Source organism: Homo sapiens, chromosome 3 (genome assembly GCF_000001405.40).
Source record: "Homo sapiens chromosome 3, GRCh38.p14 Primary Assembly".
In the NCBI taxonomy this organism is placed as follows: Eukaryota; Metazoa; Chordata; class Mammalia; order Primates; family Hominidae; genus Homo; species Homo sapiens.
In genome coordinates, this window is record NC_000003.12 from 154,613,150 (window position 1) to 154,685,238 (window position 72,089).

A 72,089-nucleotide genomic window follows, 5' to 3' on the forward strand; every position below is an offset into this window, starting at 1 on the left:
ATCTACACTAACTTTAAGAGACCTATAAATTCTATCAGAGAAGTCAAGAAATAAAATATTAATAAAATTACAATTTAAATATGGATTTTGTAAGAAGATGATCATGAGATGTGACCAAATTTATATGCACAATTAAAAGCCTAATTTGGGTCATTGTTTCATTTTCTGTGGCCTTTACAGTATTAATGCTGCAATAGAAAAAGAAGATTCAAGTTAATTCAGTAGAGAGTCAAACGCTGGCCACTGTAAATACAACTCTTGATTACTTCATTGGTAAAGGTAAATCATTGTGAAAGATTTCTGACAAAATCAGAATCCCCTTTTCCTGCTTAACCTTGCCCTTTCCCTTTCTTTTTGTATTGTGAGAATCAATACCTCCAATATTTGGTGCTGAAATATTAATTTCCCATGTCATAAAACATCCCAGTCTCTTCAGCAAATTTTAAGTTCTCTAGTGTGATTGTGGCTTACTAGAGATTGTGGCTTATTGATTCTGTGTTATTGTTCATTACATGTAAATATTGTGATGATGTTTAAGATGATAAGGTACTAAATAAATAAAAGTTTTGATTACTTACTCTTTATAGTTGATGCTGAGTTATAATTATTCGGGTATAGATCTGCTTAGTTGAGCAAATTAAAACCACTAATTTCCTTGAAAATGTAGAATGATTTTAGACAGATATTCTTCCACACATCTTTAATAGCATCTTATTTTGTTACTTATGTCTCAAGGAGCTAACAAATAATCTTTTATTAAATTTTTGATCTCAGGCACAGTGCTGGGTGCTTAGGAGAAGAAATGAATCACAGGTCCTTGCTCTTTAGGCACTTGTTGCATAACACAAAGGAACCATTTTTCTAAGATTCAAGGTTTTTCTTTTGCTATTTATAATTTTAAAATTCTGTTGAAGAATTAAATTTAATTAGCATTAATGAGAACCCACTTTTTCTCAGGGCCTTCCTTGGTTCAAGGGAGTATAAAAAGACACACTCCCTATTCTCATGGAGGTAACCATGGCTGACTAGAGAACAACATAGGGTGACTCTGGTTGATCCTGAGAGTGGATGATGACTGAATAATGCAGGAGCTCAGAAAGAGGTAGGACCATTATGGTTTTTGCTTGGTCAGCAGTCATAAGGACATGGTTCTAGAACTATAGTCTGAAGTATGAGAAGTCTGTGAAATGTAAGGAAAGCATTTCAGAGATTGAGTCTATTGAGAATAAGAAACCTTCGCTACACTTGGATGTGGTAAAAATAGATGGGGTTATATAAGCACCATAATGAGTAATAAGTGCCTTGATATTACCCCACTCCCCCTACCATTCTCCCAGCCTTGCAGTGAACTGACTGCTGAATTATATATTTTCTTTTTTGGTAAAAAATTAAATAGTTATTTTTGCATCAGGGAGATATTGCAGAAGTTTTCACCCATCATTCGTCACTTTCCTCTGACTTAAAAATATGGAGCACAAGTTATCCTGACCGCCTTTCACTTAATAACAACGCTTTGTAAAAACACTTTTTGTCTGAGCAACTGCTCAGATACAGAGCATAGAGTATAAGTATTGTTCCAAGCAACGCACTTCTTGCAGAAACTGGAGGGAAGCCAAGAGAAAAATCAATCACAATTATTTTGAAATGAAGTTTCACAGTGTTCTCCTTACATTATTATCTATGAGTTTCCTAAGATCACTGACAATGTCTTACTCACTGTTGATTCCCTTGTCACCCAGAACTGTGTCCAGCAAATAATATGATGTAAATGTTTGTAAAATGTATAAATAAGTAATAAGTAAAATTGACATCCATGCCAGGAAATCCAAACATTTGTCCTTTCACTCATTAACTATATCTGATCTTTTTCTCTCATATAGTTTCAAATATGGAAATATCTGTCAAAATATCTGCCATGTCCTTTTTTTTTTTTTTTTTTTTTTTGAGACAGGGTTCTCACTTCGTCACCCAGGCTAAAGTATAGTGATGCAATCTCAGCTCACTGCAGCTTCCACCTCCCAGGCTCAAGTGATCCTCCCACCTCAGGCCCCCCAAGAAGTTGGGACTACAAGTGCGCATGCAACCATGCCTGGCTAATTTTTGTATTTTGGTAGAGACAGGGTTTTGCTATACTGCTCAGGCTGGTCTTGAACTCCTGAGCTCAAACGATCTGCCTACCTTGGCCTCCCAAAGTGCTAGGATTACAGGTGTGAGCCACTGTACCTGGCCTGTCATGTTCTTAATGCCTGAAGTCTTCATGATTTATATTAGTGTCCCACAAAGTAAACACTGGAATAAAAGATCTGTTCACAGGATGAATTTTAAATTTCAGATTTCAACCTCTGAAATCTGATATGGTGGCTGGCTGGTGGTGGACTTCATATTTTGGAGAAAAGATTAAGCAGGAGATCCCTACCAGCCCCCATTACTACCACAAACATCGACAGTCCTTCCTACAGGAGAATCCTGCAGTCCTCACAACCCCGGATCTCAGTTTGGAGAGCTGCCAGGAATTCACACAGCTGCACTGCCCTAGATGAGGAGCACAAAGTGCATACTTTCCATCCCACACCCACCGGTTGTGAGCCAAGCCACTGCAGCATGATACCATCTTAAGACAGACACCTCTGGAGTGCATCTTTCTTAGGGCAGTAGCCACTGCATCTTTCCAGCAATGGGGCTCCACCTTCATTATGCCAAGCCCAGGTTAGTGGCTGAACATCACAACCCCAACTGTGCAGAGACTGGGCCTGGAATCAGCTATGATTCTGGTCCTAAACAGCAGGAAAACCAACTTCTGCTACTCTCACTTCCAGCCAGAGGAAAAGTATGGCAGTCCCACCCAAGGCAAACTTACCCTCACCCTAGAGCTGGTCAAACCACTGTGCACCTTCCCCTAAGAGGCCTCTGAGTCTCCAAGCAGATGACATGCCACAAAGCCAGCAAAGAGCTATATGCCTGGGCTCAGGACCTGAGAAACAGTCCCATAGTGCCCCTGCCCCCTCTGCAAACATGCCCTGGTCTTCCCAATGGTTCTGCACCCCGAGTAAGGTCCTGAGAAACAGTCCTACAAGCCATCACCGGCAGGTATGCCCCTGGGCCAGCCAAGCAACCAAGAGCTCATGACCTGGATCAGAGAAACAATCCTGTGGTCTACCTACAGTGGGCACATCCCTGAGCTGGCCAAGTAACCTTGCACATGCATCCCAGACATGAAAAACATCCCTGTGGCCAACCCCAGTGGGTGTAAGCTTGAGGCAGTCAAGCAGATTGGTACCTATGTCCCAGACCTGAGAAACAGCTTTGTGGGCCACCCTCCAACAGGCACATCCTCGCAGGCTGGTCAAGCTGCTGTATGCCCAAGTCCCAAGTTCAAGAAAGAGCCCCATGGGCCCCCTCTGGTGGGCAAACCCGCAGCTAACCAAGCAGCTCTGTATCTACGTCCTGGGCCTATACAATAGCCCCATGGGCCACATTCGGCAGATATACCCCTAGGCCAGTTGAGCATCCCTGCACCTGCATACCAGGCCTGAAAACAGCCCTGCAGATTGCAATTGGTGTTCATACCCCATCACCAAGTCTAGCCAAGCAGCTTTAGCTCATGTCCTAGGCTTGAGAAACAGGCCTGTGGGCCGACCCTGACAGACACATTTCTAGGCTGGCCAGCAGCTATGTGCCCATATTCTGGGCCTGAGAAATAACCCTCTAGGTCGCTCCTACCAAATGTGTCCCCAGGGTAGTGTACCAACCATGTGCCCTTGCTCATGGCCACAGTAACATCCCCAGGGACTAAACCCTGGAGAGCCAGACCCCAAGTTGGCCTAACCACTGTGTGCACACATTCATCCCTGACCTGAAAAATAGCACAGTGAGTATACCTATGGCAAAGCCATACTATTATTGCCACAGTCTCTCTTATCCTAGGCCACTGAGAAATTCACAAATGCCAGTAATGTGGATTATAGCTGAAGAAACTACAGAGACTACACTACTATAGTAGGCCAGTGCACCCCACCAAACCAATACCCTAAGACCTATTCATACAAATAAGCATTTTCTAAAAAACCTGCTCCATGAAATTGAAAGAAGTCACTTTCCCACCAAATTCATAGATACTAACATATGGTGTGGTGACTACTCAAAGATCTAGAAGCAAAAATACCATTTGACCCAGCAATCCCATTACTGGAAATATAACCCCCAAAATATAAATTATTTTATTACAGAGACACATGCATGTGTATGTTCATTGCAGCACTATTCACAATAGCTATGACATAGAATCAACCTAATGATTCCATGTCAGCCCATCAGTGATAGACTGGGTAAAGAAATTGTGGTACCTATACACCATGACATACTATGCAGCTGTAAAAAGAAACAAGACCATGTCCTTTGCAGGGACATGGATGGAACTGGAAGCTGTTATCCTCAGCAAACTAACGCAAGAACAGAAAACCAAAATAATGAGAACATGTGGATACATGGAAAGGAAACAGCACACACTGGGGCCTTTCAGGGGATGTAGGGGTAGGGAGAGCATCAGGAAGAATAGCTAATGGTTGCTGGGCTTAATACCTAGGTGATGGGTTGATCTGTGCAGCAAACCACCATGGCACACGTTTACCTATATAACAAACCTGCACATCCTGCACATGTACCCCAGAACTTAAAATAGAAGTTGAACAAAAAAAAGAAAATAACATAGGGACACATCAACTATGAAAAAATGTCACCTCCAAAGAAAAACAATAATTCTCCAACAGACACTAATCATAAGGAAATATATAAAAAGCCAGAAAAATAATTTAAAATAATAACCTTCAGGAAAATCAGTGATATACAAGAGAACATGTGTACACAATTCAATGAAATCAGGAAAAAAATTATGATTTGAATGAGAAATTCAACAGAGATAGCTATCGTACAAAATAGTCAAACAGAAACCTAGAGCTAAGTAATTTAATGAATGAAATGAAAATACAATAAGAGCTTCAACAAACTAGACATAGCAGAAGAAAGAATTTTTGAACTTGAAGACAAGTCTTTTGAAATAACACAAGCAGACAAAAAAGATAAAAGAACACAAAGGAATGAAAAAAGCCTATGGGATTTATGGGACACCATTAAACACATTAAGTTGAGAAAGAAAGAAAGAAAGAAAGAAAGAAAGAAAGAAAGAAAGAAAGAAAGAAAGAAAGAAAGAGCAAGCAATTCACATTATTCACATTCCAGAAAGAGAAGAGAAGGAAAAGAGAAGAGAAGGAAAACATATTTAATAAAATCATAGCAGGAAGCCTCCCAAGTCTTGGGATAAAGAGAGGCCTCCATGTTTAGGAAGCGCAAAAACCTCAGATAGATTCAACCCAAACAGGCCAACAGCATGAAAACATGCAAAACTATAAAACTCACTGGTAGAGCTGATACACAAAAGAGAAAGAAAAATAAATAAATCCTACCACTACGGAAAACCACACAGCTGTAAAAATAAGCAATAACAGAGAAAATAGGGAAGAAAGGATATACAAAATAACCCAAAACAATCAATAAAATCACAGGAATAAGTCATTACCTATCAATAATAACCCTGAATTTAGATAGACTAAATTCCCATCTAAAAGATATGGACTGGCTGAATGAATATAAAAATCAGACCTGACTATATTCTGCATACGGGAACCTCACCTCACCTTAAAAGATACACAGACTGAAAGATAAGGGATGGAAAAGTATATTCCATACAAATAGAAACCAAAAACACGTGAGAACAGTTATATCAGACAAAACAGAATCCAAGTTAAAAGCAGTAAAAAGAGACAAAGAAATTATAAAGTAATAAAGGAATCAATCCAGCAAGAGAATATAACAATTGTAAATATATATGTACCCAACACCAGAGCACCCGATATATAAAGCAAATATTGGATCTACAGGGATAAATAACTGCCAATAAGATAATAGCTGAGGAATTCAACAGCCCACTCTCTGCATTGGACAGATCATTTAGATAGAAAATCAACAAGAAACATCAGATTTAAATTGCACATTATACAAAATGGATCTAACCAATTTACAAAACATTTCAACCAACAGCTGTCAAGTACACATGCTTTTCCTCAGCACGTAAGAATTTTCATCAGCACATCAGCAATTTTCCAGAACTGACTGTATGTTAGAATATGAAACAATATTCAATAAATTTTTAAAAATTGGAATTAAACCGAGCAGTTCCAAGATGGTCGAATAGGAACAGCTCCAGTCTACAGCTCCCAGTGTGAGCAATGCAGAAGATGGATGATTTCTGCATTTCCAACTGAGGTACCAGGTTCATCTCACTGGGCTTGTTGGACAGTGGGGGCAGGACAGTGGGTGCAATCAACTGAGTGTGAGCCGAAGCAGGGCGAGGCATCGCCTCACCCGGGAAGTGCAAGGGGTCAGGGAATTCCCTTTCCTAGCCAAGGGAAGTGGTGACAGATGGCACCTGGAAAATCGGGTCACTCCCACCCTAATACTGCGCTTTCCCAACGGTCTTAGCAAACGGCACACCAGGAGATTATATCCGGCTCCTGGCTCGGAGGGTGCCACACCCATGGAGCCTCACTCATTGCTAGCACAGCAGTCTGAGATAGAACTGCAAGTTGGCAGCGAGGCTGGGGGAGGGGCGCCCGCCATTGCTGAGGCTTAAGTAGGTAAAAAAAGTGGCTGGGAAGCTTGAACTGGGTGGAGCCCACCGCAGCTCAAGGAGGCCTGCCTGCCTCTGTAGACTCCACCTCTGGGGGCAGGGCATAGCCAAACAAAAGGCAGCAGAAACCTTTGCAGACTTAAATGTCCCTGTATGACAGCTTTGAAGACTCTCAGCACAGAGTTTGAGATCTGAGAGTGGACAGACTGCCTCCTCAAGTGGGTCCCTGATCCCCGAGTAGCCTAACTGGGAGACACCCCCAAGTAGGGGCAGACTGACACCTCACACAGCCAGGTACCCCTCTGAGACAAAGCTTCCAGAGGAAGGATCAGGCAGAAACATTTGCTGTTCAGCAATATTTGCTGTTCAGCAATATTTGCTGTTCTGCAGCCTCCACTGCTGATACCCAGGCAAACAGGGTCTGGAGTGGATCTCCAGCAAACTCCAACAGACCTGCAGCTGAGAGTCCTGACTATTAGAAGGAAACTAACAAACAGAAAGGACATCCACACCAAAACCCCATCTGTACGTCACCATCATCAAAGACCAAAGGTAGATAAAACCACAAACATGGGGAAAAAACAGAGCAGAAAAGCTGAAAATTCTAAAAATCAGAGCACCTCTCCCCCTCCAAAGGAACGCAGCTCCTCGCCAGCAATGGAGCAAAGCTGGATGGAGGATGACTTTGACGAGTTGAGAGAAGAAGGCTTCAAGACGATCAAACTTCTCCGAGCTAAAGGAGGAAGTTTGAACCCATCGCAAAGAAGCTAAAAACTTTGAAAAAAAATTAGACAAATGGCTAACTAGAATAACCAGTGTAGAGAAGTCCTTAAATGAACTGACGGAGCTGAAAAGCAAGGCATGAGAAATACGCAACGAATGCACAAGCTTCAGTAGCCGAATCGATCAACTGGAAGAAAGGGTACCAGTGATTGAAGATCAAACGAATGAAATGAAGTGAGAAGAGAAGTTTAGAGAAAAAAGAGTAAAAAGAAATGAACAAAGCCTCCAAGAAATATGGGACTATGTGAAAAGACCGAATCTACATCTGAGTGGTGTCCCTGAAAGTGACAGGGAGAATGGAACCAAGTTGGAAAACACTCTGCAGGATATTACCCAGGAGAATTACCCCAACATAGCAAGGCAGGCCAATATTCAAATTCAGGAAATACAGAGAATGCCACAAAGATACTCCTCAAGAAGATCAACTCCAAGACACATAATTGTCAGATTCACCAAAGTTGAAATGGAGGAAAAAATGTTAATGGCAACCAGAGAGAAAGGTCGGGTTACCCACAAAGGGAAGCCCATCAGACTAACAGCAGAACTCTCGGCAGAAACTCTACAAGCCAGAAGAGAGTGGGGGCCAATATTCAACATTCTTAAAGAAAAGAATTTTCAACCCAGAATTTCATATCCAGCCAAACTAAGCTTCATAAGTGAAGGAGAAATAGAATCCTTTACAGACAAGCAAATGCTGAGAGATTTTGTCACCACCAGACCTGCCCTAAAAGAGCTCCTGAAGGAAACACTAAACATGGAAAGGAACAACCAGTACCAGCCACTGCAAAAACACGCCAAATTGTAAAGACCATCGAGGCTAGGAAGAAACTGCATCAACTAATGAGCAAAATCACCAGCTAACATCATAATGACAGGATCAAATTCACACATAACAATATTAACCTTAAATGTAAATGGGCTAAATGCTCCAATTAAAACACACAGACTGGCAAATTGGATAAAGACTCAAGACCCATCAGTGTGTTGTATTCAGGAGACCCATCTCATGTGCCGAGACACACCTAGGCTCAAAATAAAGGGATGGAGGAAGATCCACCAAGCAAACAGAAAACAAAACAAGGCAGGGGTTGCAATCCTAGTCTCTGATAAAACAGACTTTAAACCAACAAAGATCAAAAGAGACAAAGAAGGCCATTACATAATGGTAAAGGGATCAATTCAACAAGAAGAGCTAACTATCCTAAATATATATGCACCCAATACAGGAGCACCCAGATTCATAAAGCAAGTCCTTACAGACCTGCAAAGAGACTTAGACTCCCACACAACAATAATGGGAGACTTTAACACCCCAGTGTCAACATTAGACAGAACAACAAGACAGAAAGTTAACAAGGATATCCAGGAATTGAACTCAGTTCTGCACTGAGTGGACCTAATAGACATCTACAGAACTCTCCACCCCAAATCAACAGAATACACATTCTTCTCAGCACGACATCACACTTATTCCAAAATTGACCATATAGTTGGAAGTAAAGCACTCCTCAGCAAATGTAAAAGAAAAGAAATTATAACAAACTGTCTCTCAGACCACAGTGCAATCAAACTAGAACTCAGAATTAAGAAACTCACTCAAAACCGCTCAACTACATGGAAACAACAACCTGCTCCTGAATGACTACTGGGTACATAATGAAATGAAGTCAGAAATAAAGATGTTCTTTGAAACCAATGAGAACAAAGACACAACATACCAGAATCTCTGGGACACATTTAAAGCAGTGTGTAGAGGGAAATTTATAGCACTAAATGCCCACGAGAGAAAGCAGGAAAGATCTCAAATTGACACCCTAACATCAGAATGAAAAGAACTAGAGAAGCAAGAGCAAACACATTCAAAAGCTAGCAGAAGACAAGAAATAACTAAGATCAGAGCAGAATTGAAGGAGACAGAGACACAAAGAACCGTTCAAAAAATCAATGAATCCAGGAGCTGGCTTTTTGAAAAGATCAACAAAATTGATAGACCGCTAGCAAGACTAATAAAAAAGAAAAGAGAGAAGAATCAAATAGACGTAATAAAAAATGTTAAAGGGGATATCACCACCGATCCCACAGAAATACAAACTACCATCAGAGAACACTATAAACACCTCTATGCAAATAAACTAGAAAATCTAGAAGAAATGGATAAACTACTGGACATATACACCCTCCCAAGACTAAACCAGGGAGAAGTTGAATCCCTGAATAAACCAATAAAAGGCTCTGAAATTGAGGCAATAATTAATAGCCTACCAACCAAAAAAAAGCCGAGGACCAGACGGATTCACAGCCGAATTCTACCAGAAGTACAAGGAGGAGCTGATACCATTCCTTCTGAAACTATTCCAATCAATAGAAAAAAAGCGAATCCTCCCTAACTCGTTTTATGAGGCCAGCATCATCCTGATACCAAAGCCTGGCAGAGACACAACAAAAAAGAGAATTTTAGACTAATATCCCTGATGAACATTGATGCAAAAATTCTCAATAAAATACTGGCAAACCAAATCCAGCAGCACATCAAAAAGCTTATCCATCATGATCAAGTGGGTTTCATCCCTGGGATGCAAGGCTGGTTCAACATATGCAAATCAATAAATGTAATCCAGCATATAAAGAGAACCAAAGACAAAAACCACATGATTATCTCAATAGATGCAGAAAAGGCCTTTGACAAAATTCAACAACCCTTCATGTTAAAAACTCTCAATAAATTAGTTATTGATGGGACATATCTCAAAATAATAAGAGTTATTTATGACAAACCCACAGCCAATATCATACTGAATGGGCAAAAACTGGAAACATTCCCTTTGAAAACTGGCACAAGACAGGGATGCCCTCTCTCACCACTCCTATTCAACATAGTGTTGGAAGTTCCGGCCAGGGCAATCAGGCAGGAGAAGGAAATAAAGGGTATTCAATTAGGAAAATAGGAAGTCAAATTGTCCCTGTTTGCAGATGACATGATTGTATATCTAGAAAACCCCATCGTCTCAGCTCAAAATCTCCTTAAGCTGATAAGCAACTTCAGCAAAGTCTCAGGATGCAAAATCAATGTGCAAAAATCACAAGCATTCTTATACACCAATAACAGACAAACAGAGAGCCAAATCATGAGTGAACTCCCATTCACAATTGCTTCAAAGAGAATAAAATACCTAGGAATCCAACTTACAAGGGATGTGAAGGACGTCTTCAGGGAGAACTACAAACCACTGCTCAACAAAATAAAAGAGAACACATCCCTTCCTTACACATGATACAAAAATTAATTCAAGATGGATTAAAGACTTAAATGTTAGACCTAAAACCATAAAAACCCTAGAAGAAAACCTAGGCAATACCATTCAGGACATAGGCATGGGCAAGGACTTCATGTCTAAAACACCAAAAGCAATGGCAACAAAAGCCAAAATTGACAAATGGGATCTAATTAAACTAAAGAGCTTCTGCACAGCAAAATAAACTACCATCAGTGTAAACAGGCAACCTACAGAATGGGAGAAAATTTTTGCAATCTACTCATCTGACAAAGGGCTAATATCCAAAATCCACAAAAAACTCAAACAAAGTTACAAGAAAAAAAAACAACCCCATCAAAAAGTGGGTGAAGGATAAGAACTGACTCTTCTCAAAAGAAGACATTTATGCAGCCAAAAAACACATGAAAAAAATGCTCATCATCACTGGCCATCAGAGAAATGCAATTCAAAACCACAATGAGATACCATCTCACACCAGTTAGAATGGCAATCATTAAAAAGTCAGGAAACAACAGGTGCTGGAGAGGATGTGGAGAGATAGGAACACTTTTACACTGTTGGTGGGACTGTAAACTAGTTCAACCATTGTGAAAGACAGTGTGACAATTCCTCAAGGATCTAGAACTAGAAATACCATTTGACCTAGACATCCCATTACTGGGTATATACCCAAAGGATTATAAATCATGCTGCTATAAAGACACATACACACATATTTTTATTGCAGCATTATTCACAATAGCGAAGACTTGGAAGCAACCCAAATGTACATCAATGGTAGACTGGATTAAGGAAATGTGGAACATATACACCATGGAATATTATGCAGCCATAAAAAAGGATGAGTTCATATCCTTTTACAGACATGGATGAAGCTGGAAACCATCATTCTCAGCAAACTATCACAAGGACAAAAAACCAAACACCACATGTTCTCAGCCATAGGTGGGAATTGAACAATGAGAACACTTGGACACAGGAAGGGAAACATCACACACTGGGGCCTGTTGTGGGGTGGTAGGAGTGGGGAGGGATAGCGTTAGGTGATATACCTAATGTAAATGACGAGTTAATGGGTGCAGCACACCAACATGGCACATGTATACATATGTAACAAATCTCCACATTGTGCACATGTACCCTAGAACTTAAAGTATAATAATAATAAAGGAATCAATTAAAAAAAAGAAATTAAATCAAGTATCTTATCTGACCACAAAGGAATACAACTAGATATCAATAACAAGAGGAACATTCAAAACTATACACATATATGGAAAGTAAATTATATGCTCCTGAATGATCAATGGATGAAGGAAGAAATTAAGAATAATGTTAAAAGATATCTTGAAACAAATAAAAATGGAAACATAGCATACGAAAACCTGTGAGACACAGAAAAAGGAGTATTAAGAGGCAATTTTATGGCATTAAATGCCGACATCAAAATACTGGAAAGATTTTAAATAAATAACGTAACAATACATTTCAAGGAACTAGAAAAGCAAGAATAAAACAAACCCCAAATTAGTAGAAGGAAAGAAATAGTAAAGATTGGAGCAGAAATAAATGAAATTGAGACTAAAACATGATACTAAAGATCAACAAAACAAAAAGCTGTTGTTTTATAAAACTGATAAGCAAAATTCACAAACTAAAGAAAATTGACAAACAGTTAGCTACACTAAGTAAAAAAGAAAGAGGACACCCAAATAAATAAAGTCAGAAATGAAAAAGGAGATTTTTTTAATTTCTGACTTTATTTGGGGTTTTTTCATTTCTGACTATTTATTTGGATGTTCTCTTTCTTTTTTACTTAGATACCACGAAAATATAAAGAATCTTTAGAGACTGCTATGGAAAACTATACACCATTAACCTTAAAAACCTAGAGGAAATGGATAAATGAGAGGACACATACTATCACCAAGATTGAACCAGGAAGAAATAGAAAATCTGAACAGGCCAACAACGAGTAATGAGATGGAATCAGTAACAAAAATTCTTCCAGTAAAGAAAAGTTCGTGACTGGATAGCTTCACTGCTGAATTCTGCCAAACACTGAAGGAAGAATTAATATCAATTCATCTGAAACTATTCCAAAAAACTGAAGCAGAGGGTGTTCCTTCAAATTCATTCCACAAGGCCAGCATAACTCTGACACCAAAAGCAGTAAAGATATAACAACGAAAGAAAACTACAGGCAAGATCCCTGGTGAAAACAGACATAAAGATTCTCAACAAAATATAAGCAAACTGAATCCAAGGAAATATCAGAAAGAAAATACACTATCCCAATAATGTATTTATTGTATAAATCCCAGTAATCCCAAGTGGGATTTATTCCAATAATACGAGAATGATTCAACATATGAAAATCAACTAAAGTCATATATCACATCAATAGACTGAAGGGTAGAAACCATATGACTATCTCAATAAATTCAGAAAAAGCATTGATAAAATTCAGCAACATTTCATGATAAAAACTCTTAATAAACTAGGTACAGAAAGAAAATATTTCAACATAATAAAGGCCATATATGACGAATCTACCATTAACATATTACTGATCAACGATAGCTGAATGTCTTTTCTCTAAGAACTGGAACAAGACAAAGATGTCCACTCTCACCACTTAGTCAACATAGTACTAAATGTCCTACCCCGAGAAATTAGGCAAGAGAAAGAAATAAAGGACATCCAAATTGGAAAGGAGGAAGCAAAATTGTCCCCGTTTTCACAGGACATTATCTTATATAGAGAAAACCAAAAGATTCTACAACAAAACTCTTAGAACTGCTAAACAAATTCAGAAAGTAGCAGGATACAAAATTAATATACAAAAATCAGCAGCATTTCCATACATGAGCAACAAACTAGCTGAAAATGAAATCAATAAGACAATCCCATTTAAAATATCTACCAAAAAAACCAAAATACCTAGGAATAAATTTAACCAAGGAGGTGAAAAACATCTAAAAGTAAAACTACAAAACACTGGTGAAAGAAACTGAAGGGGATACAAACAAATGGAAAGACATCCCATGGTGATAGATTGGAAGAATTAATAGTGTTAAAATGACAATACTACCCAAAGCAATCTATGAATACAATGAAATCACTGCCAAAATACCAATGACATTTTTCACAGAAACAGAAAAAACAATCTCAAAATTTATATGGAACCACAGAAGACACTAAGTAGCTTAAAGTGATTCCAAGCAAAAAGAACAAAGCTGTAGGTATCACACTATCAGACCTCAAAATATATTACAAAGCTGTAGTAACCAAATCAGTGTGGTACTGGCATAAATATATAGACACAGACAAATGAAAAAAATAGAGAACCCAGAAATTAATTCACCTATCTACAGCCAACTTGTTTTTGACAAAGTTGCCAAGACACTCATTGAGGAAAGGACAGTCTCTTCAATAAAAGGTGCTGGAAAACAGGATATCCATATGCAGAAGAGTGAAACTAGACTCCGTACCTCTCGTCCTATACAAAAATCAACTCAAATTGGATCAAGAACATAAATGTAATACCTGAAAGAATAAAACTACTAAAAGAAAAGATAGGGAAAATGCTTTGGGACATTGGTCTGGAAAAATATTTTATATATAAGCCCTTAAAAGCACATGCAACAGAAGCAGAAACATGCAAATGAGATTATATAAAACTAAAAAGTTTCTGAACAGCAAAGGAAGCAAACAAAAGAGAAAAAAAGACAAACTACAGAACAGAATGAAGTATTTGCAACTACTCATCTGACAGATTAATATCAAGAATATACAAAGAACTCACACATCTCAACAGCAGAAAAACAAACAATTCAATTAAAAATAGGCAAATTATCTGAAAATATATTTCTCAAAGAAGACATATAAATAGCTAACAAATATCTATAAAAATTATTAACATCACTAACCATCGGGGAATGCAAATAAAAATCACTATGAGGTATCATCTCACCCCAGTTACTCTGGCTATTATCAAAAAGATCAAAAATAATAAATGCTGACAAGGATGTGGAGAAAAGGGAACTCTTAAACACTGTTGGTGGGAAATGTAAACTAGTAAAGCTACTATGAAGAACAGTATAAGGGGGTCCCACAAAAAACTACAAATAGAGGCTGGGCATGATGGCTCACTCCTGTAATCCCAGCACTTTGGGAGGCTGAGGCAGATGGATTGCTTGAGCTCAGGAGTTCAAGACCAGCCTGACCAACATGGTGAAAAAAAAAACAAAAAACAAAACAAAAAAAAAACGATAAATAGAACTCCCTTATGATCCAGCAGTCCCACTATTGGACTATTGGAAATTTATCCAAAGAGAGAGAAATCATTATATTGAAGAGACATCTATATCCTCATGTTTATTGCAGCACTATCAATAATTGTCAAAATACGGAATCAACCTAAGTCTCCAACAATAGATGAACAGATTAAAAAAACATGTGTTGTGTACACACCATGGAATACTATTCACTCATAATAAAAGAGCGATATCCTATCATTCAGGGCAATCTGGATGGAACTGGAGGATATTATTTGGATGAAAAAAGGTTGAACACTGCAGTTCTCACTCATATATTGAGGCTGAAGAAAGTTGATTTCATAGAAGTAAAAACTAGAAAAAAGGGCACTAGAGATTAGGAAGGGTAGGGGAAAGAGGGAGATAGGGATAGATTTGTTAAAGAACACAAAATTACAGCTAGATAAGAGGAATGAGTTCTAGTGTTCTATATCACTGTAAAATGACTACTGTTAACATTAATATAATTTCAAATAGCTACAAGGAGGATATTGAATGTTCTTAACACAAAGAAATGATAAATGTTTGAGATGACAGACCTGCTAATTACTCTGATTTGATCACTATATATTATATGTATTGAAACATCACTATGTACCAAATGACTATGTACAATTATTTGTCAATTTAAAACATAAAATAAAATTAAGAAAAGAAAAATTTTGGTCAATAAAATTATCTCTGTACAGGAAATGCCAACTTGTAAGAGTCAAGAAACAATATGTTTTGATAAATAGAATTTCATATGGGGATTTCTCATGTTTGAGGAAATCGAATACAATAAAATACACTTAGAACTTAAGTGGGAAGAAATTAACCTTTTGATGACTAAGAAAGCTGTTTTGATTTCTGCAGTCCTTCAGGATCCTGAGACATCAGTTCATTACCATTTTATTTATATATGCATATAGAAAGTGTAGGAGGTTAAAGTGAATCTGTAATAATCCAGTGACATAACCCCCCCCCACACACAAAAATTCTGCTTTTAAAACAAACACTGCCATAAGCTGTTTACTGACTGTTTTTCCTCTGGAAATATATAACTGCTTAACCTTTATCCTATCTTTTTATTTATTTATTTATTTTGAGACCCAGTCTCGCTCTGTCGCCCAGGCTGGAGTGTGGTGGCCTGATCTCAACTCACTGCAACCTCTGCCTCCCGGGTTCAAGCGGTTCTCCTGCCTCAGCCTCCCGAGTAGCTGGGACTACAGGTGCATGCCACCATGATGCCACCTAATTTTTTGTATTTTTAGTAGAGATGGGGTTTCACCGTGTTAGCCAGGATGGTCCTGATCTCCTGACCTCGTGATCTGCCTGCCTCGGCCTCCCAAAGTGCTGGAGTTACAGGCATGAGCCACCGTATCCTATCTATTGAAATATCTTCCTAGTTGATAGATTTCTGAATAAGCTTGGATCATAAAACAAAGACTACATTATTATAGTGTTCCATGCTTCCCATCTTCCACCCTAAAAATATAGAGACTGAGGACATGATACTATGGGGAAAAGATGTGGAAATATTATATCTGAACAGTGAGCAAAATGAATATTTAGCAAAATTTAGAATGGAAGATAACTTATTAATAAAACCAACATCTTCAGGTGGGTTAATATGAAGCATCAAGTGAAAGGACAGCTACTCAGTATAGCACATTGTTTCCAATGTATACTTTAATTTGTTGTTGGAGGATAAGGATGAGCTCATTACAGCAGAACTTTATAGATAGTGACCCTGTCACCTGGGTTAAGAAACTGTCTATCCTGAGAGTTTTTGCATTTGTCTCTCTTTGGAGTTTCAGGAGCATTGCTGGCCCTAAAATGTATTTTGTACTAGACTCATAAATTTCACTGATCAGATAAATGCTGTACATATGAACCCAGGGCTGTGATGGCTAATTTTCATGGGTGATGTTTTCATTTGATCTCTGAAATTTGTTTTTTCAAATTTTACTTTAGATTTAGAGGGTAGATGTGCAGTTTTGTTACATGGGTATGTAGCTTGATGCTAAGACTTGGGGTATGACTGATCCCATCACACAGGTAGTGAGCATATAGTACCCAATATGTACTTAAAACCCTTCCCTTCCTCCCTTCCCCTTCTTGTGTTCCCCAGTGTCTTTTATTCTCATATTTATATCCACGTGTACCCAATGTTTAGCACTCTTATAAGTGAGAACATGCTATATTTGGTTTTCTGTTTCTACATTAATTCATTTAGGATAATGGCCTCCAGCTGCATCCATGTTGCTGCAAAGGACATGATTTCATTCTTTTTATGGCTGCATAATATTCTATAGAGTATATGTATTATATTTTCTTTATCTAATGCACCATTGATGAGCATCTAGGTTGATCATATGTCTTTTGTACTGTGAATAGTGTTGCTATGAAAATATAAGTGTCTGTGTCTTTTTGGTAGGATGATTTATTTCCCTTTGAGTATATACTCAGTAATGGAATTGCTGGGTCGAATGATAGTTCTATTTTTCGTTCTTTGAAAAATCTCCAAACTGCTTTCCACAGTGCCTGAACTAATTTACATTCTTTTTTTATTATTATTATTATCTTTAAGTTTTAGGGTACATGTGCACAACGTGCAGGTTAGTTACATGTGTATACATGTGTCATGCTGGTGTGCTGCACCCATTAACTCGTCATTTAGCATTAGGTATATCTCCTAATGCTATCCCTCCCCTCTCCCCCCACCTCACAACCTTACTAACTTACATTCTTACCAGCAGTGTATAAGTATTCCCTTTTCTCCACAACCTCATCAGCACCTGTTATTTTTTGACTTTTTAATAATCACCATTCTGACTGTTGTGAGCTGGTTTCTCATTGTGGTTTTGATTTGCATTTCTTTGATAATTAGTGATGATGATCATGTTTTTATATGTTTGTCGGCCATTTGTATATCTTCTTTTGAGAAGGGTCTGTTCATGCATTTTGCCCACTTTTTAATTGGGTTGTTTGTTTTTTGTTTGTTCACTTAAGGTCCTTATAGATTTTTGATATTAGACATTACTTGGATGCATAGTTTGTGAATATTTTCTCTCATTCTCTGGGTTGTCTGTTTACTCTGTTCATAGTTTATTTTGCAGCACAGAAGCTCTTTATTCAGGTACCACTTGTCAATTTTTGTTTTCATTGCAGTTGTTTCTGAGGACTTAGTCATAAATTATTTGGCAAGGCTGATATCTAGAAGGGTATTTCATATGTTTTCTTCTAGGATGTTATATGTTGAGATCTTACATTTAAGTCTTTAACCCACTTCTTTTTTCCATATTAATCTTCTCTGCTTATTTCCATAACCATTAATACATTCTCATACTCTATATGAATGTGTGTAGATATATAGCCATATAATTATATACTATATTATACATCATATAATATGCATATGTCCTTTTTTATTGTCTTTCTTCATTCACCAGAATTTAAGCTCTATGAAGGCAAGGATATTTTTCTATTGCAATCACTGCTGAACTTCAGCTTCTAGAATTTTGTGGATGATCAATAAACATTTGTTGAATGAATGAATTCAGATGGTATTTTCTTGTACTGGTTATCAAGCTAGATATTTTTTCACTCCTAAGAAAAATAAGCTACCTCTTTAGGGCCTTGCTTATATTTTAAAGTTTTTTTAATTTTAATTTTTTTGAATACATAGTAGGTGTATATATTTATGGGGTATATGAGCTATATTAATACAGGCATGCAATATGTAATAATCACATCATGGAGAATGGGGTATCCATCCTCTCCAGCATTTATCCTTTGAGTTGCAAACAATTCAATTACGCTCTTTTAGTTAAGTGTACAATTAAGTTATTGACAATAGTCACCCTGTTGTGCTATCAAATAGTAGTTCTTATTCATTCTTTCTATTTTTTGTATCCATTAACCATCCCTACTTAACCACTCCTCCCTACTACCCTTCCTAGCCTCTAGCAACCATCCTTTTACTCTTTATGTCCATGAGTTCAATTGTTTTTATTTTTAGATCCCCCAAAAAAGTGAGAACATGTAATGTTTGTCTTTCTGTGCCCCGCTTATTTCACTTAACATAATGATCTCCAGTTCCATCCATGTTGTTGCAAATGACAGAACTTCACTCTTTTTTTATGAATGAATAGTACTCCATCATGCATATGTACCACATTTTCTTTACCCATTAATCTGTTGATGGACACGTGGGTTGCTTCCAAATCTTAGCTATTGCGAAAGTGCTGCAACAAACATAGGAGTGCAGATATGTCTTTGATATACAGATTTCCTTCCTTTTGGGTATATACCTAGCAATGGGATTGCTGGATCATATGGTAGCTCTATTTTTAGTTTTTTGAGGAATCTCCAGACTGTTCTCCATAGTGGTTGTACTAATTAGTGTATAAGGGTTCCCTTTTCTCCACATCCTCACCAGCATGTGTTATTGCATGTCTTTTGATATAAGTCATTTTAACTAGGGTGAGATGATATTTAACTGTAGTTTTGATTTGTGTTTCTCTAATGATCAATGATGTTGAGCATTTTTTGATATAACTGTTTGCCACTTGTATATCTTTCTTTAAAGAAATGTCTATTTAAATCTTTTGCCTATTTTAAATCAGCCACCACAGCTGGGAATGTTCTGAGTCTCATCTTAAGCCAGTAAGACTCAGAGGCTCACCCAATGCCCTTGATGTAGTACCTGGGTATCACTGCTAGTTATTCAGGGACTAAGGGCTCTTCATTTAACAGGTGATGAATGTTGCCAGAACTGGGTCCTTCCCTTCAAGGTAGTGGCTTCCTTTCTAGCCCAAGGTTTGTCTAGAAATGTCACCCAGGAGCTAGGGGCTAGAATGGGGGCCTCACTACTCTGATGGGTGCCCTATCCTGGCTGTGGTTGAGCTGGTATCCAAGATGCAAGACAAAATCCTCCCCATTCTTCCATTTCCTCTTCTCAAGTGAAAGGAAGTGGTCTCTTTTGGAGCTATGACCTGTGCAGCCTGGGGTTAGGGGAGGTGTGATGTCAGCACCCCTTAGCCACCTCAGCTGGTGTCTCAGTCTGTTGTGTGTTCCCCCAGTCCACTGTCTTTGGGCCCAGTTCAGCACTAGGACCTGCCTAAGAGTTGTAGCTCTTGTGGCCTAGACTGCCTTTCAAGTTTACTTAGAGATTTGGAGCACTTTAACTCTTGGTGGTGAGGCTTGTGTAAGCTCATTTTCAGACCACTGAGATCGGCAGTTCCCCTCCGCTAGGGCTGGTCCAAATGCTCCCTCCACGGGTAGGCATCAGCTGAGTTTGGTCCAGTCTTTCTTTCTGGCTCTATCAGGACAGCACAGAGTTCAGCACCTCATAATTGCTGTGTGCTCCCTCCCCGAGCACACAGAAATGCTTTCCATACCACACCACCACGGCAAGGGGATGGGGGAGGGGTTGCATCACGAATTAAAGACTGTTCTTTCTGTCTCTTTAGTGCATCTTTCAGTGATGTAAAGTTAAAATCAGGTACTAGTAGAGCTCACTTGATTTTTTGTTCTCATGAAGGTGCTTTTTGCATGTTGATGGTTGTTAAATTGGTGTCCTTGTGTGTGGGATGATCAGTGGAGCCTTCTATTCTGCCATTTTTCTCCACTTCCCTCTTAACCATCTTGAGTTAACTGTTGTATACATTGATAGGCAGGGGTCCGGTTTCATTCTTCTGCATATGGATAGACAGTTATCCCAGCACCATTTATTGAATAGGATGTCCTTTTTCCATTGCTTATTTTTATTGACTTTTTTGAAAGTCAGTTGATTGCAGGTATGCAGCTTTATTTCTGGGTTCTCTATTCTGTTCCATTTGTCTATGTGTCTGTTTGTATAACAGTACCATGCTGTTTTAGTTACTGTAGTCTTATAGTATTGTTGGAAGTTGGGTAATTTGATGCCTCTGGCTTTTTTCTTTTTGTTCAGCATACTTTGGCTATTTAGGCTTTTTTTTTCTTTCCATATGAGTTTTAGAATAGTTTTTTCTGATACTGTAAGAAATTACTTGATACTTTGATAGGAATAGCATTGAATTTGTAAATTTCTTTTGGCAGTATGGCCATTTTAACTATATTGATTCTCCCAATCCATGAGCAAAGAATGTTTTTCCACTTATTTGTATCACCTATGTTTTTTTCAGCAGTGTTTTGAAGTTCTCCTTGTAGAGCTATTCCATGTCCTTGAATAGATATATTCCTAGGTATTAATATTTTTGTGGCTATTTTAATAGGATTGTGTTCTTGATTTGGCTCTCGGCTTTAACATTACTGGTGTATAGAAATGCAACTATTTTTTGTACATTGATTTTTATTCTGAAACTTTGCTGAAGTCATTTATCAGTTCTAAGAGACTTTTGGCAGAGTCTTCAGGATTTTCCAGGTATAGAATGATATCATCAGCAAAGAGAGATAATTTGACTTCTTCTTTTCCTATTCAGAGGCCTTTAATTTCTTTCTCTTGCCTAATTGCTCTGGCTAGGGCTTTCAACACTATGTTGAATAGGAGTGATGAGAGTGGGCATCCTCGTCTTGTTCCACTTCTTATGGGGAATGTTTCCAGCTTTTACCCACTCAGTGTGATGTTGGCGGTGGGTTTGTCATAGATGGCTCTTATTATTTTGAGGTATGTTCCTTCAATGCCTAGTTTCCTGAGAGTTTTTATCATGAACAGATGTTAGATTTTATCAAAAGCTTTTTCTGCATCTCTTGAGATGATCATAAGGTTTTTGTTTTTAATTCTTTTTATGTAGTGAATCACATTTATTTACTTGCATATGTTGAACCAGCCTTGCATCCCAAAAATAAATTCTACTGTGTTGTCATGAATTAACTTCTTAATATGCTGCTGGATTTGCTTTGTTTATATATTGTTGAGGATTTTTTCATCTATGTTCATCAGGGATATTGTCCTGTAGTTTCTTTTTTCATTGTGTTTTGCCAGATTTTGGTATTAGAGTGATGCTGATTTCATAGAATAAATTAGAGAGGAGTCCCTCCACCTCAAATTTTTAGAATAGTTTCAATAGGGATGGTACTAATTCTTCTTTGTACATCAGGTACAGATTGGCTGTGAATCCATGTAGTGCAGGGTTTGTTTTTTGTTTGGCAGATTTTTTATTACTGTTTCCATTTTGGAACTCATTATTTGTCTGTTCAGAATTTCAATTTCTTCTTCATTTAATTTTGGGAGATTGTGTGTTCCCAGGAATTCATCCATTTCCTCAAGATTTTCTAGTTTGTTTGCATATAAGTGTTCCTAATTGTCTCTTAGGATCTTTTGTATTTCTGTGTGATTGGTTGTAATGTCACCTTTGTCATTTCTGATTGTGCTTATTTGAATCTTCTCTCTTCTTTGTTAATCTAGCTAGAAATCTGTTGCCGTAGTTTTTCCTTTCAAAGCAGCAACTTTTCACTTTGTTGATCCTTTGTATAGATGTTTTGTTATTTCTTTTCTTCCACTAAATTTGGGGTTAGTTCATTCTTGTTTATCTAGTTCCTCTAGGTGCAGTGTTAGATTCTTAACCTCAGACCTGTATAAATGTTTTGTTATTTCTTTTCTTCCAGTAACTTTGGGGTTAGTTCATTCTTGTTTATCTAGTTCCTCTAGGTACAGTGTTAGATTCTTAACCTCAGATCTTTCTAGCTTCTTGGTGTAGGCATTTAGCAGTAGAAACTTTCCCCTTAACACTGCCTTTGCTGTATCCTAGATATGTTGGTATGTTCTCTCTCTGTTTTCATTTATTTCAAAGATTTTTTTGATTTCTGCCCTAATTTTGTTGTTACCTAAAAATCATTAAAGGGCAAGTTGTTTAATTTCCATGTAATTGTGTGGTTTTGAGAGATCCTCTTGGTATTGATTTCTGTTTTTACTGTATTATGGTCCAAGAGTATGGTTGGTATAATTTTGTTTTTTAAAAATTGTTTGAGACTTGCTTTATGAATGAACATGTGGTTGATCTTACAGTATGTTCCATATGCACATAAGAAAAAAGTATATTATATTATTGTTGGGTGGTGTATTCTGTAGACAACTATTGGATTTAAGTACAGAATTTTTTTGTTGGTTTTCTGCCTTGATGATCTGTTTAACACTGTCAGTAGGGTGTTGAAGTCCCCCACTATTATTGTCTGGCTGTCTAAGTCTTTTCATAGGACTAGCATTACTTGTTTTATAAATGAGTGCTCCACAGTTAGGTGCATATATATTTAGAATAGTTAGGTCTTTTTGTTGAATTAAACTCTTTATTATTATGTAATGACCTTCTTTGTCCTTTTTTACTGAAATTGGTTTAAAGTTTAGTTTTTTTCTGATACAAGAATAGTGACTATTTGCATGTTTTCCATTTGCATGCCAGATCTTTCTCCATCCCTTTACTTCAAGCCTATGGGCATTGTTACATGTGAGATGGGTCTTTAGAAGACAATTTACATTCAAGGTTAATACTGATATGTTAAGTTTGATCCTGTTGTGGTGTTGTTAGCTGGTTCCTTTATAGTCTCCATTGTGTAGTTGCATTACAGGAACTGTGGACTGTCTACTTATGTGTGTTTTTATGGTAGTAACTGTCATTCTTTCATTTCCATGTTTAGAACTCTCTTAAGGATCCTCTGTAAGGCTCATCTAGTGATAACAATTCACTTAGTGATTACTTGTCTGGAAAAGATTTTATTACAAATTCATTATGAAGCTTAGTTTGGGGGAATATGGAATTCTTGGCTGGAATTTATTTTCTTTAAGAATGACAAAAATAGTCCCCCAACATCTTCTGGATTGTAAAGTGTTGGCTGAGAAGTCTGCTGTTAGCCTGATGGGATTCCCTTTGTAAGTGATATGACCCCTTTCTCTAGCTATCTCTAAGATTTTTTCTCTTTTGCATTGACCTTCAAAAGTCTGATGACTGTGTGTCTTGGAGATGGTTGTCTTGTACAGTATCTTGCATGGGTTCCCTGAATTACTTGAATTTACATGTCAACCTCTCTATCGAGATTGAAGAAATTTTCATGGATTACATTCTTAACTATGTCTCCGAGTTGCTTAGTCTCTGTCTCTCGCTGTCTCTCTCAGGAATGCTAATATGTCATAGATTTGGTTTCTTTACATAATCCCATATTTTTCAGGGGCTTTATTTAATTATTTTTCTTTATTTTATTTAACTTGGTTGGTTTGAAGGACCAGTCTTCAAGCTCTGAAATTCTTTCCTTAGCTGTGTCCAGTCTGCTGCTAAGGCTTCCAATTGTATTTTGAAATTCTTGTAGTAAATTTTTCAATTTCAGAAGTTCAGTTTAGTTCTTTCTCAAAATGGGTATGTTGTCTTCCAAGGCTTGGATCATTTTTCTGGCTTCCTTGGATTGGATTTCCACTTTCTCTAGAATTTCATTGAGGGTCCTTGCCATCCAAGTTCTGATATATCTGTCTATCATTTTAGACATTTTAATCTGGTTAGGATGTGTTGTGGGGGTCGAATGTGATCTTTTAGAGGAAAGGAAACACTCTGACTCTGAGTTGCTGGAGTTCTTTTGCTGATTCCTTGCCATCTGAGCATACAAGTGTTTCTTTTTCTTTTTGAAATTGGTGTCATTTGAATGGGGCTTTTTGTTTTTATATTATTTTTTTCCCTTGAGGGTTTGACTGTGGCATAGATTGTGTATGGACGATTGGCTTTATTTCTGGTGCTTTCAGAGTACCAAGAGTCTGTGTGAGTTCTTTAGCAAGTTTTCTGTGTTATGTGTCACAGGCATTGCATGCTGAAGAAATTGATGTTTGTTTGGTGGTATAATTCAGGCGGCAATTTAGTACACGGTGTTTAAGAGTAAGAGCTGTCAAATAGGATCTTACTCAACTGTTTACCTGTTTTGTATCGCAGTACATGTGCAGCAGTGCTCTGGGGAGGGGAGACGGGGTGAGAGATGGCTCCCTCACCAAGTCTGTTTCTGGGTCTTGATGGAGTCCCCTTCAATTACTGGCATCATGTCTGGATTATCTTAATCTCCTGGGGGTGGGGGTGGCAGGGGTTGGTGGGCTGCACTCCACCCTCCCTTAGGGTTGGTCCAAAGGTTAGGTCATCAGGAGACCTTAGGGACCTGTGGGTCCTCTGAACTTGGCAGAGTCAGAGCTTGTTGTGGAATATGTCTGCAGATGGTCTGGTGATGCAGTAAGTCAAGGGCAGAGGATCCTGGGTAAGATGGTGGTACTGTAAGTGGTACCATGGATAGGAAGAATCAATATTGTTAAAATGGCCTTACTACCCAAAGTAATTTAAATATTCATTGCTATTCCTATCAAACTGCTTGTGACGTTCTTCACAGAATTAGAAAAACTATTCTAAAATTAACAGGCAACCAAGAGTCTGAATAGCCAAAGCAATCCTAAGCAAAGAACAAAGCTTGAGGCTTCACATTACCCAACTTCAAACTATACTATAGGGCTGCGGTAACCAAAACAGCATGGTGGTGCAAACACAGACACATAGACCAATGAAATAGGTTAGAGAACCCAAAAATAAACCTGTACCATCTGATATTTTACAAAGCTGACAAAAACAAGCAATTGGGGAAAGGACTCCCTATTAATAAATGGTGCTGGAGTAACTAGCTAGCTATATGCAAGGAAGCTGGACCACTTCCTTGAACTGTATACAAAAATCACCTTAAGATGAATTAAATATATAAATGCAGAACCTAAAACTATAAGAACTCTTGAAGAAAATCTAGAAAATACCATTCTGGACGTAGGCCCTGGCAAAGATTTCATGACAAAGGTGCCAAAAGCAATTGCAATAAAAAAAAATTGACTAATGGGATCCAATTAAACTAAAGAGCTTCTGCAATGCAAAAGAAACTATCAACAATGTTAACAGACAACTCAGAGACTGGGAGAAAATATTTGCAAACTATGCATCTGACCAAGGTCTAATATCCAGCATCTATAAGGAATTGAAAGAAATTTACAAGAAAAAAACAACCCTATTAAAAAGTGGGCAAAGTACATGAAGAGATGTTTCTCAAAAGAAGACATACATGTGGCCAACAAGCATATGAACAAAATTCAACATCACTAATTTTTGGAGAAATGCAAATCAAAGCCACAATGAGATACCATCTCACACCAGTTAGAATGGCTATTATTAAAAAGCCAAAAACAGCAAGTGCTGGCAAGGTTACAAAGAAAAAGGAATGCTTTTACATTGTTGGTGGGAGTGTAAATTAGTTCAACTATTGTGGAAGACAGTGTGGCGATTCATCAAAGAGCTAAAAACAGAAGTACCAGTTGACCCAGCAATCCCATTACTGAATATATACTCAAAGAACTATAAATTGTTCTGCTGTAAAGACACATGCATGTGTATGTTCATTGTAGCACTATTTACAATAGCAAAGACATGGAATTAACCCAGATGCCCATCAGCAGTGGGCTGGATAATGAAAATGTGGTACATATACACTGTAGAATACTATGCAGCCATAAACAAGAACAAGATCATCTTTACAGCAACATAGATAGAGCTGGAGGCCATGATCCTAAGTGAACTAATGCGGGAAAGGAAAACTAAATATCAAATGTTCTCACTTATAAATGAAAGCTAAACAATGAGTACACATGGACAAAGAAGGGAACAATAGACAGAGAACCTACTGGAGGGGCCTACTTGAGGGTGGAAGGTGGGAGGAGGATTAGGATAAAAAAATTACCTATTGAGTGCTGCGCTTATTACTTGGGTGATGAAATAATCTGTACACCAAACTCCCATGACACACAATTTACCTATTAAAAAAACCTGTATATGTATCCCTGAAAATAAAAGTTAAAAAAACACGAGTAGTACATTTTATCCAATGCTTTTATCTTTTCTATATTTCCAGAAATCGATGTTGTTGCTTTGCATTTTTAAAGTAAATGCTGTAGTGTTTCATATTTGAGCCCTATCTTCTCATTTGTCATGTTAGATTCTCAAATATTAAAAAAATTCTGAATATTACTAAGACGAATTGTTCCTTGTGATTGTCTTATGTTTACAAACCCATTTATATTTAACTTGCTGCAATCTGTGCATTTGGGGATGCTAATGTGCTCAATAAATATATTCTGTGGGCACATATCATTGTAGTCTTTTTTGCTTGACCATTTGCTTTTTGAAGCTTCTAGACATCACAGGCATGATAATAGCATTACTATATGAACATTGGTAAATTTGATGGGTAAAAATTTTCAAGATATCTCAAAAGCATCTCCAAATCTATGGAAAAGTAAGGAAAGTCATATGAAGTCATTTTTCCTCATTGTCTAGAGTCTTTATTAGGCCTCAGAGAAGTCTGAAGTATGTCAGGTTACTGGTCTTTTAATGAAATGATACCTCTTTTGAGAGATTATGTCTGGCTTTGTGGGACTGGTAGTCCTTTATGCCTGTTCCCTAAGTGTCAGCTGCTGTTTGTTGCCCCTGGGGGTGTGACTTCCTCTAGAAATCCCCTCTTTTTAATTTGCTATTTCTAACCACCTGTGGATTGATTAGAACCAGATAATCACAATTAGAATTAGTGTTCAAAATCTGAAAACATGTTTGAGTGAAGAACGATGGGGCAATTCAATGAGGAACTTAATGAAGATTAGTGTATGTGCCTTCTAAATCCATTGTAATTGCTCTGAAGAACATTTAAAAAAATACTTGGGGTTTTTTTTTCAGATGCTTAAGCTAGATAGAATCATGTGACCTCCATATAAGTGAAGTATTACCTTCTCTGATGGAAAGAAAATGGGTTGATTGACCAGCAAGAATGTGGCCAGTTGGGAATCCCATTTCTCATTGTAAATTAATAAGCTATTATTTTGCATTGCAATTTTCTTTTTCCTGACACTGGTAAGAATGAGTCAATTTACCAGGTGTATCAAAGGTGAGTAAAAATGAAAGATGAATATCAGGGTGAATCTGCAAAACTGAGGTCAAAATCCTGAATTACAAGCCTATATAATCAGGCTGAAATTACCTCTTGTCTTTTTTATTACATTACTATATATGACATTTGTTTTAGATTAAAAAACAATATGAGAAGGGGAGAAAAAAGAAACCTCAAAACAATCAAAGTGGGTACTTTTGCTGAATACGTATGCAGAACCTGCATCAATCACTCAAAGATGGACAATATAATCTTGGCATCATTCATCCTGTTTTATTATTTGACAGGTAGTTTTAAAATTTTCCTTAGATTTTATAATAGTTTTGCTGAGGCAGGTATGCAAAGACTGCAAGCCTGGATACTAAAAATATAAACTAAGACTTGAATGTTTGCAGCATTAGGATGTTTACAATCCCTGAAGTTCTTTCATCAACACCTATTTATTATTATCTTTGAGGCCCAAGTTTCACATTTTAGTTTAAATCCAGCTAAGTTCCATGCTTTGAGTTCAGTTCAGGTTTAACTAATTTTAAAAAAGCGAATGTTTAATGCTGTGCTTCTCAATCTTGGCTGCAAATTAGATTCACCTAATGAGCTTTAAAACTTCCTAATACCCAGGCCATACCAATTAAATCAGAGTATGGGGATGTGACCTAGGCAAAAGTTCTTGCTAAATCTCCCCAGGTGACTTTAGTGTTCAAAGAACCACTGCTTAGTAATAAAGCCTAATCAGATTAAACTCATCAAAGAGTCGGACAGGTGCCATTATAAACCCATGTCTCCTGCCCAAGCTGGGCCGTTCAAGCTTCTGCATGACTTTTAATTTATTCTTAGCTCCCTCTCACATATATCATGGAGTATTATTCAAAGACCTTACATTGTATTACTTCCCTCTTAGCAGAATATCTTACCGTCTCGAAATAAAACCACAACAAACCAAAACCAAAGGTAGCCATCCACTGTGCAATCCCCCAATTCCCCCTAATTCCCCTCCTCACTTAGCTACAGCTTCCTGAATCACCACTTCCTGCTCAATTGCAGAGCCAATGCCCTTGATTCATCTTCTTTTCTCCCCAGTCCCCTGCTCTTCTGTCTCCCCTCCTGCTCCCCTGCAGCTTCTCCTTTCCTTGGCCCAGCCTTCCTCTCAAGCTGCCACCCCAATTCTCTTCATCTCCTCCAGGCTGTTTGAATGCCTAACCTATAGTCACCATTTCAACTTCCTCAATGCTGTTTCTACTCTGGCTTCCACTCTCACATGCTACCAAAAAAAGCTTCTCAAGGCCCCATCAATGAAAGGCCAGTTTCAATAATCCGCTCCCTCCTTGCCTTATCTCTCTTTACAGACACGCCTGATCTTTTCAGTGCTCTCTCATCTCAGCTGCCCCAACCACATTTCTTAATTCACTTCTTTCTCTTTCTCTGCTTACACTTTAAGTACTTTTGTCCTGTAGGGTTCTACCCTTAGCTAGCTTCTAGACTCTGCATGTTCTTCTTGGGTGCTTCTGGCCAATCTTATGGCTTCAGCTAATTCTCACATGATATTGGTTGGTAGCCCCCAACGTCTCTCCTAGAAACGTTGGGCTTTTACGTTCATCCATAAACACTGCAAAAACCCTCCAAATCTCTGTGCCTATAACTGCCTAGAACATTCACTCAGAAACCACTCCCAACACACAAAACTAAATCCTAAAGGAATAAACAAATCAAAACAAAACAAAAAATAACAGCACAATAAAAATTTCCTTCTGTCTCTGTGCCGCAATTTCTCCAGTCACCCAATCTCTAAGCTGCTGTCTTTCCAGTCACACATGAGACCTTGTGACACTTTAATAATCTATTGAATCCATCTCTTTGTCTGAATTTCACTGCCCAAGTGACGGAACTCATTTTCCTCCATACAAATTATCATAATTTCCTTTCACAGAGCCACCAGAGAGATTGTTTAAAAAACACAAATTTTACTGTATTGTTTCTACTTACAGCTCTTCAGCAGCTGCCCTTTGCTTCCTGCACGCATTACACTTTCTCATAGTGTGCTGATCCTTCCTTCCATGAGTGTCCGCACATCCTTTGCAGGGTTCTTACTATACACAGCCCTCACGCCTCTCAGCTTGTGCTCCAGCCTCACCCAGTGCTGCACTGCACTGACTCCTAGGAGACCTTTTCAGATGTTGCTTGTTATCTCGACATTCCCTCCCCTCAGAGAATCCTACTTATCCTTTAAGATTCAGATAAAGAATTACTTCTTCTGTGAACTTGTTCTCTGAATGGCTTTCTCCTCTTTCACCTCTATTATGGAGTTAGTCACTTCCTAAGTCAGGCTCACACAGAGAGGATAATATAATTGATCACATTGTTTTAAAATTTTTAGAATTTTATTTAAATTTCACCTGTGAAAATAAGCATGTTCTTGTATGGACTGAAATGCTATAAATAATGAGAAAATTCATTTTATTATCCCCCGTTTCAATCTCTTTCCCAGAGGTCAACATGGTTATCACTTGAATGTGTAAGCTTGTAGAACTTTTATTACAATTTGAATGTACACATACAAATATTGAATTAGGGCTGGGCACGGCAGCTCACACCTGTAATCCCAGCACTTTGAAAGGCTGAAGAGGGCAGGTCACAGAAGGTCAGGAATTCGAGACCTGCCTGGCCAACATAGCAAAACCCTGTCTCTACCGAAAATACAAAAATTAGCCGGGCGTAGTGGCGGGCGCCTGTAGTCCCAGCTCCTCGGGAAGCTGAGGCAGGAGAATGGCTTGAACTCGGGAGGCAGAGGTTGCAGTGAGCAGAGATCGTGCCATCGCACTCCAGCCGGGGCAACAAGAGCAAGACTCTGTTTCAAAGAAAAAAAATATTAGTTTTTGAAGCTTTATTGAAATATAATCGACATAAACATTACATATTCAAAATATGTAATTTGATAAATTTTGATATATAGTATGTATATAACGGTGAAATCATCCATGTTTCTCTCTACCACTTTGTAATCCCCCTCTCCCATCCTTTCCCGACCTACAATTCCCAGATAACCACTGTCGTTTTCTGTCATGATGTTTACATGTCCTGACATTTTATATGAATGGAATCATACAATATATGGTATCTTTTTTTCTGTCTTCTTTTACTCAGCAAAATTATTTTGAGATTCATCCATGTTCTTGCATTCCTTTTTATTCCTGAGGAGTATTTTATTGTACAGATACATTTGTGTCTCCATTAAACTATTCAGAAAAATTTGAGTTGTTTTTAGCTTTTGGCTGTTATAAATCTGCTGTGATATTTGTGTGCAAATCTTCATATGGGCACATGCTTTCATTTCTCTGTTATATATTATATGTATTATATATTATGTATATATATTTATACATGTACATAATATATATGTTATATATAATGTATATGGTGTTACACTGAATGGGAGTAATGGGGAAAATTCCATCTACTTCCTCTACCTGAAAGTAGAAATTGAGCTCCAAATCAAATTCCTATATCTCTTTAGTTCCATGAGATTGTCCAGATATCTACTCAGTTATCTGACTCAGCTGCAGTCTTCTGCTTGGTCTCTCAGCCTCTTGCCCTATGCCTAGAATTGGCAAATGCCTTGTGAGAAAAAGTAGCATGGAGAATCTCAGTTAACCTCTCTAAGATTCCCTTTCCTCTCTGATCTTGGCCTCCCACCTGTGTGTTGCTTTCACAGCTTTTCTCTTTCAAACAGATGTGGTTTTTAGTTTGTTTGTTTTATATCAAGCTTTTCCAAGTGTTTGTAGCAGAAGCATCAGTCTGCTTCAAGCTACCCCAATGGAGTAAAAAATAGAAGTTTAAGATGAAGAAACATTATAGACATATCATACTTTTCTATTATTAAATAAGAATATTTGCTAATCTGGTTATTTTTATTCACTCATTTTACAAATATTTGTTCAATGTGAATTGTGTATAAGTTCTCTGCCAGACACCAGCAATGCAGCATTGACTCAAATAGACAAAGCTGCCATTATGAAACTTCAAGTCTAGTAGGAGACCTAGATGTTAAACAAATAATGCCATGCATAAATATAGAATTATGAACTGTTATAAATGCCAAGCATAATCGTGATTATAATAATAATAGCTAACCTTGATAAATTTTTTTCCATATGCAGTTCTCTACTTAAATGTTATTTAACTCACAGATATCTCATACAATGGAAGAGTAAGCTTATTAGAGAAACTTAATGCTATGGCTATTTGAATTCCCAGTTAAAGCTTGAGATTATAAATTAATAGTGCTATTAAGTCTGTCAGGTTGGTGGATTTTCTCCTTCAGAGCTGACCTGGGTATAAGTGTATAGAAGGCAGATCAATGGGTTGGAAAGTGAAAAGAGGAGGTGGATAATGGATATTGAGAAATTGGAGATGTTAATAGGCTGGGTAATGCATTGATATTAGAAAGAAAACTGTAGCAGTGGGGGTACTCGAGCAAGTAAGTTGGAATGGAAGAAAATTGTGATCAGAAAAATGGAGCATGGAAGTGATAATGAATGTAAACAGTTTTTGCTGATGAGAAAGTAAAGGTTATGACTACTTGAGTGGGTAGCTAAGGCAAAGGAGAAGTTCCTAGGAATGAGGAAGTATGGGAACTGAGAGTTTAAGGATGGCTAATTTATGGAATTGTCAAAGTTATTTAGGATGCTTAGCAGGAGCTGCAGTAGAGAAGACTAAGTTTGGAGGAGGGCATTAGAAATGGATTTAAATTTTTGTCAAGGTTCTGTATTGTATCTGTAGCTGCTACTGTTACTAGGATTTGCTTTTGAATTATTTTAAGCAATAGGGTTCCGTGCTAAACAAAATCTTTCAAAGCTAGCCTGAAGTGGCCCGATGTTATATGCATCATAACTATGAACATGAATTAGGTAATTGTGCTATAATATAGTGCCTTTGAGACAACTGAATGGATTATGTTTGGTTTCTTCTTTTACTGTCAAAATATCTCATTTTACTGCTCAGGGTACACATTCACCTCTGGCAGTCCTCCTTTTCATCCTTTTTTTTTTTTTTTTTTTTTTTGCTTTTATTATGAAATGAGAAATCAGATAAATTTATTTAAGAGCATGGAAAGTAGAAGTAAATAGGCTTTGAATAATTATCTGAAATAAACATAAGAATAAGCTGTTTCAGGTATTTATTCAAAGTCTATTTACTTCCACTTTCCATGCCCTTAAATAAGTTTATCTGATTTCCCATTTTTACCTGCTTTTAAAATATATTTTGCAGTTTCTGAACACTTGAGTTTATCATTACATGACTTCAAGATAAGCAAGTCATTACTATATCTGCATAGAGACTTTTATTTCATAATTTTTTTCTATGTAGACTCAAGATGAATAGAATTGCTATTAATATTAATCAACTGAAATTTTAAAGTTTATTTAGATAAGCATAGCCTCATAAAAATTGAAAGCTGAAGAAGGCCTTAGAGCACTTTTATTCCAAGTTAGGTTTAATATGTTACTGTCAAAAATATTTTGAGGGGGTCATCTATAAAGGATATTAAAATGAATATCTTGACCCAGGAATGCTGGATATTAAAAAGTATGATATGAGTCTGTTATTCAATCTGATTATCTTGATTCTGGTTGTCTAGAAATTGAAACTGGAGTTTCCTAATATTAAAAATAAGTACAGTTTTGTAATACATTTATTTGAGACTTATCTTTATAATCTTCAATAAAACTATCTTGAAACATCACTGAAATGAATAACTAAGGGATATTATTCCTTCCATGCACACATGAGTGTATTCAATATTTTAAGTATAGCTATGAACATACAAGTGGGTCATTAAGCATTTAATATCGATGAAAGCAATGTGGCTCCTAAACTTAGAAATCATAGCCAAACTGTGTTAAAAACCAGACTATTTTACATTTGAAGTTAGATAATAGTTTTAACATCATAGCAATACTTAGGATGAGCCACTAAACTTCAGAGGAAGAAAGGACTCTAGCAAAGATCCAATTGCAGATTTTCCAAGCTTTAAAATCACTTAATTTTCTTTGAAGAAATTGAACCCTAGAAGGTTTAAGTAAATTTCTCAATGTTAAACAGAGAATATTGATATTCATTCTTTTTTCTCACGTATTTATTATTTATCTAGTGTATGCCAGGGTGTAGGGAATTCCTTTGCACCAAACAATTTTAAAAAGATCTCCAAGAAGTTCATCATTTAATGGCAAAATGAGGACTGGAATTCAAGACTTCTGATGCCTATTCTTGGCTGCTTTCTGAGAAAACTTTACACCTCATTTGTTTCAACATCTAGGAAGACTTTGGTTCTATTCCAAGTACTCTAAACAAATGATTTTAAGGTCTTTTAGGCCTCATTTTCCTCATTTTTCCCCTTTCAACCTCTTTATTAAGTTGGGTGCATAAAAGATATTTCTCTACTATAAACACCTCTATGCAAATAAACTAGAAAATCTAGAAGAAATGGATAAATTCCTAGGTACATACACCCTCCAAAGACTAAACCAGGAAGAAGTCGAATCCCTGAATAGACCAATAACAAGTTCTGAAATTGAGGCAGTAATTAATAGTCTACCAACCAAAAAAAAGCCCAGGACCAGACGGATTCATAGCTGAGTTCTACCAGAGGTACAAAGAGGAACTGGTACCATTCCTTCTGAAACTATTCCAAACAACAGAAAAAGAAGGAATCCTCCCTAACTCATTTTATGAGGCCAGCATCATCCTGACACCAAAACCTGGCAGAGACACAACAAAAAAGGAAAATTTCTGGCCAATATCCCTGATGAACATCAATGCGAATATCCCTGATGAACATCAATGCGAATATCCTCAACAAAATATTGGCAAACTGAATCCAGCAGCACATCAAAAAGCTTATCCACCATGATTAAGTCGGCTTCATCCTGGGATGCAAGCCTGGTTCAATATATGCAAATCAACAAACGTACTCTATCCCATAAACAGAACCAATGACAAAAACCACATGATTATCTCAATAGATGCAGAAAAGGCCTTCGATAAAATTCAACAGCCCTTCATGCTAAAAACTCTCAATAAACTAGGTATTAATGAAACGTATCTCAAAATAATAAGAGCTATTTTTTGATGAACCCATAGGCAATATCATACTGAATGGGCAAAAGCTGGAGGCATTCCCTTTGAAAACTAGCACAAGACAAGAATGCCCTCTCTCACCACTCCTATTCGACATAGTATTGGAAGTTCTGGCCAGGGCAATCAGGCAAGAGAAAGAAATAATGGGTATTCAAACAGGAACAGAGGAAGTCAAATTATCTCTGTTTGCAGATGACATGGTTATATATTTAGAATGACACAATTGTATATCTAGAAAACCCCATCTTCTCAGCCCAATATCTCCTTAAGCTGATAAGCAACTTCAGCAAAGCCTCAGGATGCAAAATCAATGTGCAAAAATCACAAGCATTCCTATACACCAGTAACAGACAAACAGAGAGCCAAATCATGAGTTAACTCCCATTCACAATTGCTACAAAGAGAATAAAATACCTAGGAATCCAACTTACAAGGGATGTGAAGGACCTCTTCACGGAGAACTACAAGTCACTACTCAAGGAAACAAAAGAGGACACAAACAAATGGAAAAACATTCCATGCTCATGGATAGGAAGAATCAATATTGTGAAAATGGCCATACTGCCCAAAGTAGTTTATAGATTCAATGCTAACCCCATCAAGCTACCATTGACTTTCCTTACAGAATTAGAAAAAACTACTTTAAATTTCATATGGAACGAAAAAAGAGCCTGTATAGCCAAGACAATCCTAAGCAAAAAGAACAAAGCTGGAGGCATTATGTTACCTGACTTCAAACTATACTACAAGGCTACAGTAACCAAAACAGCATGATACTAGTACCAAAACAGATATATGGACCAATGGAACAGAACAGAGGCCTCAGAAATAACACCACACATCTACAACCATCTGATCTTTGACAAATCTGATGAAAACAAGCAATGGGGAAAGGATTGCCTATTTAATAAATGGTGTTGGGAAAACTGGCTAGCCATATGCAGAAAACTGGACCCCTTCCTTACACCTTATACAAAAATTAACTCAAGATGGATTAAAGACTTAAACGTAAGACCTAAAACCATAAAAACCCCAGAAGAAAACCTAGGCAATACTATTCAGGACATAGGCATAGGAAAAGACTGCATGACTAAACCACCAAAAGCAATGGCAACAAAAGTCAAAATTGACAAATGAGATCTAATTAAACTAAAGAACTTCTGCACAGCAAAAGAAACTATCGTCAGAGTGAACAGGCAACCTACAAAATGGGAGAAAATTTTTGCAATCTATCCATCTGACAAAGGGCTAATATCCATAATCTACAAGGAACTTAAACAAATTTGCAAGAAAAAAACAACCCCATCAACAAGTGGGTGAAGGATACGAACATACACTTCTCAAAAGAAGACATTTATGCAGCCAACAAACGTATGATAAAAGCTCATCATCACTGGTCATTAGAGAAATGCAAATCAAAACCACAGTGAGATACCATCTCATGCCAGTTAGAATGGCAATCATTAAAAAGTCAGGAAACAACAGATGTTGGAGAGGATGTGGAGAAATAGGAAGGCTTTTACACTGTTGGTGGGAGTGTAAATTAGTTCAACCACTGTGGAAGATAGTGTGGCGATTACTCAAAGATCTAGAACAAGAAATGCCATTTGACCCAGCAATCCCATTACTGGGTATATACCCAAAGGATGATAAATCATTCTACTGTAAAGACACATGCACACGTATATTTATTGGAGCACTGTTCACAATAGGAAAGACTTGGAACCAACCCAAATGCCCATCAATGATAGACTGGATAAAGAAAATATGGCACATATGTACCATAGAATACTATGCAGCCATAAAAAAGGATGCATTCCTGTCCTTTGAAGGGACATGGATGAAGCTGGAAAACATCATTCTCAGCAAACTAGCCCAGGAACAGAAAACCAAACACTGCATGTTCTCCCTCATAAGTGGGAGTTGAACAATGAGAACACACGGACACAGGGAGGGGAACATCACACACTGGGGCCTGCCGGGGGTTGGGGGGCTAGAGGAGAGATAGCATTAGGAGAAATACCTAATGTAGATGATGTGTTGAAGGGTGCAGCAAACCACCATGGCACGTGTATACCTATGTAACAAACCTACACATTCTGCACATGTATCACAGAACTTAAAGTATAATTTTTTAAAAGAAAATATTCATTCTCATATCAACAATTCTTGAATTCTTGTCGTGGAGAAAAGCAACAAAAATAAGGCAATAGAAAGATGTGCTTCACACTATAAACAGTCGTTTTGTAAGAATAGGAACTCTGGATCCCTGTACAACAAAAAATTAAGAAGCTAATGAGAATAATCCCTGTATTCACAATACACTCAATTGCATGTGAAAGACAATGCACCCATAATATAGCTCACTTAGTGTCCTTTGTTTATAATGCATAATTCCTTAATCATTCGTTTGTGAAATAAGAATGAACTTTAAGAAACATAAAATCTGAATAATATTTATTTTCACAATATCATTGCTAATCTCAAAATAGCAACTTCCTTGACTCAAAATGTTAAATGTTTCAAAAACAAAAGATATATATTTTTTACCTTCTGAATAGAGTCTGCAAAAAAAGGTGGATTATTTTACTAAACTTGCAAAGAGACTAGGTCTCAGCCTGTACTTAAGAAACATGAGCAACAAAGGTGGCAAACAAATGTCACTAGAAGTAATGCCCATACATGCCAAAATATCTAGTTCAACCATGTTATTTCCACTAACATAGCAAGCCTATTAAACAACCAGCACAAGGTAAGCTTATACTTTATGAGACAGAATTACTAAATTAACTACCCATCTATAAAAATTTCAAAATTCCTCATCTCAAAATAATTTTAGTGCACGTATTAAGTACTACAGACTATGTAGAAAGAGACATATATACATATATACATCCAGTCTTTGCAATTTAAATTTTTTATAATGTATAAACACTGTTCAGACATGAATTTTGAACTAACAGTGTTTTTTCCTAAATTTAATTTAGGTAATTAAGCCTTTCTTAAATGAAGACAGGTAATAGGTATATGATCTCTATAAACTTTTACAGTAGTTTATACTCCAAATAAAAATTTTCTTCCCATTATAATATGACAATATAACTGTTTTCTGAGTGAAGATATATGTAAGGCTTAAGGTTTAAACTCTTTGGGAGACAAACAGCATAGTGAAGAAATATCTGTTCATTTAAAAATATGTACCATCTCATAATAGGCCACTGACATTTCAAATTTACATGTAAGAATACATTTATACCTTAAATTTCTAGGAAAGGCACAGGATTCATGTTAAAAAAAAAGCAAAACTTTAAACTCATCAATTTATTGAAAAGCCATTACTCCTATTAGAAACAAATAATGCAAGATGTTGGCAACAAGACATAGCACAAAAATATATTTCATAAATGTATTTCTCCCTTTATATTCTGGCAGGAGATAGAATATCTCTTTGGCTAGGAGAAGCAGAAGTATTTGATGGACTGTGCAAACTGGTCTCTTTGTACAAAAACGAAGCATTTCCTCCCTAAAGCCAAAGATCACAGATCCATTTAGGGACCCCATGGTAGTCATAGAGCCAAATGAACATGTTACTCTTCGCTGATTGCAAGGCAGATGTTCCTGAACATTATTGTGACTGGTAGCTATTTCAGCATTTGTAAGAGCTTTAGCCTAGGTTGAAAGGCTCACTAACCTCAAAAAGTGGCAAAAAGAGCTGCAACAAAGTCAGTTATGGAAAGGTTTTTTTTTTTTTTCACTATGCCCATATGTGTTCATGTAACCAACATAAAGCAGAAGAGCAGAAATGCAATGCAAGAAGACAAAGACTACAAATATAAGACAGAATTGTGCAGAAGAAGAGCAACCTCCTATAAAGACATGACTTTTCCAATTTACATCACACACATTTACATCTGGAGGTGACTGAAATGATGCCTGATTCAACCTGAATGGATAACCAAAAAATAGCAGTAATTGTTTTAATGTCAGTAATTTTAGGAGAATAACTTATTCAAATATCAGTTTTGTCCTTAAAATCTCCACAAGTGGCAAAAGCACAGATGGAAATGATCTGTTGGAGAATATCGAAGTCAAGCAGCTCTTTGAGGGTTGAGGCTGATCTGGAAGGTGGGCATCCTCTGAGGGAAGGAAGGTGAGTAAGGATAGCCAGGGGGAGGGAAGGTCTGTAGGACAGACCCCTATTTTCCTCATTTTTAACCTAAATATACAAGCAACTTGCTCTCTCTCTAGGCTGCTTAACAATATGATAGGTGTGAAAACATCTTGAATTGTGCAAATAGAGTAGTAGGTGAGAAAACAGGTGCAAAGTAATTAAAAGATTTATCAAAGACCACTCAGCCAAGAAAAGATAGAGGTGTGTGCTTAGCACCCAATTTCCTGACTACTATTTTGGGAAGCAATTAGTTCCTTTTCAGTTACTATTGACCCTCTTTTGATTCTATCTGGATAACATGAATGAAATCTTTAAAAACAAATGGCTTCTAAAATTATTAAATAAAACGTTAGTGTTTTAGCCAGGAATCTCCAAGAGGAACAGAACAAATAGGACATGCATCTATATAGAAAGAGATTTATTTTAAGGAATTGGCTCACCTAATTAGGAGGCTTGGTGAGTCCAAAATCAGATGGGAGAGGTTGGTAGGCAGGAGTGTTAGGAAAGAGTTGCAATTCAAATCTAAAGGCAGTCATCTGTGGAGCCAGGAAAAGATGATGTTTTAAATGAAGTTCAAAGGTATCCTGCTGAAAGATTCCTCTGTCTTGTGGGATATCAACCTTTTGTTTGATTCAGGCCTTCAATTGTTTGGATCAGCCCTACCTATATTATGGAGGGCAGTTTGCTTTACTGAAAGCCCACCAATTTAAACGTAAATATCATCCAAAAACATCCTCACAGAAACATCCAGAGCAATGTTTGATCAAATATCTGAGCAACATCACCCAGCCAAGTTGACACACAAAATTAACCACCACAGTTAATATTGATTAATATATGTATATAATGTGGATTATAAAATCATGCCTAACTTAGTTTGGAATAAATATCGAAGGCATCATTTTAACCCCCATCCCCCAGGCCTTTTTTTTAACCCTGTAGGCCATTTTTTTAATCTAAAAAATTAAATATTTTGCATAGATGATTTGTAATATATCTTATAGACATTATATTCTACAATTCACCATAAAACTTGAATTGAAACTAATTAGAATTTAAAAGCGCTATAGCAAAGAAATATTTATACAATTCATTTATTCAATAAATATTCATTTAAAAAATTAGTTAATTTAGTGTTCCTTCTCTTAAGAGCCATTTCAAGCATCATTCCACATTATGAATTAAATTGAACACTTAAAATTTCAGTTTTTAAAAGTGAAAGTTGTAAAACTTGCGATTCCATGGCTGATCATTTCTAATTTTTGGCCATATATATTTTATTTCATTGATTTACCTAGATTATAAATGCATTCAATTTGTATTTTAATCAATTGATAAATTTACCAATAAACCAGCCAACCAATAAATGTCTATCATGTACAAGCTATTTGACCAAACACAATTTAAAATCTTGAAACCTGCCTCTGATATATGCCTCTATCTTGTGTAAAATAGACTTCATACCTCAAAGGGATACTTCTCATTACCTTAGATCAAACAATCTTACACTAAAAAGAAAGGCCAGAGAAGGCCATCTGCCTTAGGTAAATAACTCTAAGGAAGGTTTAAAAAATTTCCAAAAGAGCAAAGCTCTGAAGTGCTATGCATAATAAATGCTCATTTGTATGATGCAATATTAATAAAACACAAACATATTCATGATTAAAATCAGGCCAGATTCCAGAGCAGCTTTGAAGAGTGATAAATTAAGTATTTATTTTTCAATTAATCTAATTTTATTCAAAACTGTAATGTTATGAGCACAATGGTAGTGCATGGTAATAGAACAATAGTAAAGCTAAACAGTTTTTGTCCTGGTTCCTTCACTCACTAGCTACATGACTTTATATTTTTACTTTTTCTGGGCCTTAGAGCAAGTTTAACTTTCTGGCTATAGGTTAGGAATAAAGGTGAACACATTAATGGAAGCAAAATTGCAAAATATCTGTTAGACACACCAAAGATTCTATGCCAAACTCAAGGAACATGTTTTGCACTTATACATTAGGATGTATAAAATACATCATATTGTCTTATACATTATTATGATAGGCACTTATAGCAACATAGGGTTATGGTCAATTCTATTTTTTAGAAAATAAGAATTATAATAACAAGTTTGGGTTAAATGTAACCGTAGGGATCTGACTATATTTGAAATTCAATAGTCTTACAGCCATTAGATTGAAAATTTCACAAATACAAGTGAAAGAGTTACTAAGGAAACAAAATTTGATCTACATGATTTCAATGCTTTTGAATATCCTATTTTGTAAAGTCACAAAAGTACTCCCTAGCCACTTTGCTCCATGGCTGAAAACATGAAAAGAAAAGAAAGTTCTTATAGATAATTTATATGTTGCATGTATGACAATTTAAATGTATATTTTTTCTTTCATTTAAAGTATCTACAGTTTTTGTTTTAACCCCCAGCAATTCTATCATTTTTCTTCTAGCTGTATAAGCTCCTAAACGTAAGTTTTGTCATTAATACATTGATGAATTGGTTGTTTGATAGATTCAGTCATTTATTCACTCTTTTCTTAAATATCTGCCAAAGTCACTAAAGGGGTTATTATAAAAATTACTCAAGGCCGGGCGCGGTGGCTCACGCCTGTAATCCCAGCACTTTGGGAGGCCGAGGCGGGCGGATCACGAGGTCAGGAGATCGAGACCATCCCGGCTAAAACGGTGAAACCCCGTCTCTACTAAAAATACAAAAAATTAGCCGGGCGTAGTGGCGGGCGCCTGTAGTCCCAGCTACTTGGGAGGCTGATGCAGGAGAATGGCGTGAACCCGGGAAGCGGAGCTTGCAGTGAGCCGAGATCCCGCCACTGCACTCCAGCCTGGGCGACAGAGCGAGACTCCGTCTCAAAAAAAAAAAAAAAAAAAAAAAAAATTACTCAAGATTCTGGTTCTTGTCTCTCCTATCCAGCATTTATTTCCATCTCCCCGTTCATCATATAATTTCTTCCCTGTTGTTGGTCATTCTTTAAATTCAGCCTCCACATTACATCTTGATAATACAACTAAAGCACAGACCTGGCTTGGCATTCTTGGTCCTACTATTTGTTTCATCCTCTGCCTGACTTTTTGCTTCTCATAACACTGAACTAATACACACACACACACACACACACACACTCAAACAAAACTATTTTCATCCTCCTCACTCCTTGCCTTTGCCAATAGCCTTTGCTCTACTTGCAACATCTACTTGTAACACTTTCACTTTCCTAGACCACTTTAACCTACCCTACATGCCCCCAAGGAAATTCCTTTTCTTTTGGTTGCCCCAGATTTCTTTGTTCTTTTATTTACTGTAGTAGACTCAGAATATTGTTTTTATGTTTGTGTCTATCTTATCTCACTTTATCTTTTCTTCTTCTGCAATCTTATTCAATCCCTCAAAATGCAGCCTTAATTCAATAATTCTATTTCACAACCAGGGTTCATATTTGTCCTAGGAGCTCCAGGTCTCTGATCTTTCCCTTCACATATGCTCTTCCTTCACTGTCCCCCAACAGAGGAATGACAACATTCTTTTAATAACAGAAAAAATGTTTTAGTGATTACTACATGCAAGGCACTCTACTGGACTACAGTGATGAATGAGAAAGACATGGTCCCTATGTTTAGGTGAGTTTGCATTCCAGCAGACAGATGGGAAGATATTAAACAACTTATTAATACATCTAACAGACTTCTTTAATCACAATTATATATAGCACGTAGTCTTGACATTCTTTCTGTTGTGAGCAAACAGAAAGGTCAATTTATTCACACACACACATGCTCATGCATGCACACACACACACACACAGAGAGAGAGATAGAGAGAGAGACATACCCATAGCTAACTCCAATAGCTGGTATCCTCAAGGCTTTGCTGTTTGGTGCTGGTGGCATTGATGTCCTGGAGGTCAACTAGCTTTTTCAGTCCAATGAACAACAGTAGATGGCCCAACACCTCAGAGAAGCTTGGGATAAGGCTTACTCCTCTTATTCTGCCATGCTGAGTGGCCTGATGTGTACGTGGGGGGAGAGATGGTGCTGTGATAGGGGACAACTGGTGATTAAGGACATGGTTTAACTCTGTTTTTCTTAAGGAACGCAAAATCCCCTGCATCTCCAATTTTGGCTTAGGGGAATGGAGGAAAGTTTGAGGACAATGGCCGTCACTTTTTATGAGCCTGCTCATACTCCAGTTGGATAGAGACACATTTGCAAAACTCTCTCCAGAAACTCCAGCTGACAAACTGTGTAACTGTCTTCTATGCTACAGATGACTCCAAACTCTGGAATCATGTGAAGAAGAGTATGAGTAAGCAGCAAATGTGCTTTATTCTTTGACTCCCCAGATGCTCTCTCAAATCATTTTCTCATTCTGTCCCTGTCCATACCAAACTGCCTTCAGGTCTTGGAAGGCGTTATTTTCCCCTCTACCATGAAACTTGTGCAGGTGCTGCACCCTCAGGCTCAAATTTCTTTTTCACCCCTTCCCTTCTTAACTCCTTGCTTATTCTTCAGTTTATAATGTAAAAAATCCACTTCCTGGGGCAAGTTGTTCTCTCTTTCTTTTATAGTCTTATGGCAACTCAAATGCCATTCCTTGTAGCACTCATCTACATTACAATTATATTGTCTTTATTTGTGGGATTTACAAAAGTCTGTCTCCCACACTTACAGCTGACATTTGTAGTTGAGAGCCCCCAGCAATAGAAAGGACACCAGTAGCTAAAGCCAGTTATGTATACATGTGTGCTATATATATATATTCATAAGAATAAATTGAGATGCTCCCACTGGGCCTAAGCCATGCTAGCACCTTCCCAGGATACCCAGCATCTCCCCCAGGAGACTTTTGCAGTGGACAACCTCCTGCTCCATGGTAACCACATGATGAAAAATGCAAAATGTGGACACGTTAGAATAAATGCAACAGGACTCAGTGGAATGTGCTACTCAGGCACTGGAGACATATGTCATAGAAAAGGACATTGTGGCCCATATCCAGAAGAAATTTGACAGGAAGTACAATCCCATCCGGTATTGCATCATGTGGGGGAGCCTAGGCAATTCTGTCACACGTGAAGCCAAACACTTCATCTACTTCTACCTGGGCCAGCTGGCTATTTTTTTGTTCAAATCTGGTTAAAAGCATGGCCTGTGCCACACATCCGGTGATCTATCCAAAAACAAGGATTGCAGCCTAAATTCCAAATACCAGAGACTGGAATATCCAGCTGTGCTAAGGGAACACTTCTTTTTTGAAGCTTTATTGTGTTTTGTTTGGGGCATTATCTGTACTAGTTTGTTGTGGTTATAAAATAATTAACAAAACAGCTTACATATGTATTTATTTTCTATTCTAACCTTCTCTGCCCCACGTTTTTGGTCTCAAAATCCATTCCTTAAAAAAAATAAATCTGTTGCAGATATGAAAAAAAGAATAAATTAATCTTCCTGTTGGCTTGTAACTGAGTCAAGAATTTCAATAATAAATGCTACATATAATTTTCGGGCTAGAACATGTATATGCTAATCATTGAATATTAGTGCTTGATAAGGCATCTGGCATTTGGTAGCTAATAAATACATGGGGAATGAATAAATGAATAAATATTAGCCTTAATGAATTTTGATGTAAAAATTGGTATATGGAAGCTTTATTTTTACAAAACAAAAATTTATATGCCAAAGCACTGTAGATCAAGTGTGTCATAGCCACAGTGAGCTATTTGTTTTTCCTCAGGAGGAAATGTAACTGCAGTGAAATTCATCCTTGTAGTGCTGATGAATTATGGTTCAGTGATTAGAGAAGAAAAAAACAAGGTTCAAAGAACAGAATGAAAAATAGCAGTCAGACACTCCAGTATAAACCCTGCTATGTGTGTGTTTGTTGGTTTGTTTAAACATTAATTAAAAAGTGGCTTCAGTGATAGTTTCCATAATGCCTTTTATTTTCCCTTTATACAGCCCAGATGTTAGAAACAATGCCAGGTTTTAATAATGATGATGTCAGAAACCTCCAACATGGAGACCTTTGAGTAATGAAGCAGAGGCTTGAATCTGAGCTTCTTAGGAATTATTTCAAGGCTTTGTAAAAAGTGTATCTCTAAATGAACTATATATAACTATATATACTAAATAAAAAGAATACTTCAAAGTCTTATAATTACTAAATTCATGCATTCAGCTAAAACTTTTTATCTTATAACAAACACATCTGTCATCCTATTCTTACACCCACCGCAAACAGTGCCAATCTGAAATACCTATAAATCTGTTCATTCTGAACTCATTAAACTTGGGAACATTATCATTTCATCCTAAGCTTGTCCTGAATGCACAGAACTACAGTAAGATGTAAGGGACCTGGGCTGTAAGTTAAGAAAACTGTCACTGTGGTCCTGTCCTCTCTGTCAGCCTGACTTCAGATAGGACCAGACTTGAGCACCGCCAACACATGTTCTTTTAAAGATATTCACAAAAGGTGATTACACATTACTTTAAAAACATTTTTTAAATCAATATTTGTCTGAGACTGGATACACTGAAACTGGTTTGATCTTAGGTTATCAATCTCTGAGTAAGCATTAAGAATATACTAAAATCATATTAAATTACCCTTGGCTATGTCTTTTCTACCAGAATGAATCTAGTTCTTTTCCAGGTGATGATGATTAGGTGTAAAGCAACCTGCAGTTACTTGAGTGAACATTTTTTTCATTAAGAAACTGATATGGTTTAGATGTTCGTCCCCTCCAAATCTCATGTTGAAATGTGATCCCCAATGTTGGAAGTGGGGCCTGGTGGGAGATGATTGGATCATGGGAGTGGATCTCAAGAATGAGTTAGGACCATCCCCTTAGTGATAAGTGAGTTCTTGCTCAGTTCATGCAAGATCTGATTGTTTAATCCAAGGGATTTAATCCAAGACACCAAGGGACCTCCCTCCTTGGTGTCTTGCTCCCGCTCTCTCCACGTGATGCTCTCGCTCCTGCTTCAGCTTCTGCCATGACTGTAAACTTCCAGAGGCCCTTGCCAGAAGCCAAGCAGATGTTGGTGCCATGCTAGTAGAGCCTGCAGAGCCATGAGCCGATTAAGCCAATTAAACAATTTTTCTTTGTAAATCACTCAGTCTCAGGTATTTCTTTATAGTAACACAGAAACGGACTAACGCAGAAACAAATGCACTTTAATTGATAGTGTACACAGACATGAGGCAGCAGTGGTATGGCTGAGACCAGGCCCCATACTTGTCTTGGCCAAAGTAAGTGGTCTTCTTACAGGGTCTCAGGTGGTGGGGGTGGGAGGTGGGGTTGGGGAGAAGCAGAGTCAGAGCTTCTGCTTTGACTGGCAGGAGGCCTGTAGACAACAGATCCAGGCAGGGGCCAGGGCTGAGGTATAGGTATGCAGAGCTGTGGCTGGGACATGTGTATATCTGTGTGGACAGGTATTTTCAAAACACCTACAGCTACACAGGGTCAGTCTTTTTGGGGTAATATAGGTTAATTCTGGACATTGTATGGATGTGTTCAACTGATAGAAATCTTTGAAAACCAAGTAGCTAAATACATAAACAGAATCAGAGCTCACCCTAGTAGATACAAGTACAGTGGTTGCCTTTTCAGTTTCCTTTCCCCTCCATAGTTAAGTCTAATAAGATGGTGTCTAGCTGGGATATAGCCTTCACCCTCGAGAAGCCCAGCTCCTCTGCTATCTCTCTTCCTTGGCTCTCCTGTCAGTGTGTGCACATGCCCACAATCACACCCTCTACACCCCCCATCCCCAAACACACATGCAGACATAGATAACTTAGTAGACCTCAAGAAATCAAAAGAAATAGAAACAGTTATTGCCCACCAAAATCGGGGGCCAGTAGGATCCATTGTAATTTCTTGACATGGGAGTAATATTTTTAAAAGGTGCTTTTAGCAAATCCATGTGTCAGTGAAAGCTGCATTATACTTGCCAGATTAATTTATCAACTTTAGACAGAATTTATTGATCTTCTGCTATCTAGTGGGGAGAAAATGGAAATAGAGAGATTTACTAGGAATCTGCTGCAGTGAACCTGTCATGACTGAATAAGGGTCTTATCTAGTTGATGGGATGTAGAGATTGATAGGAGTCAAGGGACAGGAAGAGGCAGAGATACTTTTAAGTTTGCAGGGTAAAAAGAAAAGGCAGTAACTTGGGAGTAGAGGATAAAAGGAGCAATAAGTTTGTCTCTGGGCATTTTGGTTTATGATAATACTGGTCTTTCCAAGTGAGGATGTTCTGTGGGTAGCTGGAAATGGATGACTAAAACTCGGGAGGGGGAAGGCAGAAAAAATGATTTGAAATACAGAGCTGTGGAATATTGTGTATCAATTTCAGCATCTTATTCATCTCAGGGTCTCAATGCCTTTTTTGAGTCTTACTTTTCCTTCCACTGGCAATTAGAAAGTATTTGAAATTTTCTTCATGCTGGTGCTAATTATCCTTTGATTGGACTATTGCAATACCTTGGAATTTGTCTCTTCAGTTTCATCTTTTCCTTGCTCCAGTACATCATATATGACTTTGTTCCAAGCGCAATTCTGCATAAATAATGTTTTTGGCTCCCTGTTGCCTACAAAATCTAAACCAGATTTTTCTTAGCTTGACTTTTCAGCTTCAATCTACTATTTGCAAACTAATTGCTCGTTATTTTCCTTCATACATTTAGCAAACTGATCTACTTGCTGATCATCACTCATGCTTGATGCTTTCCCATCTTTGTGTGCTGCTTCTGCTGATCCTAGATGCCTTTCCTTAGTCAGAATGCCCTAACCCTAAAAGCTCAGGTGAAGTGTTGGCTCTACTATAATTGCCCCAGCTGAGCAAATCCCTTTCCTCAATTCCCTTTTCACTTCATCTGTGTGTTGTATACCACTAAATCCATTTTATCTTATAGTTATTTGATCATACTCCTTATGTCCCTAAAAAAGACCTTTAAGTTTTTTGAAGATAAGAACTCTTTCCGATAAAACTTCGAAGGTTTTTGGTACTCATTATTATGTTTGGCACATAGCAGCACTCAATATTTATTAAAATAAATATGCTTTCCCCTAATCATGTTAAATTTGAAATTTTAAGTTAAGGTTTTTTGCTTACAAGCAAGAGAAAATAACTCTGTTTAACTTAAGTCAAAAAGAAAGCATTTATTAGAATACCATGATGCAACTCACAATAGTGATGGAAAAGTTGAGGAACTACCTCTCAAAAAGCAGAGAAATCAGGATGTCCCAGGGACTTGGGGAGCAGGATCTAAGGAAAATCTCAGGGTATTACCATTTGCATTAACGAGCTCCAACAGTTTTCCCATCTCAACCTCATTTTGGTCAAGATTCAAATTCTCCAAATAACTCTGATTGGCTTTGACTGGGCCACCTGCAGGGAGTGAGTAGATCTCCTTGGCTAACAGTCCCAGTGAAACTACACATAGTGAAGACTGGGTTATTTCTCAAAGCAAAGTTGGAGAAGAGAGATGCCTGGCAGGTAAGAAGAATGGATTCTAACACACCCATCTGTGAAACCTCTATGTGTATTTATTTATGCATTGATTTATTTAACCAATCAAAACTTATTGGGTGCCTGTCCTACCAAACAATATGCTAATTGCTGGGGATATAAATATGAGTAAGTTGTAGATCATATCTTTAAAAAGGTTTGCAGTATAGTATGTTTATATTGCTTCCCCTGATTCATTTTATAATTTTATTAAAATGAATGGTTAAACAAAAAGTGAAATCTCTGGGGAACTTTTCACTGCATCATACTTCCCTCGTGTTCTGTGACTTCAATGCTATATGGACCATCCATCCAGCATTCTAGCCTCTGAGTTCCATGCCTTCCTCATCGGTCATAAGTGTGTTAAGAGACAAAAATCAGAGAGGTCTACAAGGCAGGTTGTCTAGAGCCTTGGAGGCCTTGGTAAGGAATTTAGATTTCATTGAAAGTGTGATTGGGAGCAATTGAGGGCATAGTCAATTCAGAGAAGATCACTCTGGCTACTATCTGGAGAAGAAGTTACGAGAAGACCAGAGACAAGAGTGGGAGCAGGACTCTGTAAGCAGGATGTCACAGTGGTCTAATGGTACTTTAGACAAGGGTGTTAGCAGAGGATAGGTGAAAAGTAAACAGGTTTGGGAAAATACTTTTGTTGTGAAACTAATGAGACTCACTCATGGAGTGGATTCAGCGATAAAGGAGGAATTGAGGACAATATCTAGGTGTATGCAGGTGCCATTTTCTGAGATCCTTATTTTCTGTTCAATTTACTTCCATTATGTCGATTTTTCTATCTCATTTTGATCACTAATCCATGAACCCTTTTACTATTTTCCTAATCAGTTCTATCCTGCATTCTCTTTCTTCCCTAAAAAACTTGGATCAATGATGCATTATTTCTACTGTTCTTATTAACATCTTAAACTCTTCCTCCTCAATGCCCTCCCATTGTATCTGTCTGGTAACACATTCACCAAACCGCTTACCTTTTATGACCCTTTGGACTATTGAAACGTTACACAGAAATGCTTATTCAGAACACAATACACTCAGCTACTATTCTCAACTGCTAACACTGGCAATTTTGTCAGTTCCCTATCAACCCTTGCTTCTCTTCTCTATCGTGACTACTCTGAAACCTCTGACTCCTCTTTCTTACTGTTTCTCCTTCTTAACATGTGAACTCACCATGTACTTCACAGAGAAAACAGAAATTTGAAAAAGGATTTCTTTTTCTTCCTGCTACCAAGTCTGCAAACCTTTCCTCCTTTTTAGTGAAAAGAGGTGAACCCTCTCTTGCATGGACTCTTCTTGCCACCTGGGCTCTGGATCCACCTGTACCATGACCTCACTTCATTGATGACTCAACTTACTTTCCTTTGGTCAGCTTGCTTCTTTCTCCTTGCTTCTTTTAGTAAGGACTCAGATCTCCACAAACCTCTTTCTTAAAAGCAATATTGGGAAAACAAACAAACAACTAAACCTTACTCATTCCAACTCTCCACTCTTTCCAGGCCCTTTGCTAAATCTCTCAACTGCTTTATAACTATACATATTGAAAGAATGGTCTACATTACCTCCCTCAATATTCTAATTTGCCACTTATTCCTCAACCAACACTCTGGCTTCCCTACACACTACTCTAAAGAAAATGCTGTTGTAAAGGCTACAAAACAAAATACACACGGGTGGTGATGGTGACATTTAGTGGGCATGCTTCCATTTTCATTTGGCTTATCCTGTCCTCAGCATTGGACACTGGGCAGTGTCGTTTTTTTCTTGGCTTAGGTACCATCATAGTTTATTTTCCTGGTGCTTCTCTTACCTCTCTGGCTTGGTTTTCCTCCCTCCCTCCCTCCCTTTCTTCCTTCCTTCTTTCGTTCCTTCCTCTTTTCTTTATTCCTTCCTTTCTTTTTTTCTCTCTTTCTCTTTCTTTCTTTTTTGAATTTATTTATTTTTTTTCAGTTAGTTTCCTAAGTGTTACTCTCCTCTTGAGTTTATTTTCTAGGCTTTTTTTTCACCTTTGGGTAATATATTAATTTGGTCTCTCATTTGGACCCTTGAAGTTTCTCTAGAAATGAATCTTCTGATGATATGCTGCTGCTGCTACTGTTGCTGTGTGTGTGTGTGTGTGTGTGTGTGTGTGTGTGTGTGTGTGTTGATGATGATAAGCTTAGCTTCCTATCTTCTTTGAACCAGTAATAAAGGAGGTTGCGGGTGGGGCACTTATGGTTCTACCTGCAGCTATTCATTCAACTTATCTCCTTGTTTTCAGTCTGGTTCCTTACCCTTGCCCTCTGACAGGCATGGTGTGCCCTAATCTACATCCTCTCTGGTTCAATTTGTCTTGAGAATAAATCTCCTGCTTCCTTCAGGGGTAGGGAAAGGGAACTTACTTGACTGCTTCAGTTAAAGTGAGGTTTCTAATAACCTTTAAAAAGAAAGTGTCTGAGCAATATTTTAAACATGACATCAGCTGTATACTTGAAGTCTTTCATTAGGATGAGAAATTAAATTTTAAAAACTTAGAAAAACAAAAAATTATCTCATGAACTAATTAGTGACTATGTAAAAGAGAAGCTTTGGAGTCTTTAATTGTTTTTGTCTGGGAATAGTTACCAAAGATGTTGCCACAGTATTATCGAGCTATTTTAGCTTCATAGTATACAAAGTTCACTGGCTATATTAGCTATTAAATTATTTGGCTTACCTACTAGCCTTTGCAAAATTTCCCCTACAAATAGCCATGAATTCAAACTATGGCTCCAAAGACTGTATTTTTGCTGCATTTGTGTGTGTTAAGTGAAGAATTTTTTCAAGGTTTTATTTCTCATTTCTTATACTTTACCTAACAGCTGCTCTCTCCATCACTCTCCCCCTACATTTCCTTTTCTGCATTCTTTGATGAGTTGACCCTGTCTCCATTACCTACAGAAAAGTAAATTATAGTCCAATCAAAATTGTACTTTTCAGAAGATTGCTCAGCTGAGGACCATTAATAACACCACACTGTGAGACTTTAAATAGTTCTCTTTTCATATGGGCAGGCATATGTGCTTTGGAATAGTGGTGTCCTTGTAAATGTCACCTATTTGTTTCTCATCTTTAATTAATGGGATTTTCCCAAAGGCCACTAATGAAAGATATTACCCTTAATTAAAACACAACTGTACATTTAGAAATGGAAAAAAAAGTAGAGCTTATGCTCAATGAATATGCAGCTACAGTGAAGCATTCTCATTTTGAAACATAATGCTGGATGTTATACATAAGAGGATAGATTTTTAAATTAAGTGTGGATTTTGTTTTCTTCTAAAAATGAGGTCTCAGTAAAGGTGAAATGCCTGTGCTATCATTTCTCCTGAATTTGCTTTTCTCCTGATCTATTAATATTTAAATTTGTGTGAGAGCTGGTCATTATGTTTCAATGTTAGATGGAAACACTAGTCATTTGGGCAGTGGTGCTTGTATCATTTCAATTTCTTCACTGCCTGCTCTGCTCCAGGCATAGTGCTAAGTGCTAGGGAATAGTGAATGGTGATCAACTAAACTAAAATGAGCATGCTCATCAAAGATTGCATTCTGGTAAGTACCATTAACAAACAGTGTGTCAAGATGGGGGCCACTTTGAATTGGAAGGCTAGGGTGATCTTTTCTGAGAAGCTGATACTTGAGCAGAAACTTGAAGGATGATGATACGGTTTGACTGTGTCCCCACCCAAATCTCACCTTGAATTGTGATAATTCCCAATGTCAAGGACTGGGTCAGGTGGAGATAGCTGAATCATGGGGGCAGTTTCCCCCATAATGTTCTTGTGGTAGTAAATAAGTTTCATGGGAGCTGATAGTTTTATAAATGGGAGTTCTGCAGAAGCTCTCTTGCCTGCCACCATGGAAGACATGCCTTTGCTTCTCCTTTGCCTTCTGCCAAGATTGTGAGGCCTCCCACACCATGTGGAACTGTGAGTCCATTAAACCTCTTTCCTTTGTAAATTACCCAGTCTCAGGTATGTCTTTATTAGCTGCATGAGAACAGACTAATACAAATTATAAAAACCTAGGCAAGCAAAGAACTGAGGAAAGAGGATTCCAGGCAAAGAAAACAACAAAGTCACCCTCCATGAAGAGGGAAGGAGCTTAGAAGAGTTAATATGAAAAATGAAGGCCAGTAGGGAAGAAGCATCACAATCCAGGGAAAAAAAGAGATAACGTTGGAGGGAAATAGGAGCCAGCCCTGCGGAACTCACAGGCCTTGGTAAGGGTTTTCATAATTTATTTTAGGAGCAAAAAGACATTGGTGTATTTGTAAAATGCATTCAACCTAGTTAAAAGATTACAGAAAAGCTATTATAAACAAATAAAGTTGTAGTCTTGGAGAAAAAGAGGTTTAAAATGAAGTACCCATACAAAATGGAATATTACTTGACCAATACAAGGAACAATGTGACAATGTAAAGGAAATCCAAAAGCATTATATTGAACAAAGGAAATCATACACAAAATGTATATAAAACTTAAGGAAAAGCAAAACTAATTTATAATGTTTGAAATTAGAGTTGTAGTTACCTTGGTGTGGGGGGAAGTGGCTGTTAGAATTGGCTGGAAAGGGGCCTTGGGTAATAGATAGAACTTATATCTTCACTGGGGTGATGATTACTCAGGTGTATATGAAGCAGGAGCATTCCCTGATCCCCCTTGCAGGAGATGTGACAGGGCTGTGGCCAGGCTGTGCACTCAAAGCTCTTACAGGAGGGAGAGTACATAGACAGGCAGGTGCAGGAGCCAAGGTGAGTGCCCCTGGGCTTCGGCCCCATGGCGGCATCCAGGGGTGGGTGTTTGTGACTCCTGAAGCCCAAGTGGGTGCGTGTAACAGTGCATTCTTTTAGCTTTGCCATCCACAGACAGCTTAAGTGTTAAACAGCTCAGTAGACCCTCTGCCCTTTTGCAAGGGCACAGGGCTAGTGTGACAGCTTTCTGTATCTTGAGCTCTTGTCCAGTGTCCAGGAAAAATCAGGCCACACACAGACTTGAAGGATGAATCTGGGGGTTTTATTGAGTGGTGGAGGCGGCTCTCAGCAGGATGGTTGGGAGCTGGAGAAGGAATGGAGTGGGAAGATGATCTGTCCCTGGAGTTTGGCCATCCAGCCGCCAATCTCCTCTCCGACTGCCCCCAGCTGAACTCCTCTTGGTGTTCAGACACTCCTTCTCTTCTCTCTGCCATGCCGTTCTGCTCTTCTTCTGCTCTTCTGTTCATCTCCTTATGGAGCTGGGGTTTTGGGGTTTATATGGGTACAGGATAGGTGGGTGTGGCAGGTCAAAAGGCAACTTTTCAGCACAAAAACAGAACTGCCTGTTCTCATTTAGGGTGAGGCCTTTGCCAGGGAACTGCCTTCTTCTATCCAGTATTTCCCTGTCTCCTATTTGTATCATATACATTTGTCAAAGCTCATTACATTGTACACTTAAAATGTGTATATTTGATTGTATGTAAATTACACCTCAATTTTTTAGTGCATAGATGTACATATATATGCTACACACATATATATATATATATATATATATATATATGCAGTTATCTATGGAAACAGACTTCATATCAAATTCTTTAGATTGGAGGAGAAGGCAGGGAGGGATTACTAATTCTTTCTAGATTTGTTTTATAGATTTGATTTGACAAATTATATTTGTTTTTGGTCTTTCTTTTTTTTTTTTTTTGAGGCTGTCTCGCTCTGTTGCCCAGGCTGGAGTGTAGTGACACCATCTTAGCTCACTGCAACCTCTGTCTCCTGGGTGCAAGCAATTCTTGCCTCCCGAGTAGCTGGTACTGCAGGCACATATCACCACACCCAGCTAATTTTTATATTTTTAGTAGACATGGGGTCTCACTATGTTGCCCAGGCTGGTCTCAAACTCCTGAGCTCAAGTGATCCACCTGCTTCAGCCTCTCAAAGTGCTGGGATCACAGGCGTGAGCCACTAAGCCCAACTTTTGTTTTAATTTTTATGAGCATATTACTCTTACAATAATAAATTTAAAATACAATTTGAATTTTAAAAGGCACTGATTGTAAATACTTTAAAACAGAGGTGCTCTGCACTAACATTGCCCTCCTAACTCTAAAGATGTTGTCTTCCAGGGGCCTGTAACTTAGCTCTATTTCCTCTGGGACTAGGAAGTTGTGAAGGACAGAGCAGCTACTGGACTTGCTCCACATTGTTTGTTTCAAAATAAAGCATACTGGAGAGAAGGAAAGCAACACAGGAGGGGGGGCGTGTAAGAAAACCAGTTCTGAGTTTCAGCAGAAATTTATTAAGGGTCGAGAACAGAAAGGAAAACATTCTGCAAGATCTCTGTTTACAGTCTTCTCCCTTTGTCTCCAAAAACCTTCCCTGTATGCATTTGGAAAATTTCATATGGAATATATATATGCAAAGTCAGCAGTAAACTACTGTCTCTGAAGGAGAACCCAAACCAAAAAAAATTGTATGCAACTTTGAGGCTTGTTGTAAGAGAGCATTATTAACTGTTTTAATGAAGTTAATTCCAAAGGACTTTTAATGATTGCCTTGTTCTAAGCCTTCCCCTTGCCACCAGCTTTTAACTCACCATTCCCTTGGGTTATTTTCCCTGTAAATCCTTTCATTTAATACAAAATATCTGCAGCACCACAACCCAATTGCTAGTTCATGCTAAGGAGCCTTCATTTACCTATACTGGTATTTTGACCTTCTGACATATAAATCCCAGGAGTTTCTAAACTCAGGCAATTAGCGCTTTGAGTTTCTGACTCAGACATCCCTTGCTGCAGGCAGAGAGAAAGTAGCTTTTCATAAGATAATTAACTTTTTGCATGCTAACTTCCTGCTATTAAGTTATTGTTTTGACAGGCATTAGCTCTAGTTTTATTGTTTGGTTGCTGTTGTTTTTGTTTGTTTGTTTTATCCATAGTGATTACAGCTTTTTATCTTCTAGCTCTATAGCAGATTAAAGTTTTATTTAATTCCCTGAAATATATACATGTTTAAATCTATATAATATATAATTAATTTAATTTATATAATAGATATTTATATTATATATCAATTATATCTATAATTTATATATAATAGGTATTTAAATTATATATAATGGATATTTAATTATTATGATCTTTCTCATTCTCGTTTGTCCACATGGTCAGGAGCAAAGACTCCAAGACAGTAGATACAGATAGAAGAAGCCTAATTCTTTAGGTCATCTCAGAGAGATTACCTAGAAGTGATCCTGGGAGTCACCTAGAAGATCCTCTTGACCTGCACCATATATTGTGAAGGCAGGAGGTAAACTCTTAATTTTTAATATCTATTATATATTTTATATATATTTAACATATTATATAGTTACTTAAAATGTAGCTGGAAGAAATGGTTATTTTGAAGTATAGGCCTCTGTAACTTGCTACTAAATAAAATCATTGTGGGCATTGTTTCTGAAAAAGACAGTGGATCTTTGTATATTTATTCAAGGTTTCTCTTATTTTCCAAATCAGCTTGAGATACTCCCAGAGATGAAAAAGGCCTTTAAGAGTTGGAGTTTTGATGTATGTTTAAGCTAGAGGCAAAATAAATCATGCATTATTGTTTACTTCACTTTACCTGTGGTTATAAGTGGCCAACAATTTGTCAATGATAATAAGGAATAGTTTTCTCATTGTAACTTCCTTTACTCTATCTCCTACTGGTATGGACAAGCGGCAGGGAAATACTGGGTAGAAGAGGGCACTTCCCTGGCAAAAGCCCCACCCACGGCCCTAAATGAAAACTTTACATTCTTGTTTTCCCACCCGAATGTGGCTTTTCCCAAAACCATCCTGGCCTGCCACGTCCCCCATCCTGTACCCATAAAAACCCCAAACTCCACTGGCAGAGGAGCAGAGTGGTACAGCAGAGAAAGGGAGAAGAGAAGAAGTGTCTGAATGTTGAAGAGGCAGCAGGATGGTCAGAAGGCCAAACTCTCCAAACTCTAGGGTAAGATTATCTGCCCACTCCATGCCCTTTCCAGCTCCCCATCCTGCTGAGAGCCACCTCCATTGCTCAATAAAACCTCCTCATTCACCATCCTTCAAGTCAGTGTGGCCTGATTCTTCCTGGATGCCAAACAAGGACCCTGGTACCAGGAAGGTGTAAAAAGCTGTCACCCTGACTCTCCACTGTGCTGGTTAACACTTATCTGTCTGTGGACAGCAACTTCTAAAAGAACATTAATTGTAAAACATCCCTAGATGCTACCATGGGGCTGGAGCCCAAAAGCATTCGTCCTGGCCCCAGCACCCACTTGCCTGCATGCTCCCCCTTGTACAAGGTGTCTAAGTGGGCCACACCCCATCACAAGTCCCGCAAAGGGGTCCAGAGAACTCTCCTATCCCACTACTACAATGGCATGACTCATTTTTTGAAAAAGTAAGAACAGATATCTTATTTTTGTGGCCTTCAATATTAACTTACATGCCTGTGAGCTATTCATCAAATATGCATTTTCAGTGATGCTATGTGATCACCAAGCGATTTTTTTTTAATTCCTCTTTCTCTGTGGGCACATGGGAAGACATTTGCCAGATCATGTGCATTTAGTTGGGACCATATAATTAGCTCTGGGAAAGTAATGTGAGTGGAAGAGATGTATATTGCTGGGACTCTGGCAGGTTCTCATGATCTTTCTCATTCTCATTTGTCCACATGGTCAGGAGCAAAGACTCCAAGACAATAGACACAGATAGAAGAAGCCTAAATCTTTAGGTCACCTGAGGAAGATCACTTAGAAGTGACCCTAGGAGTCACCTAGAAGTCACCTAGAAGATCCTCTTAACCTGCACCATATATTGTGAAGGCAGGTGGTAAACTCTTAACTGTATTAAGAAGCAGAGGTTTCAGGGTTTGCTTGTTACTTTAGCACAAACTCTACTGAGAATATCACATTGATGGCAATCATGGCTTTGATTTTAGCAATTTCATAAAGGAGAATATACTTTTGCAGTCAGGTGCAATAAAAAAATTGTCCAGAGTTTTTTCCAACATAGCTCGAAGTTTCAGAATTTTTCTTGGAGCCATATTTTAATATTTTATATCAATGAGCTAGATGATACAAATTTTTCTTGTGTGAGTTGTTAAAAATTTTAGTCGAAGTATACTTGAGAGGTAAGGGGAGCTTCCTTTGGTATTTTTCGCTGTATATTGGCCTCAAAGCTGTATTCCACGAAAGAAGGAAGAAAAGAGGTAAGGAAGAACAAAGACAGGGTTACCAAGATGAGAGCAGGAAAGAAGAAAACTTTTCTGAACATCTTTTTAACTCACAGTTGCAGAGGGGAGAAATTAGTCAATAACATTAGATCAACACTGAGATGATTGCAATGTTTTTTAATAATCCAACTTACAAGTACCTTTACAAATCACAATTTTTATAGCAAAATAAATATTATGAAAATTTGTCATAGTATGATATACAAATAAAAATATTCAATGTTGCATTATATTTTTATTTTTTGAAAAGTTATTTAAGCATAGTTTCTTAAAAATTTTAAAGGATTCAGTAACAAATAATCTTTAATATCACATATGGTGATATTAGGTAAAGTTTCTCCTTGATAAATTATGATTTGAAATCTGGTAATTAGGTTAAACATATTAATTTGAGTAAATCAATGCCTACTGCTTCTAAATAAATTTCCAAATCCTCCCCTCCCCTGGCCTGTAGGGTCCTACAAGACTGGCCCCTATTTCCCTCTAATCTTACCTTTGCTCCCTTTCCTTATTATGCTTCTGCCGTACTCACCACCGTTTTTTTTTTTTTTTCTTTTTGAGGCGGAGTTTCGCTCTTGTTGCCCAGGCTGGAGTGCAATGGCACGATCTCGGCTCACTGCAACCTCTGCCTCCCAGGTTCAAGCGATTCTCCTGCCTCAGCCTCCCGAGTAGCTGGATTACAGGTATGAGCCACCACACCCAGCTAATTTTGTATTTTTAGTAGAGACGGGGTTTCCGCCATGTTGGCCATGCTGGTCTCGAACTCCCGACTCAGATGATCTGCCCCCTTTGGCCTCCCAAAGTGCTGGGATTACAGGCGTGAGCCACCGTGCCCGGTCACTCACTTCCATTTTTATTCCTAATTCCTCTAAGCCCTGCTTCTCTTGAGGGTTGTAATTCTTATTTTTGTCTGGTTCTAGAATCAAAGTTATGTTGGCCTCATAAAAATGGTTGTGAAATTTTCTTTCTGTTTTGGTTATCTGGAAGATTTTGTGTAATACTACTCTTATTCCTCTTTTCATGCGTGGAAGATTATTCACCAGTTAAGTTGTCTAGGATTTTCTTTGTGAGAAAAACTTAGAACAAATTTAGTTTCTTTAATAAATATCCACTATTCAAATTTTCTATGTCTTTGTTGTCAAGTTTGGAAAGTTGTGTATTTTTAGAAATTTGTTTATTTCATTAGAATAATCAGACTTTTATCTTTTTGATGTCTTTAGAATCTGCAGTGAAGTAGCATTTTCTTTTGTATTACTGATAATTTGTGTTCTCTTCTATCTTTTTCTGATTCCTAGCTTGATCCCATTGTGGTCTGAATGCAGGGAACATTTCTTTATCTTGGGAATATGATGATTAATATTATGTGTTAATTTGACTGGGCCATGTGGTACCAAGATATTTAGTCAAACATTATTCTTGTTGTTTCTGTGAGGGTGCTTTTGGATGGCATTAAGGTTTAAATTGGTGGACATTGATGGAGTAAAGCAGATTGCCCTCCCCAGTGTGGTGGGTTGAATCCAATCAGCTGAAGCCCTGAATAGAACAAAAGGCTGACCCTTCCTTGAGTAGAAGACAATTCTCCTGCCTGACAGCCTTTGAACTGGAACATCAGCTCTTCCTGATTCTACAGCAGTTTCCAGCTTTATACTTGAACTGGGACTTCAGCTCTACAGGTTTTAGGCTTGACAGCCTATATAATTGTGTGAACCAATTCTTAGTAATAAATATCTTTATATATATGTACTATTGGTTTTGTTTCTCTGGAGAACCATGACCAATCCAGAGCAGAAGAACAATGTTGTACAATGTGTACGTAAAAAGAATGTTAAATCTGTCATTGTTTGATGTAGCATTCTATATGTGCCAATGAAGTAAGGTTTAATTATGTTTATATCTTCCGTGTACTCACTTAAAAACATTTTCTTTCTATCAGATATTGCAAGAGGTGTGTTAAAGTCTCCATTGTTATTATGTACATGTCTACTTCTCTTTTCTGTTTCTTAATTATATTTTGTACATTTTGAATTCATGCTATTGGATGCATATATATTTAAAATTTTGATATCTTCTGGTTATATTCACCTCTTTGTGAAGTATCATTCTTTATCTCTAGTAAAGAGATAAAGACTCCCTTAAAGACTGCTTTGTCTGAATATTAGTATAGCTATATGAGTTTTCTTTTGGTTAGTGTTTGTAGGAAATTATCTTTTTTACTGCTTTACTTATACTTTTTCTGTGTTTTTATATTTAACATGTGTTTTCTGTATCATGTAAGTATTTTTATTCTAATCTGATAATCTTTGTATTTACGTTGTGACACTTAGTCCATTTATATTTAATATTATTACTGATAGAGTTGGGCCCATGTCTACCATTATATAATTTCTTTTATTTGACTAACATGATTTGGTTCTTTTTAATCCCTTGGTTTCACTTGGATGAAGCAAATTTTTATTCTTCCATTTTTTATTCTACATTTGTTATTTACTTGTTGTTTTACTATTCTTTTTATGTTTTATGCTCTAGGATTACAGCATGCATTCTTTCTATAATTGTCTAATACAAATGATCACTTCTATATTAATGCTAGAATCTTAAAAATCTTTAACTTCATGTATCATTGCCCACTTTTTAAGTAATCATTGCCAATTTTACTTCTCTATATATTTTAAATTTCCCAAGATATTGCTAGTATTATTTTATACAATCAACATTTATTTATATTTATCCACAGATTCATCCTTTCTGATACTCTTCATTCTTTTATGTTTTCCTGTTTCATTTTCTTTTGCCAAAAGAAACCCCCATCAATGATAGACTGATTAATGAAAATGTGGCACATATACACCATGGAATACTATACAGCCATAAAAAATGAGATCATGTCCTTTGCAGGGACATGGATGAAGCTGGAAGCCACCATTCTCAGCAAACTAACAGAGGAACAGAAAACCAAACACCGCATGTTCTCTCTCATAAATGGAAGTTGAACAATGAGAATACATGGACACAGGGAGGGGAACATCACACACTGGAGACTTTCTGGGGGTGGGGGGTAAGGGGAGGGAGAGTATTCGGACAAATACCTAATGCATGAGGGGCTTAAAATCTAGACCAGGGATTGATAGGTGCAGCACCACGGCACATGCATACCGCCAAGGCACATGTATTCCTATGTAACAAACCTGCACATTCTGCACATGGATCCCAGAACTTAAAGTAAAATAAAAAGACACACAAAAAAGAAACTTTATTTAATATATATTTTTTAAAGCAGGCTTACTGGGAATTAACTCAGTTTTTGTTGAAAACCTCTCAGTCACTTTTTTTTTTTTTTTTTTTTTTTGAGAAGGAGACTCTCTCTGTCGCCAGGCTGGAGTGCAGTGGTGCAATCTTAGCTCACTGCAACCTCCGCCTCCCGGGTTCAAGAGATTCCCCTGCCTCAGCCTCCCGAGTAGCTGGGACTACAGGCATGTGCCACCATGACCAGGTAATTTTTTGTATTTTAGTAGAGTTGGGGTTTCACCATGTTGGCTAGGCTGGTCTCAAACTCCTGACCTCAGGTGATCTGCCTCCCAAAGTGCTGGGATTATAGGCATATGCCACCGCGCCTGGCCAGTCACCTTCATTTTTGAAGGGTATAATTTTTACATATGGCATTCTACATTTGCAGGGTTTTTTTCTTCTAACATTTCAGCCATCATTTCATTGTCTTTGGATTTTCTTTTCTTGAGAAATCAGCCGTTTTAAGTGTAATTGCTCCACTTTCAAAGTTAATGTGTCATTTTCTTCTTAACTGCTTTTAAAATTCTCTTCTACATAGGTTTGAACAGAAATACTGCAATGGCCAGATAGCATTTCTTTGTATTGATATTAATTGGATTGTCTTAACTTCTTAACTCTGTGGGTTAATACATTTTTATCATTGTAGAGCCATTATCTCTTAAAAACATTTTTGATGGAGTCTCAGCTCTTTGCTTTTAGGATGGCAGTTCCCTGAATCTTTTCCTTCTGAAAATCCAACTGCATGTGTATTAGAACTTTTAGTTATGTTTTGACACTATTGGTCTTTCACATATTCCTAAGCCCTTTTCTCATTTATTTTCTCAGTACTTCAGTTTGGATATTTTCTATTGACCCATCTTACAGTTAATGAACCTGTCTTATTCTGTGCCTGATATTCTGGTAAACATATTCATTTAATTTTTCCCCCAGATAGTATATTTTTAGTTTTAGAATGTCACTTTGATTCTTTTTTTAGTTTCAAATTCTCTGTTTGTACTCTTCGTAATTTTACTAGGTTTGTCCATATTTTATAATATTTTCTTGAGCATCAAAGCTATTTTTATGTTTTTCTCTGCTAACTCCAATATCTATATCACCTATGAATCTGTCCCTTTCTATTTTTTTCACTTCCTTGGTTATTAGTTGGTTTGTTCTGTATATTGGCAAGCCTAGTAATTGATTGTACATATTGTGCATAAAAAAGAAACTGTAAAGTCAATTTTTTCATTATAAGGTATCTTCTACCAACAAGGATTTACCCTTTCAACTACTATGAAACTAGAATGGAGAATTGATCATCTTCATCCAGATGTAGACTACACTTAGGCTGGAATGCAGTTTGGGTAAGGCTCGGTGTACCTATGATTTATATCTGCTCCGATGGTGTGACCTTCAATAGGCTTTTGATTGAGAATTTAGTGAATCTTTTGTCTCTTGAGTACTAAGAATAATGAAATTTCCATTCTGCTTTTCAGCGTTATATGACTTAGTTATTTAGACTTTTGCTCTACGTATCTTCAGAAAATAGTAAATTTTTGAGATGGAGATTAGCTATATTTGAGGTCTCTTGGGTCTCCAACTTTGCTATTCTAACCCACATAGCTGCCAAAACTGTGATTATTTATCTGTGCTTTAGCAGCAGTTCTCTGTTGTAACCAAGCTCATATTTCATTTTAGCCAAAATCTGCAAATGTCCCCAGAGAAAAAGGAAACTATATAGCTCCTCAGTTTACCTCTGAAATTATCCCCGTTTTTTTCCTGGAATTCCAGTTCCTCCATGCCATTTTGCTTCAGCAGCTAACTGATACCCTTAAAAATGGTTTTTGTAGTTTACTTGGGTTTTCTAGTTGCCATGAATACTTATTTCATCATGCCCTGAAGCATAAGTCTTGATATCCATATTACTTTTATCTTAAGGACTGCTAAAAGTACACAATTAAAATTAATATCTTTCCTATACTATATATTTCTTTTTCCTTGTTTTCCAATAGAGACCTTTTATTGAATCTTTAAAATATCACTAATAGGTCTTAGGAATCATCTGGCATCTCATTTTGTTAAAGACAGCTCTTAGTTCTTACTCATCAGTATGCTGAACTGTTCTTTTTTTCAGATACATTAACACCATACAAAAATTTTCTGATATCCTTGCTTTTAACTGTTATGGTTTGCTGAATCCAAGCAGCTGAAATTGATACAAATTCTTGTCATTTTCTTCGGGAATTAATTCACCTTTCTGGGCTTGAGATATTGAACAAGCAATGCCTGGCCTCAGTTGAAACAAGCAGATATATTTTTTTACCCAAGAAATTTCAGATTTCATCAAGAGACCACTTTCCTGAATAACAACCTTGATGGGGAAGTGAGCACACACAAACCTCATTTTTTAACAAAAGCCCAGTGTAACACCCTTTGTCACGTTCCATACATGACTACAGATAGTGCAAATGGTAGCCAGCTCCTTTCTACTTCTCCATCATTTATCAGCCGAGAGCCTCTTATTTCTCTTCTTAAGGAGGCTGAGCTCTACATTGGTGTAGTTGAGGTCCCTCTGCAGACCCCTTCTGCAGCCCTTCACAATCACTGTACAACCTTCTGAGTGATTACATTTCCTGGAACATAGGCAACCTGCCAAGAACAGGCTTCATTCTTGAAGTAGGTACAGCAAAGAGAGATACAGATTTGTTTTACTATCTCCCTTTAGAACATTTCCATTTTAATGTGTTCAAAACAGAGCTCATCCCTTTATTCTTCCATATCTATAATGGCTCCACCAGGCTCCCATTCATACATCATGTTGGGGATGAGAGATATTGCAATATTAGGTAGAGAAGTCCTAGAAGTCCTCACTGAGAAGATAAACTTGAGGCAAACGCCTGACAAAAAAAAAAAAGGAGCAAGTCTTCTCTTGAAATGTCTGTAGGAAGAGAAGCAGGAATACCAAGCTCAGGGGCACTGTTACAGGAGTGTGCCTAATGTTTCTGTATAATGGCAAGAAGATCAATATAGCTGAGGTTGAGTGAGCAAGGATAGAGTAATGACATGTAAATTCAGATTAGGACTAGTTGAATCATCATCTATACTCTTTATTCTCTTTCAATAGTTCACATCTAATAAAGTCATGGTTTACAAATAAAATAGTTTGTATACACATGCCTCGCTCATAATCATGTTAAAACCACCCTCATTTATGTTGTATTGCCTGTAGAAAATTGCTCATCAGAAACTGAACTTCCTAGTTCTTGGAACTCCTCACTCCAAGTAAATTTCAAACAAAACAGTCTCCTCTGCCACCATCACTGTCACAGTCACAGGATAAGTCATTAAAAATTCCTAACTCTGGATTTTTCCATTACTGTACATGAACAGGCCAATTAAAGAGAATAAAATGGACCAGTTTTTTATGACAGGTAATTTGAATGTTTGAATATGAACAATTACTCTATTTCAATGTCTACGACAATATTAGAAAAAAAAACTGAGAATTTTGGTATTGGTTGTGGATTTTTCAAAAGTCAAATGGATTTGCTGCATGTAAGACTGTGATAGCAAATGAATGAAATGTTCAACTTTCTGTTCTTGGAAAAAATCTGAAATAAATTAATCAGTTAGCTTCATGACTTCTTGGAAAGAATTTCACTAAAAAAGGAGCATCCTGCTCCTTCAGACAACTGCTCCCTAGAGAGCATTTTGAATCTCTCATTGCCCTTCATTCTTTTCCCACATACATCATGCTGACACATACAGCTTTCATAAAATAGCCAAACATGATTATTGTTTTTCTAGAGAAGAAGCAACTTTAAAGACATACAAGGATATAAATGTATGTTGCCATGTAGCTATAGACTTCCTGATTTTTTTACCAACACAGTAAAAACTGGTTTTGTAAGCTCCCTGTATATCCTTTGGGAAACCATCTGTTGTTTTTCTGCTAAATGAGATAACATCAATATGCCTTTCCAGCCATTGCCTTTGATCATCTGCCTCTAATGTAGCACATTTGAGAGGCTTATCATTCCCTCTGTTTGCAAAGAAATGAATTTTCAGATGCTTAATAAATAATGCAAAATTATTTGGAACAAAAAAATCACAGAAACCAAGAAATATGAACGAAAACAGCATTACTACAAGTCTCATTTCTGGGGGAAAATTTTAGAACACCTTTTCATTTTCCTAAGAGAGAAGCAAAACACTGGTTCTTCTGGTTAATGTTGAAGGTTTCTTTTTGTTTGTTTTTTTTTATTGTTTGCAAGAAAATGGAAGATACTATAGCAAGGAATGGAAAAATGAAAAAGATGAAAAAGATAGTGGATAAATTTGCATACCACTTACACTGGATGTTACATTCTAAAATGTTCACACTATATTGTAAAAAATGAAACATAGTATGACTGGGATTAAACAAGGGAAATGGAATATTTATTGGATTAAATTAAATTTTCTTTCATGTTTAGCATAATCTACAGTTGGTACAAATAAGTGAAGCTATGCAATCTTAAAAACACTTTTAAACATCTGTTTTTCACTTGATTTAATAAAGCTAACACCTGTATTTTTATAAAAATAAAATATGTCTAAAAGCCTGTCACAGCTATTATTATAGATGTTATAAGTAAATATAATGTATAAATTAGCATTTTACTATAAGCTATATTTTAAAAGCTGCATGAGAGCCACGCAGATGACTTGTTAATTTGTTTGTTTAGAATCTCAGAAACTTTTTGTGTGTGAATCTGAAGAAAGAAAAAATTTAATTTTTCAGGTGAACTTTAAATTTTATGTTTGAAAGTCCTCCCAGATCTTTTTTTTTTTTTTTTTTTTTTGTGATGGAGTCTCACTCTTTCTCCCAGGCTGGAGTGCAGTGGCACGATCTCAGCTCACTGCAACCTCCACCTCCCGGGCTCAAGCGATTCTTCTGCCACAGCCTCCCGAGTAGCTAGGACTACAGGTGCACACCACCACGGCTGGCTAATTTTTGTATTTTTAGTAGAGACAGTAGAGACAATATGGTTTCACCATATTGACCAGGCTGGTCTCGAACTCCTGACCTCATGATCTGCCCGCCTTGGCCTCCCAAAGTGATGGGATTACAGGGGTGAGCCAACATGCCTGGCAGTCTGACCAGATCTTAAATGAGTGTCTTTTAAAACCACAGGTTAGTCTTTTATCCTAAAATACACTATTTTACTTTATGAGCACATGTAAAGGCCAAGACCACTGATAAGAAAAGAGCTGCTCTAGAGATGTGCAAATGTGAAGAGACAATACAATACACAGATGTCCAAGTTAAGAAGACATGGATGAAACAGGAAGAGAAAGAGAGTGAAGCAAATTCTGAAATACTTACACTTCATAGATCCAGAAGAGCTGATTTGGGCAGTTTTATGAAGGAGGTGCATCACCAGGAGACTTTTCAACAAGAGTTGGGACATCATTGGGCGGAAAGAAGTTGAAAATTGGTTTCAGGCAAGAATGAAGAAGAGATGGTGCCATATAGGGAGAATGAAAAGCAACTGTGAGAAGATAAGATCTTGATGGATAATACTTTCTCTTTGTCATGTTTATTTAATGTTGAATTGAAAGAACACATTAAATTATAGAAAGTCCCTCTGATACTACTCCATTTTCAAGTAAGTATATAAAAAGCCTTCTTAAAGCTTTCAACACTTAAAAACTTCCTGAGCCTAAATCTCTCACACCATAATTAACAAAATAAAGGCAGATGTGAAATACAAATTAAAGTTCTGAAAGCTGAAATTTAATTGGTAACTGATTTGGTGGAAAAATCTGACCTGGTCTGAACTAACACAAAGCTAGTAAATGTACAGGTATGAACTTTTGAAAATCTGAAGCTTTCTGAAGTCTGAAACGCATTTGCTTCCTGAGGGCTTCAGATAAAAATTGTGGATCAATTAGAATCAGTTTTCACCCTTCCTTTCTGCAGTTAAGTAATACCAGCATTTTTTTGGGCAGTGGTGGGGGCGGGGGAGAGTCTTTTTTAAGGGTAATTATATTAACCATTTTAATCTATTTCCTGTTACTTCTTTTGAACTTTCTTCAAATTCTTTATGTCCCTTTCAAAGTGACTGAGTCCAAATTTGGATACAATACTGAAGTCAACATCTGACCAATTCATATTATATGGTTTATTCCATTTCCACCTTTTCAACAACTATAAGTATTTTTAAAAGGATTGTTGTTTGTTCTATTTAGAGTAAACAGGCATGGTTCTTCCTCAATATCAGCTCACAAATGATCAGTATCTAGTTGATGTTTTGCATGGAGCAGGCTGTCAAGATATGTTGGTGAATTTATCAAAACATGGCTGACTACTAAAGTTCTATTCTTGTTCATGCATTGCTGTCTTATGCATACTTTTTTAAATGGTAGCTTATATGCATCCCTGTCTTATGATTCCTATCTTTCTTCCATTTGTGCAATTCCTTTTTTATTCCAAAGTATGTCATTCTAAACTTGTCCTTCCTAAACTTTATTTTTGATGACTCCTCCTTATTAAGATTGTTTTAAATTCTAAGCATAAGTTCCATGATGATAATAATTGCTCTTAGCTTTGGGTCATCTGCAAATCTACAGTGTATTTTTAGACACATGTTTATTTCCAAAAGGAATTACCAAAAATGGCGTAAGTAAATACAGAATAAGAAAATTTAAATATTCTGAAATATTTATTTTACACTTAATCCTGCCACCTTCATTCTGCAGGGAATATACTATAAACATAAATTCTCACAATATGTGTAGTTTTTAGACATGCAGTTTTTAGCATTTCAATCATGTTCCATTACAGCTGAATAATAAACATAGTCCCTTTCTTCAAGAAGCTCATGGTCTTTTGAGGAGGCAAACACATGAACAAATAATTGCAGTACAGAGATTTGAGTGCAATGACATGAGTATGTCCAAGGTACACTGTTTGGGGAAAATTTGAAAGGAGAATACTCAAACAGAATATGACTGGAACTGCTCCTGGTGAGGGAATAGAAAGGATGTTTTGGGGAGATGAAATAACCATAACAGAAATATTAGTGACAGAAAAACCACAACTAAACAGTACACAAAGATGCAGAGACGTGAGGGAAAACATTTAGGGAACTTTAACCTAACCAGTGTAACAGAGTCAAATATGCATATGGGCAAAATTACAAAGGACCACCTGGGCTATGGCAGGACTTTGTCTGAAGGCAATGAAGCACACTGATATGGAACCTTTGCATTTCATTTAAAATAAATTTATTTTTTATTTCCATAGGTTTTTTGGGGAACAAGTGTGTTTGGTTACATGAATAAGTTCTTTAGTGGTGGTTTCTGAGATTTTGGTGCACCCATCGCCCAGGCAGTATACCCTGTACCCAATTTGTAGTCTTTTATCCATCACCATCTTCCACTCTTCTCCCTAGGTCTCCAAAGTCCATTGTATCGTTCTGATGCCTTTGCATCCTCATAGCTTAGCTCCCACTTATGAATGAGAACATACGATGTTTGGTTTTCCCATCTTGAGTTACTTCATTTAGAATAATGGTCTCTGATTCCATCCAGGTTTCTCTGAATGCCGTTATTTTGTTCCTTTTTATGGCTGAGTAGTATTCCATGGTATGTATGTGTGTATATCACAATTTATGTATCCACTCATTGATTGATGGGCATTTGGGCTGGTTCCATATTTTTGCAATTGCAAATCGTGCTGCTATAAACATGTGTGTACAAGTAACTTTTTCGTATAATGACTTATTTTCCTGTGGGTAGATACCCAGTAGTGGGATTGTTGGATCAAATTTTAGTTCTACTTTTAGTTCTTTAAGGAATCTTACGCTGTTTTCCACAGTGGCTGAGCTACTTTACATTCCCACCAGCAGTGTAAAAGTATTTCCTTTTCACCACATCCCTGCCAACATCTATTATTTTTTGATTTTCTTTTATTATGGCCATTCCTGCAAGAGTAAGATGTAATGGCATTGTGGTTTTGATTTACATTTCTCTGATCATTAGTGATGTTGAGCGTTTTTTTCATGTTGTTGGCCATTTGTATAACTTTTTGTTTTGTTTTGTTTTTGAGATAGTATCTTGCTGTGTCACCCAGTCTGGAGTGCAGAGGTAAGATCTTGGCTTACTGCAACATCAGCCTCCTGGGTTCAAGTGATTCTCCTGCCTCAGCCCCCTAGTAGCTGGGATTACAGGCATGTGCCACCACACTGAGCTAATTTTCATATTTTAGTAGAGACGGTGTTTCACCAGATTGGTCAGGCTGGACTTAAACTCCTGACCTCAGGTGATCTGCCCACCTTGGCCTCCTAAAGTGCTGGTATTACAGGCATGAGCCACCATGCCCGGCCCATTTGTATATCTTCTTTTGAGAATTGTCTGTTCATATCCTTAGCCCACTTTTGGATGGGATTGTTTTTTTCTTGCTGATTCGTTTGAGTTCCCTAGATTCCTGATATTAGTCCTTTGTCAGATGTATAGATTATGAAGATTTTCTTGCACTCTGTGGTTTGTCTGTTTACTCTGCTGATTACTTCTTTCACTGTGTGGAAACTTTTTAGTTTAATTAAGTCCCATCTATTTATCTTTGTTTTTGTTGCATTTGCTTTTGGGTTTTTGGTCATAAAGTCTTTGTGTAAGCCAATGTCTAGAGGGGTTTTTCCAATGATATCTTCTAGAATTTTTATTGTTTCAGGTCTTAGATTTAAGTCCTTGATTCATCTGGAGTTGAGTTTTGTATAAGGTGGGAGATGAGGATTCAGGTTCATTCTTCTACATGTGGCTTGCCAATTATCCCAGCACCATTTGTTGAAGGGAGTGTCCTTTCCCCACTTTATGCTTTTATTTGCTTTGTCAAAGATCAGTTGGCTTTAAGTATTTGGCATTATTTCTAGGTTCTCTATTATTTTCCATTGATCTATGTTCTTATCTTATTCAAAAACCTTGTCTTTGAGTCTTCAAGCTCTGAAGTTCTGTCTTCTGCTTGTTCGATTCTATTGCTGAGACTTTTCAGTGCATTTTGCAATTCTCTAAGTGTGTCCTCCATTTCCAGGAGTTGTGATCATTTTTTATTTATGCTGTCTATTTTTCACTGAAGATATTTTTCATTCATATCCTGTATCATGTTTTTGATTTCTTTAATTTGGACTTCACCTTTCTCTGACACCTCCTTGATTCGCTTAAGAGTTGTCTTTCTGAATTCTTTTTCTGGCAGTTCAGAGATTTTGTCTCTGTTTGGATCCATTGCTGGTGAGTGAGTGTGATCTTTTGTGGGTGTTAAAGAACCTTGTTTGGCCATATTACCAGAATTGTTTTCCTGGATTCTTCTCATTTGGGTAGACTATGTCAGAGGGAAGATCTGAGGTACAAGGGCTGCTGTTCGGTTTCTTTTGTCCTGTGGAGTGTTCCATTGATATAGTGCTCTTCCCCTTTTTCTAGGGATGTGGCTTCTTGAGAGCCAAACTGCAGTGATTGTTATTTCTCTTCTGGATCTAGCTACCAAGCAGAGCTACCTGGCTCCAGGCTGGTACTGGGTGGTATCTGCACAGAAACCTGTAATGTGAACCATCTTCAGATTTCTCAGCAGTGGATAGTAGCATCTGCTCTGGTGGAGGTGGCAGGGGAACAAAATGGTCTCTGTGTGGGTCCTTAGTTGTAGTTTTATTTATTGCACCAGTTTTGTGCTCGTTGGCCTCGAGCCAGTAGGTGGCACTCTCAAGAGAGCATCAACTGTGGTAGTATAGGGAGGATCAGGTGGTGGGTGGGGCTCTAGAGCTCTGAAGATAATATGTTATTTGTCTTTGGCTACTAGGGCAGGTAGAGAAAGACCATCAGGTTGGGGCTGGACTAGGTATGTCTGAGCTCAGACTCTCCTTGGGCAGGGCTTGCCGCATCTGCTGTGGGGGGATCCGGGTGTGGTTCTCAGGCCAATGGAGTTATGTTCCCAGGAGGATTACAGCTGCTTCTGCTGTTCCGTGCAGGTCACCAGGGAAGTAGGGGAAAGCCAGCAGTTACAGGCCTCACCTAGCTCCCATGCAACACAAAGGCCCATCTCAGTCTCACAGTGCCCCCATTAATAGCACCGCGTTTGTTTCCGGGCAACGGGTGAGCAGGGTTGAGAATCTGTCTTATGCTACCAGCCCTCTGGCTGTGAAAGTAAGCAGAGTTTTCAGGTTTCATGCCTCCCTGGCTGCTGTGGCTTCTGTGCTGTGTCTGCACTCCAGATTCACCCCTGCCCCCGAGTCCTGTCCAGGAAACTCTGTTAGGTTGAAATCATTACAAAGTTCAGCTGGAAGTTTCTTTCTCCCTGTGGTCTTTTCCCAGTTCCTCTAGCAGCCCTCCCCAAGGACCTCTGCAAGGCAAAGTCATAAATGGCTTTCCGGGGACTGAGAGAACCCACGGGGCTCTTCCCACTGCTTCTTCTACCCCTGTATTTTGCTCAGCTCTCTAAAATTGTCTCAGCTTCAGATAAGGTCAGATTCTTCTCTTGTGATCTGGACCTTCAGGTTCCCCAGTGAGGGTGTGTGTTCAGGGGTGGACGATCCCCCTTTCACACTTTCACACTTAGGGTACTCACAGTTGTTGGGCTGTCCCCAGGGGGCCTTCAGGAGCAATCAACTTCCTTCAAAGAGTCTGTGGATTCTCTCGGCTTTTCTGGTATGTTCCTGCAGTAGTTCTTGGAGCAAAAGTTCACAATGTGAGTCTCCACAAGCTACTCTGTCTGAGTGA

The 72,089-nt window shown here is 37.5% G+C and overlaps 3 pseudogenes; 1 reads left to right on the forward strand and 2 right to left on the reverse strand.

Annotated features, from left to right (window-relative positions):
- Positions 38,524 to 39,226, reverse strand: SYPL1P1 (synaptophysin like 1 pseudogene 1; annotated as a pseudogene).
- Positions 44,107 to 44,614, forward strand: DYNLL1P5 (dynein light chain LC8-type 1 pseudogene 5; annotated as a pseudogene).
- Positions 63,439 to 63,983, reverse strand: RPL9P15 (ribosomal protein L9 pseudogene 15; annotated as a pseudogene).